Here is a 72089-nt window from a genome sequence, read left to right as displayed (position 1 = left end):
CCTGAAAGAGGCTCCCATCTCAGTGGTATAGAGGAGACAGTGAGGGACACCACAACGTTCTGCCAGGAATTGCAGCTCTTCAGGGATCTCCCAGACTGCACCCTCTCCTGCTGCCAGAGCAGGAGGGTTTCACAGAGGTGCTGTTTTGCCTTTGTGTTTCAGCTGGCAAAGCTTCTGGCACGGGATCAAGCTCAGGACCACTGGTGGGGGCTTATCAAGCTGGTATGTGCATACCAGCACACCCTGGTCAACTGGGCAGGAGCAAGCAAGCAAAGCAAGCACGGCCAGGGCACGAGCTGTAGGGACATGACTCATTCATTGCTTCCCTGCTGCCTGGGTCGAGTGCAGGGCTGAGCTGGGCAGCACAAACAAACCTCTCAGCATGGATCCCAGCTCACCTGCCAGTCCTACACTAACAGGAAACAGGCCCTTGCTCGTGCCACTGATGTGAGTTGCTACCCGTCTCCTCTCCCAGAGGACATCCCTGGGAAAAGCCAAGCTCTGCTCCGTTACTGCTTGAACACCACGGTGCTGGAGGGATGCTGTGGAGGCTGAGCGGGTTCATAATGAAGCTGTGTTGTCACTGGGTGTCTGTGGGCTTTCTACGAGGTGGTGGCACCTGTGCTCTGATGTAGCTGTGCCCACGGGACCCCTTCAAGCAGACAGACAGGTGTTTCCAATGGGAGGGCTGAGATTCCTATCCCTACAGTTTGGTAATTTGCATGTCCTACATCACAGCCTACTGGCCTGGGAAGTCTTTCCCTGAAGAGGACTCTGCTCTGGTGGGAGCTGGGATGCTTCTGCTTTTGCCTTTGCCCACTGACTTTGGCCATGGTGGCAATGGTGTTAGTGGGATGGCAGGTAATCTGACAGGCTGCCCAGCAGTTCAGGAGGGCAAAGCATGAGCTTCTGCTGAGCACCATAAGCCATGGTTTTCCTGGCACTGTGGCCTGGAGTGAGCAAATTCCTCCTTGTCACACAGCCAGATAGGGCTGATAAATGGTCCTATCACAGATGGGTAAACAGAGAGTAGTGAGTTGCCTGAGGTCACAGAAGAAAATCTTTGTTAAGTCCAGGAGGATGATGTGACATGCCTTCTTCCTCAGCCCTCTACAGTAAAACAGGAGTCTGTACCCACAGTCAGAGCTCTGCCTCTGTGTGTTTTACACCAAGTGAGGAATAGGAGGAGAAATAATGACCAGCAGTAACACCACTGCAGCATGGCAGTCCTCTGGCTGTGCAGAGGCAGGACAGGCTGTCCGTCTGCCTGCCCTGCAGCAGCCAGCACAGTCTGGTCAACACCACCAGCTCTCCTTCCCTGAAAAAAACCTTGCTTTCCCAAGAACATTGACACACACTGCTCACTGTCCTTCCATGGCTGTCACCAATGCAGGCAGTGAGCTAAAATGAGTTCATCTAAAATTGCAATTCTGTGCTGAAGTGCTGGTGACATTACTGGGCGAGCTGAGCTCCTCAGCAGTGCATATGATATAAACCAGAAACATCTGATGCAATTACTGCCCTGTGTACAACGCTGTGGTGATAACAGGGCACAATAACCAAGCAACCACGTCAGAGGTTTGAGAAGCATTTTCAAACCTTCCTTTTAATTAACGGGTGCAGACACAGCATTGACCAGGGGCTGCTCCTAATAATGAAGAGGTGAAGGAGTAGAAAGAGGAAGGAGGAGAAGGTGGAAGGAGGGCATGTTTGGAGGCTACTTTGTCCTGTTCCCACAGAAGAGGATGAGAGAAACAAACAAACAAACAAACAAAAAATCAAAGAAAAAAGTGCAAAGGAGTTGGGAGAAAGGAAGGAGGAATCATAAATGAGAATGAAGAAGCCATATAAGTAAGACAGATAATGGCTTTCAAACTCTGGCTTGTGTACTGCTTCCAAGTGCTCCGAAAAGTTGACTGCAAAAAGCAGACTCGTGTGCAATTCAGCAGTCTACATCGATGTTGTGGCCAGCAGAATTAGCTCCTCTGCTGCAGAGAGGAAGTAAGCAACAAGACTGAAGACTGTCAGTAAAGAGCAGGCTCCTGCTGTTGCCTGACTGCACAAGATGTGCTGGCTTTATGGCCCTCTGAGGTGCAGTCTGTGGAAAGTAGCTCTCTTCAGGAATTCCCTCTCGAAAGTTCTCTGTGAAAACCTAACTATTTGGTCCTGAAAAAAGAACTCAGCAGCCCCAGCCTGGAGGCAAGCAGCGCACTGGTTTGAGCCACAGGATCTCTGCAGGCGCAGCCCAGAAGATGTGTTTGATGGCCTGAGAGGAGCTGCAGTAGCATCTTCCTGAAGATCAACCCATCCTAGCCCCTGGCAGGGACCTGTGGGCACAGCAGAGTCCGGGAAGGTGTTGGTCTGGTCCTCAATGTTGCCAGTGTTTTGATGGCAAGTCCCTGAACTTTTAAAAGCAAGATGCGTGAGCAGGGAGCCGCGTGTTTGATCATTATGGATGGAGGCAGACTCTCTCTTTACTCCCTAGAGTAGTTTCTTCTTTCCATTGAGGTTCTCCGTCTTCATAAGTCCAACACTGAGCACTCAATTGTGAAGTACGAAAGACCCATGCTGGGTTGTCATGACAAGAGAATGACATCTTATTTAACGTAACAAGAGCAGAAGGGATGCCATCCTCTCCGGGCGCAGTTAACGCTGCTACCAAATTCCCTTGCTGCATCACAGGCAAACCAGGAAAGAGCATTACTTTTGGCATGAATACGCTTCCAGATTGCCTCCATTATCCTCTTGCATAAGCATTGTTGCCATCATAGCTAGCAGCATGTGTTAGCCCATTCAAGTTTTGCAAATGTTGGCATAAGGAAGACAAGGAAAGGAAACCTCTGGGGCATGAAGCAGGCTGGCTGGGAAGGCTGATATTCTCCAAGCAGCAGCCAGGCCCATCTCCGTCTGGAGTGATGCAATAAGGCAGGGAAAAAAGCCCAGCTGGGGAGATGAGCCGAGTTTGCTTTGGCATGTGCCTTGCTTATGTTGGGGGAACCAACACCCAGAGAAAATGCTGCAAGCACACGGCCAGCCCTCCCGTGATTAACTGCAACAAAACCCCGATGTGGTGAGTGTTGATGTTGAGGTCTGCAGTTGTGGACAAAGCAGGGAGAGCTCGGTTTTCCCCAACAGGCAAATGGCTGTTTCTATTGCCTGATACAGCTGTGGGCGTGCATGCAGATGTGTGCCGATGCACATACCCCACACAACATTAATAAACACCGGGTGCTGCACCTCTACCCAACCACAGTGAAACTGCAGCGTGTACCCCCGCAGCAGATGGGTAGCAGCCTCCTGCCGAACTCTGCTGGTGCCAGGCGGCAGATCTTCGCCGGAATGATGAATGGGGTTTTGCCAGGGTCCCTCAGCCAGACTGCCCTGTTTCTGGCGTGCCTGTGCCTCTCCCCCTGTCTCTGAGCGCTCCCACCCACGGCGGTGCCGGCGAGGGAGCCGGATTTGCCTGTTCTCACGCAGAGCTGCGTGGCGACCACCAGCCCCCCGCGGGCTTCTCTCTCCGCTGCCTGGTGCCCAACAAGCAAACAAACGATCGCCGGTTGCCGGCCCGGCCAGCCTGCCGATGCCGCCGTCCTTGCAGGGACGCCTCGGCCCCGCCGCCCCGCACCGGCTGCACGCCCAGCGCGGGGCCGCTCTGCCCCGGCCCGGGACGGGCGGCGACGGGGGGAAGGGGGGAGGGAGGAGGGAGGGACCGGGGGGAGGGGGGGACAGGCAGCGACGGCGGCGGGGCCGGTGTGCGGGGCGGCGTGCGCGGGTGTGCCATTGCACACTTCCTGCGGTCTGTGTGACCAGGAGCCGGTTTCCGGTAGCTGACAGGAGCCGGAGCCCGTCGCTGCCTCCTCCGGCGCGGAGTACCGCCGCGCAGGGCAGCGCACACACACGCACTGGAGGGGGGGTGAGGAGGAGCAGGAGGAAGAGGGCGGAGGGACCAGAGCGGCTCCCCCCCCACCACCCGACACACAGACTCCCCCCCCCCCGCACCGCCACCCCCCCATGCAGCCCCCGAGCAATATCACAATAACCCCCCCCATGCAATACAGGCGATATTGCACGGTCTCCCCGCCCCACGCTCCCACGGACAGGCACCTGCAGGTACGTGACCCGCCCGGCTGCACCGTGCGTGTGCATAGGCGTGTGTGTGTGCGCGTGTGTGTGTGCATCCAAGCGCTGCCCGCCGAGGGGGCGGGCGATGTTCCCCCTGCCTCTCTTTGTGCGCAGCGGACGGCTCTCCGGGAAGCTTCCCCGGGCAGATGCGCGGTACCCCCACAGCTCTCCCCCCCTCCCCACCCCCCCCTCCTCCCCCGTCCATTTTGCGGGGCAGCTGTGCAGTGGCAGGGCAGGGGTAGGTGTGCCCCCACCCCGTGCTGCACGGGAGCTGCAAGGGAAGGAGGCGGGGTGGGGGCAGGAGTCCCGCGGGGGGGTGGGGTGGGGAGTGTGGGGTGTGGGGTGGTCGGGGTTTGACACAACATAGGGAGCGAGGTGAACCCCCCCCATTGCATCCTCTTGCAAAATGAAAAGAGAACCTGTCCTGTCCCCCTCCCGCCCCACGAGCTGGGGGGGGGGGGGGGGGCAGCCGTGAGGGGGGGGTGGGCTGCGGTCTGGGGACTCTGGGGTCTGAGGGCGGCACCGAGCGGTGGGGAGGGGGGCGGAGAAGCAGTGCCTGGCGCCGTGGTTTCGGTCGTCCCCGAGCTGGGGGTTCAACCACCCGCTCCTTCCACCCCTTCCTATGGCCGGGCACCTCCCTCAGGAGGGCAGCGAGATCCGGGGGTCCCGCTGGCCTCCAGCCCGCGCAGGCAGCGGGGTGCAGGCTGGGAGGGGCAGCCCCTCGCAAACTTGGCTTGTCACCCAGGCGAGGCAGGAGCGATAAGGGAAGCCAGAAAACTGTGAAACAAGCTTCGAAAAGATGGTGAAGTGAAAAGGGAAAGAGTGAAAACCGTGGAGAGAGACACTGAGCCTTCCCCAGTTTAATTCTGGCTGTCAGAAGCAGAGCCACTTCCCAGGCAAAAGAATAACTGTGACACACACGTTCAAACTCACCTTCCATCTACAGCGTTAATCGTTACGGATATCCCCTGTACGCAGCCGGTTACTCTGTAGTACTGGGTGTAGAGTAAGGCTGTTTCCACTCGAGTGAGTGAAGGTCTGTCACAGAAACAGAATAACACACCGGGTGGAAATGAGGTCCCTGTGTGTGTGCCGGGCTTCCAGCGCCTGAACTGTTAATCTGTGAAGTTTGCTTTGCCTGCCTGCTCCGCCATTCCCTGCTATCCTCCTCAGGAGCACAGCCACCTCTCAGAGTTGTGCTGCAGTGCTGAAGCTGGGATTGAGATGCTGGAGCTGGGGTCTGGGCTGCTGGGGACAGGAATGGTTTTCCTTTTCTCTGTCGGTTCAAAGAGAAACAGGACCCAGACCTTAGTGTGCCTGTTAGCAGCAGCAGCCAGAGTTTGCGTAAATCAAATCATTGCTTTGCTACATTTGGAATGACAACTTTCCAGGTCAGGGACTAGGACTGTTTTTCTTAACTTTTTCCTTTCTTTCAGCACAGTAACCCCTAAAAGGTCTTTTCAGGTCAGGAGTGACCAGTTCCTGTTTCCCCCCTGGGGCTGCTTCTGTTCCCCTCCGTATAGCTGAGTGCTTAGACCAACCGGGCTGTGCTGATGTGGTACTGCAATTAACCTAATAACCCCAGCCAGCACCACGCTGGGACTGCATGCCTGCCCCACAGCGCATGTTCAGCCTCCTTCCGACTCCTTGGAATTACCAGCAGCCAGGAAGAATCACCTTGGGGGTCACATCTCTCAGTTGCCTCAGGCTGGTTTTTCAAACATCATTTCAGGCTTGGCTAAACCTGATTTTGCCCACTTCCAAAGCCACACAGGAGTCGAGATCGGAAGCGCCGGTCTATGCGCTCACCTGCTGTCCCACGCGGAGCCTGGCACGCGAATACCCACGGCCCCTGTTCCCCCTCCGCCTGTGGCTTGCAGTGTAAAGGCTGCTTTTCAACCCTGTGCTTGAGTTCATCAGCTCTTTGAAATTCTTTACAGGTAAACTAACAAACCTACCCGTTAGTTTAGGAACCTTGCACCCAAACGGGTTACAAAGAGGAGAATCAGCAAAAAGATACTGTGTGATCTAGATATTAGCAGAACGTGCTCAGGGAATAATAGGTGGTCTTACATGCAGTGTAAAGTTTGTTGTGAGAGAGATACGCAGGGTAGGTATTTTTTCCAGTGTTGCCAGTAATTCACCTCAGGACTGTGACCCAGGTCGTCTTTGTGTGCCTTTAAAATTGCTAGGTTTCCTGGAGGCAACCTAAAACCTGTGGTAAAACTGTAACAGCTCAAGTGCTTCTCCAGCCATTGTTAGCAAGCTGGTGTTTTGGGTTTTAAGCAAATATATATTGATATTACTCCTGTGCTGATGCATATACCCTGCACTGTTAGCCCCTGCACTACATCGGGAAGTTTCCTACAGCTGAACTTAGGGAAAGTTTCAAAAGCCCAGTGTAGCTGTGTTTCGTTCACACAGTGTTAACGAGTTTACAGCCATTGAGTTCCCAAAGCTGTAGCAGTTTGCTTCGTTAGCAGTTTACACCTGGCTGACACCAGGTACACCTTTGTTGAGTGGCCCCTGAACCAATATAGTTGGAGCACAGGAAGTTCCCCACCAATCTGTGGAAGAACTTTTTCCCAGTGAGGGTGACAGAGCCCTGGAATAGGCTGCCCAGGGAGGTGGTGGAGTCTCCATCTCTGGAGATATTCCAGACCCATCTGGACGCCTATCTGTGCAATATGAGCTGGGGAGCTGCTTTGGCAGGGGGGTTGGACCCGATGATCTCTGGAGGTCCCTTCCAACCCCTACAATTCCATGATTTTGTGATTCACCTTGGTGCCAGTTTGACTGGGCTCTGGCGTGTCCACACGCTCCAGCTCAACGGAGACTCTGGGAGTTTCAGCAGTGCCATCTTTGGGTATTCGCAGTCTCCCAAACTCGTGCCTCTCTGCCTCCTTTCCCCGTTAGTTACAGAATTCAGACAGAAGAGGTCTGAACCGCTGGCAGACCTGTAATCTCAACCTTGGCACTCAATTCCACAATGCTACTGTTTTTTCCACATCTGCACTCGGGGAGCGATAACCCAGCCATGCACGACTCGCAAAGGCAGTGTGAAAATTAACTACTGTTTGTAAGGCACTTCACAGCAACGTGTGTGGCAATTAGTCCTCTCGAGGATTGTTACACATCTGGTAGTTCAGGAGTAACTGGCTGAACATAAGGCTTTGCTTTCAAAGGTTACTGCCGCACGCCTTTCCGCAAAGTAGAACGGGGTGAGGTGAAGGTTAGTGACTTAAAGTAGTGCAGGCTTCTGTCGTTTTTCCTGGTTCCTTTTCTGTGAAAAAACTACTCAAAAAGGAGTCTTAGTGTGAGTCAAATGTTTCCGTGATGGATCTTTATAATAGCTTAAAGGAACTTGCAAGACTTAGTCCTATTAATAATGAAGACGACCTGTGGAGCATGACTGCTTCATCTTCAGTTACTTGACCTTGGCTCTGATTTGTTGATTTATGAACTTTATTTACTGGCAGGGTTGGTGAATTCTCTTGCAAGACAGAAATTACAGCGTGCCAGCCCTCTCGTTTCCGTGGTAACGAGTACACCGCACAGATTCCCTAATGAGACCCCTGGCTGGCCACTGATTGTCAGCTTTTTTCTGGTTTGGTAATGCAGGGCCCTGAAGTAAATAAAGGGGCTTGTTTATATGACTGTCTGAACTCAAGCAGTCAAGATGGAAACGGAAATAGAAGAATAGATGCCTTCAGCACAGTGAGAATGCATTGTAATGTAGCTTCAGTCGTACATACACGGCTGGGATATAAGCACACGACTTCCAGTATTGTGGTTTCTTGTAGGAAGGGTATGGAGACAAGTACCCATCCTAGATCTTGCCTTTAGTTTGAGCTTTATGTGCCTCTTCTGAGGCTGACTGATAATGTGTGCACAGAAGCAAGTTACTTTTGCATCATCTGAGCTACTCTCAATTACAGGCATTATCCACATTTTCTGACCTGCCAGTTGTATGGCTGAAGAGTTCCTTCATACCAACTCTGTTCCCTTTTCTTATTTATTGTTTAGCAGCAGGCAGGATCTGCAAGCTTTTGTTCATTTGACTGATGTTAGCTCAGAGACATCACGAGTCCTGTTGGACCCAGGCATCTTAGGGGTTTACTCCTCTGTAAAGTTACAGGAACAAAAGTTTTCCTGTAAGTGCAAAATCACAGGATTAGATTCATCATATTCACAAAGTAAACACTGTGACCTTCTGAAAGTTGTTATTTCCCCTTCAAGCGTTCAGAGTAATTATTTTCTACAAACAGTCACCGTACCTAAAATATTTTACATTGTGGCTTACAAATTAAGTTACCTAAGATAACTGGAAGAGATAAGGGGAAGGAAGAGATGCCTCTCCCTTTTTCTGTCTAGCTTTTTCCATTTCATTAATTTTCCCCCCTTTTTGTATGTTTTGTTCTATCATTTTCCCCTGTGACCTTCAGTAAAGTCTTTGGTCAATATGGACAACCAAGTATAAAAAGCACCAAAGCCAAATTCTTTTTTTTGAAAACAGGAACATAAGCATACAGCTGTGGCCAAATATCCAAACACATGTGTTGCTCAGCTTTGGCAACTGGAGTAGATAAGAAGTAGTTTTCTCTTCTTGAATCACCAGTGCTGTAGTTTGAAGGCTTTATTGTTTTGTCCCTTCACCTTTCAACAGCTGCATCTTAATATTAGAAATAGACAAGCTTCTGTGACATAAGTATCTTCTAGAGCAGGTTTGTTCAAGATGTGCAGAAAGCTGGTAGAAACCGAATTTAGTAAATTCAAATTTCACTGGCTATCCTGTCAGCCTGGTTAAGGCTGGAGAAAAGAAAAACCACTGATGGTCCACTAGTTCACACTGAAGGTATTTCTTTGCCCTAGCATAAGCAGCCTCTAAACAACCTTAACCACATATGAGCCCATCTTGCCGTAAAGATTGCTGGCTGGTGTGAGGAGTGGAATAAAAATACCTGGAAGGAGTGGTAGCCTGGAAATCTATCTGAAAGGGGAAGCTCCAGTGGGAAGCCATGCAATGTCTAAAAGCCAGCCACCACACCAGGTTTAGGCTCGTAACACTGAACACCTCTGGTTGTAGAGGTAGCAGTGTTTTAAGCAGCGTTCTCACCAGTGCAGAGGTGTGTTGGCCTGCGAGCGGCCGAGCTGGGGTCCTTGAAAGCTGTTTCTGGGTTCTGCTGCTCCGGCTCCCAGCCTCAAACACTGGCCCCTGCCCCTGCACACCCCATACCCCCCCTGAAAAATAAACCGAATGCGTCTCAGGTGAACCCAGCCATTTGGTTTTGTGGGTGTAGATTTCCATGTGGTCAGGGACTGTGGTTTGCAAGGTTGCTTGTATCAAAAACAGTGTGGCCAGGGGATCTGGGGAGGTAATTGTGCCCCTGTACACGGCATTGGTGAGGCCACACCTTGAGTACTGTGTCCAGTTCTGGGCTCCTCACCATAAGAAGGACATTGAGGTCCTCAAGCAAGTGCAGAGAAGGGCAACCAGGCTGGTGAAGGGGCTGGAGGGCAAATCCCATGAGGAGCAGCTGAGGGAGCTGGGGATGTTTAGCCTGGAGAAGAGGAGGCTGAGGGGAGACCTTATCACCACCTACAACTACCTGAAGGGAGGTTGTAGAGGGGTGGGTGATGGTCTCTTCAGCCAGGTGACAGGAGATAGGACAAGGGGAAATGGCACCAAGCTGGCCAGGATAGGGTCAGATTAGATGTTAGGATAAAGTTCTTCACTGAAAGAGTTGTTGGGGCCTGGAACAGGCTGCCCAGCGAGGGAGTTGAGTCACCATCCCTGGATGTGTTTAACAGTTGGGTAGATGAGGTACTTAGGGATATGGTTTACCATAGGACAGGAACGGTTGGGGTCTTTCCCAACCTTGCAATTCTGTGATTCTGTGTTTTGGAAAATCACTAAACTAGTTGCTGACTAGTGTCCCAAAGCAGCTGCTGTTATATTTTATGAATATGTAAACATGTGTCAGATATAAATGACATAAAAAGATAACATTCTGTTCATTTATTTATAAAAATAAATTTATACAAATATTTTATATGATATTTGTAGTAAATAGTAATTATACTGGTTATTTCAATATCATTATGTATTCTATATTATCTGATGTACTGCATATTAACATGGTATGTGTGCATTATTAGTATTAAATTATTACAGTACAGTATTAAAATATTACAGTTCTATTTTGTAGTCAGATGAGAGAGAAAAGAGAGGTCTCAGAGAGAAGGTGTCTGACTTACAGGGTGAGGGAGCTGTGGCTGTGCTGGGGTCTGTGTTGTGTTTTCCCCAGTGCAGTGGAAGTAATAATACACCTCCCTCTGTATTGCACCTGCACGGAGCATGAGGCAGGATGGACCTGCTCAGAATCAGATTTCAAAATCATCTGAATAGGTGGGAGATCTGGGCTGAAGTGTAAAACCTGGGGTTCTGGTCTGTGGCAGGACTGGGGCAGTGCTGAGATTACAAGATGAGCAGCAATTATTTTGGTCAAAAATTTTTTTTTAAGAAAAAAACAACTCGGGAAAGGGGAAGGGAGTAACTTTGCTCCATGGCCACGCTGGATGGGACAGGAAACAATCTTTTTCAGCAGAAGGGAAGGTCAGGGCTGTGTCTCAAAACATGCTCTCTAAGAAAAAGGCTCACAAAGCTCTGGGATGACATGTGAGGGTGCTGCCATGGGAAGTCCTCGGTCCCAGCTTACGTGAGTGTCTGTCACCAACCAGAAAGGAACTGAATCTGCTTAGGAGGGGCCTGAATTTTTAGTGATTTTACTTTCCTGATTAAACCTCTCATCCGCAGGAAGTTTTTCTCTAGAGCAAGAGTATAATGGATGTTTCCCAACAGGGCTGGAGAAAAACAACCAGAAACTAATTTTTTTCGGTAGGACATAGAGTGAGGGAGGAGAAAGGGCACCTACCTGAAGGTGTAAGTGACTGCAAAGCACAACCTTATAACCTAGAGCAGCGTTGACCCACTGTCGTGTGAACAGATGCATGGAGGGATGGCAGTGGCACAGAGAAGAAATCTGTGACAAAATTGAAACACTTTCCAATTGGCCTTTGTCCTTGTCACAATACCGATATCTCCCTAGAAGTAGTCCTGGTGCAGTTACAAACCTCCTCCCCTTTTTCTTTGAACAGCACACTAGTGTGGTATTTGCATCTGGCTGGGCTGCAGTCAGGTGCTTCTGTGGTTGTGCACAGGGAGTTTCCAGAGCAACACCCAGAGTTAGGGAAAGATAAGCTTTGGGCATGTGCTTGGTGCAGCAGTGCTTCCTTAACCTTTCTGTTTATCTCTTCTTAAACCTGAAGTTACAGGCTGTAACTTCTGTCTTTGTAGTCTTAAGTATGGTGGGGAGAGGATGTATTTATGTTCTCTGCTGAGTGTTCTCCTGAAGCTGTAGGGAGAACCCTCATCTCCCTGTGACAGTTTGTAAAATCCGCTGCCACACACCAGAAGGGCCCAGCATATTTTATCTGGTAACACTCCAAATGTCATAGCTTAGAATTTTCAAAATACTGCAGGATGGAACAACATTAATGAACTGTTCACAAAATGTAGAAGCTGACAGTTTTGGTGGTGTTTTTGGTTGGTTTTTAAACCTGTGAGATTGAAACGGGGAATGTTATAGGAATGTTATGTTATATATAGGAATGTTAGGTTATAGGAAGGTTATAGGAATGTTTGTTATAGGATTAAATGGTTGAGGGTCTGGCCAGTAGGAATGTCACACCCTTTATTCCATGGATGGCCTGCTTAGATAACGGGAAGCTCCCAAGGACTGGTGGCGCCTGGTGTTACCCCCTGCTCAGATAAAAGCCCAGCTTGCCTGGTACGCATGCGTCAAGGAGAAAGGTGAAAAGTTTATTTCTGAGGAAGACTTTGAGCCTTCATCTTGGGACCCCCGATGACCACCCCCAAAAGACACTGCGCCTGCGCCACTAGGAGGAGACTATGGAAATGCTCATCTTAATACAAAGCGGGACAGGTCATGCATATGTATGGGCGTGTTGGGCAATCTTATGAGTTTTGTAACAATTTGCTGTATAAATATGAGTGCGTTACTGCACCGGCTGCGCACGTCTTTGGAGGAACTATCCCCCGTGCGTCCGCCGGCGATTAAACATACCTCCTTTATAACTTTTTAAGTTGTAAAGTGTGTTTTCCGCGTATCAAGATTTTGATCCTTGCTTTTGAGACAGCTTTGCACAGAAGATGCTGAGGTACTCATTCAGTGGGATGTTCTTCTGTTCCCCATCACATGGATTCTCCCAGTACAGGAGTCCAGAGTCATACCAGGTTATGTTACTTTGTGAAGTAAATATCTGCTCAGATTTTATTGTAACTGAAAGCTTTTTGTACAGTCTTTTTTTTTTTTTTTTTCTACCATGTCTGACTAGGAAAGTGAGCATTTTCTGTCTGAAATCTGGATTTCATAATTCTTTAGCTCTGAGGGAAAAATGTCTGGCTTTTTTTTTTTTTTTTTAGTTGAAGTATATTTTAACCTTCTTATCTGTAGCTACAAAATCAAGGATGCCTTTTTTTAGAAATAAGCTCTTACTCACAGACTCAGCATTAAATTTTTTAGACCCGAGGCAAAGATTTATTGTGCAACCAGAAAACTACAGTTGAAACTGTTCTGCAAAGCACTTGGCACGGTCTGTGCCAGATGTGTGAATCCCAGGAATTCTAGCAGACTCCAGGAGTGTTAATGACTCAAGTTTAAACCATTCAGGTTTAACATCTCTCTCTCTGATTTCCAAAAATAGAGGCAACTGTTGTGGAACTAAACCCTATAGAAAGAGGTGTTACGTAATGGATGAACGAACATTAAATATCTACCAGCAGGTCAGTAATTTCCAAATCTGCTAGATTTCAAGTTACATTGCAGTGTGGAATCTCCTTAAAACTTGTGCCCTCAAGTCAAGGCGTGTGGAGAGATCTCATTCAAATAAATGGTGTCCAAACCCTCGTTCAGATAATCCCTGTTTTCTGCACACAGCTTCGCTTCGTAGCTACAGCTCAGAACCTCATAAATGGCATCTTTTTGCTGAACTGAGTATTATGAATTAAACGAGCAGCCTGGGGCTCCACCCACTGTGCCTGACGTTGTGTCTGGCATCCGCCTGAAAACTGGACCCGGTGCTGAGTGTTTGCTGGACAGGCACCGTGATCTGGTTGAAATGCTGAAGATTTTTTGGCTGGGGGGAGCTGGGCCGGATACTATGATGTTACAGATCTGCTTTGATTTGAGGGGAAGAAGGTATTTCTTGTGGGGGTGAGTGAAGAAAGCTAGAAAATTATATAAGCAGTTTATATAAATGCACTGTATATAGATATTTTTTCTCCTTTGTCTTGCCACAAATAGTCTAAGTCCTATAACACGTTAGATGTTATGGTACCATCCAGCAAAACGCAGGTCAATGATCATCCCAGAAACAGACACATTTATCAATTAATGCTTGCAGATTTTAGCAGATAATTAAGTTCCATGCATTATTTTTCCCTTATCTCTTCTTCTCGAGTTGTCTTGTGAGAATGTTTCCCCTTCAGCTAGTTTTTTTTTGGGTTTTTTTTGTCTGGTTAGATTATCTATTCTGAAATAATGAGACTGATTTAAGTACAGAAATGTACTGCAGCCCTTCTTAGTTATGCATTCACAAGTATGGAAAAAAAAAAGGCTGTCTGGCAGAGAAGAAAATTTTAAAAATTGTAAATTTGGATCTACAGTTTATTTTGGACTGAAAGACAACACGTTATATCAAGCGTTGCAAAAAAAGTTCTCCTTTAGAACAGCTCCACAAGATAGTAGAGAATTACTGGAACACAGCATCAGGGAGTTTGTACAGAGGGTGGTTATTCACCCGGCCCTTTATTTGCAAGAAACATTGCACGCTCTAATCGACCTCGCTTCAATATGCTGCATCTGCTTTAATGCAGGGTGTTTGTGTCTGATCAGCCTCATGAAGATGGTTGAAATTTGTTTTGGTCTAGCCAGGAGTCAAGGAGAAATGGCAGCTCGGAGCCATATAGAAAATACATGCACTATTAACCACTGCAATTTAATTTTTCTGTGTGTGCATGTTAACTTTCAGTACTTTCCTGTTGGGTAGTTAACTCCGTAAAGCTCAGTGACCTCTTTCCAATCAGGCATCTCTAAAACTGTCCTCACCTCTACTGACCTCCTAGGTACTGATTAAACTGTTTGGCTGTGTTTGATTAGCTTAGTTCACAGACCATTTAACTGGTGCAGAAGTATTTACCTCGGGATAATACTGTGAAGATTAAGATAGGGGAAGTAAAAACCTGGAACCACTTCAGCAGGTTTTATGAAACAAAGAGGTATGAATCCAGTGCGTGTGTGTGTGTCTGTGTGTCTGTGTGTGTTTTAACATCTCAAGACTTTCCCTTTGGTCTCAATGACTGTTTTTTCTTCTGGAGGAGTCGTCACTCTCACTCCTTCAGGGGATTGCAGTGATTTACCTCATTGCAGCAGTTTTTCTCGTGGCTGTACCCTGATGTCGATGCCCAGACCGTGGATGTGAGATACACACCGGGCATGAAGAATATGGTATTCAACAAGATGAGAGCAGAGCAAATTGCCCTGTGTTTACTTCATTAGTATTGATGCACTGTCACTGTCTTAGCATGATTAAAAAGGGGAAAGTCTGAGTGAACGCATTTAGACATCATCTGTTGGGTGTCTTTCCTTGGCTTCCTCCACCTGTGAATTTCACTACTTGCCTACACTGTGTAGTGTTGGAAGACAGGTTGTCTTGTTCTGGCATAGTTTGGGTAAATTTGTAATATTTATATCCATCCTTTTCATCAAATGCCCTCTTTTCCACTACTAGTGGCCACAGGGCAGTGATCTTCACTGACATGTTCCAAGGGAGTTGGCAGTCTTTTTTCTTTTCCTTTCTTTTTTTTTTTTTTTTTCTTGTCTCCTTTCTTTTTTGGTTCTCTGACTCTTCAGAAGCAGTTGGGATGATGATGATGGGTGCATATTCCCTTTCCTACCCAGGTCATTGCTCAGGAGGAACTTCATTGTGCCTCTCATTCAGGAGATGGGTGAGCGTCTCCCTGTGTAGAGGAGGGAGGTGGAGTTTCTGCTCAGATGCAGTTTTGCCTTGGCTCTCACAGATGTCATTGCCAGGGTTTTGGGACTAGGTTGGCAAGTGAGTAGGACAGCCTGAAAGACACACCTGTTTGCCTTGATGATACTGTACAAATCTTGCTGTAAAATTAATGCAGCCTTTGGTAGTCTTGGGTTGGAGAATTGGAGGGGACATCCTGGCTGTGTAGAGGGACCAGTGGGGATGAACCTATGGTTCCACTGGGTTTTGTGTGGGTTGTTCATCTCTCACAGTACACAGTTTGGAGATGCAGTGAGTTTCCTGCAGCCTTGCATGGACTTTTTGTCCAGGGCTAATGTCTCAGGAAGTGTTAAGCATGGTCTGCAGCTCTGTCTGCTGCAAAAGCCTCCTCCCAGTCAACTGGCAACTAGGAGAGCTGGACCCAGGCCCTTATGACTAACACCAGGGTCCTTTGTCAGCAAGGTTCTTCTCACATACTAGGAAGGTCCTTTGTGCCCGTTGCACACTGCTATCAGATCAGTTAATGCCTGCTCTCTAAGGCATGCCATATCTTGTGGAAGCTTTATTGAAGGTCAAGTAAATTAAGTCACGTAGGTCATTTTCATCTGCTTGATTCACCTTTCCTCTGTATTTAATGACTGCTTTGAAAGACTCTCACAGCCATCAGGAGTCTAGCAGTTTTCCCTTGTGACTGGTGCACAAGTGTGATCCTGTCTGGTTGCATTCATTTTAAGTGCTGCACTACTTTTAGTTATGCTCTGGCTGTGCAAGATGCTTCATAAAGATAACAGAAGTGTGTAACTTTTCCTGTATTTATAATTGCGCTATAAGGAATTCAGAAGGATGTCAAAGTAAAATTTCTGCTGATATGACAAGCTGTTTGAGAAACAATGTCTTGTTTCTGTTGTGTGTGGGGGTTTTGTGCTGCATTCAGGGGACTGACAAAGGAAAACGGCATTATCATTTTTCACATGGTTTGACCCATTAGACTGTTTTGTAGAAAGTATTTGAGTAGGCAGCAAATTGAATTCCTTTTACATTTTCAAGACACTTAAGATAGAAAATAGAAAAGACAGCACTAGATAAACATGCTGCATATATAATAACATTACTGCCAAGGAAATTTAATTCAGTCTTCAGTGATGGGTTTGGGCAGATGTGTTGCATTCAGCTAGAGATAAGGTAGTGCATGCAGTGCAGTCTCAAGTAAGTAGGAACAGAATGAAACTGATATTTTGCATTAGTTGTGTATTATTTATTGTATCTGATGTAAGTGTACAGCAGACACCTGATACTACCACCATCTGCCTGGTATCAGATGCTGTGCCTGCATGTGGAAAGGGTAGGGTGGTGCTGTCTGAATTTTCTTTGTGAGAGTTGCCTCTGAAAAGCTTTTATTTTGTAAACAACTCCCTTGCTAGTGCTTTTCTGGATAATTTGCTTTCTTTGCTAAGGCTGTAGTTCCATCATTTTAAAAGTATATATAAAAATCAAGATTTGCATTAGTAGTTGGTTGCTAGTGTGTGATGGCCTCAGTACTTTATCTCAGGAGAGTGAAACGCAGCAGTTGTGATCAGCTGTTGTAAGAAGCCAATATTCCTGTCCTCAGAGACAGTTTTGGATTAGTTCTTTATCAAAATATACTATGAAGGGGAAGAAAGTCTCAGGTGTTAAAAAAGTGCTTTGCCTGAGTGGTCAGAAGAGACAGATGTCAGTAACATCCTTAGATGAAGAATGAGAGAAAGAAGAAAGCAGCACAGAAAATTCAGGGAAGTTTCCAGACATTTGAGTAGGAAATAAACCGATGCAGGAAACTCTCTGGTGCACCAGATAACTGGGTAGTTGCAGAGAGCGATGAGGTGTCCTTTCAGTCTCCTTTTCTCTAGACTAAACAATCCCAGCTCCCTCAGCTGCTTCTCATATTAGATTTGGCTTCTAAACCCGTCACTAGCTTTGTTGCCCTTCTCTGGACATGCTCCAGCATCTCAATGTCCTTATAGCGAGAGGCCTAAAAACTGAACACAGTACTCACCAGCACAGAGTACAGGGGAAGGATCACTTCCCTACTCCAGCTGGCCACACTGCCCTGATGCAGGCCAAGATGCCATTGGCCTTCTTGGCCATCTGGGCACGCTGCAGTCTCACCTTCCCCATGGCTGGATGCAAGTACTAGACCTCTGCTTCTTAGGCTTTTTTCTTAACCATGTAGCTGGATCTTCATTTTGCCTTGTAGTGTTGGGTTTATAATTAAAGGAAAACAAGCTGCTGCTGCCACCCTAGTGCTCTGAAATCAACCAGAGCACAAAATCAGAGTGATTCAGTTCCTGAGGAAGGGAAACCACAAGTCTGGTTGTCTAACAGGTCACAGAGAGACAAAACGGGGAGAACAATCTACCCTCTCTCACCTGCACCACTGAGAGCAGCTAGGTCCTTCTCCAAAGTCATATTAAGATGACTTCTTTTGAGGGGAAAGTGTGAGAGAGTGGCTTGCTCAGCTATAGAGCTGGGGAGAAATAGCAAGCAGTATGTTTCAGTAAGTGCACAGCTCTGCTGAGTGGTGTCACGTGCTGCAGCCCTGATGAAATCTTAACTTCAGGTGGAGAGGAAAGGTGCTTGAGCAAGAAGGTACAGGAATGGTTTGTGGTCTTAGCGAGCACCTGAGCACTGCAGTTGGCTTTCCAGGCGATGCCCAAGGTCAGGAGCAGGCTGAGCCCCAATGACTCGGTGCTCTTGGGCAGTGTCATGGAGGACACACGTGCGATAAAGGAGAGGGGACATGAATGAACAGTTGCAAACCAAGCCACACCTGGACAGCACCATGAGCTGCCCTGGCAGTTCACCTATAACCTGCTCCTGTGGTTTTCTTGGCTCTCAGATCAGCAAGGTCTGGGAGCCTGGTACAAGTGAAACACAGAATGCCCTTCCCCACAGATGGGGTCAAAGCAGAAGGTTTTTCTGATAAGAAGGAGTAAGAGGAGAGAACAATGTTCAACAGCATCTTTTGGGGGATAATACCTTATCCAGTGATACCTTGAGGAGACAGGGATTATCTAGGCAGCAAAAAGATAAAAAATGGCCAATGGAAGAGCTATCTGGTGCTACCTGAGGCTCACTGGGAAATGCACCTGGCTGTATGTGGTATATGTGGACTTCGTGTGCTCCACTGCACCTGCAGCATGCAAGCTACCAGCCTGTGCAAAGCAATGTGCCGGGAAATGGAATGGGTTTTTGCTTTTCCTTGTGGGATGTGTTTGCTTGTTACGCTGAGGGAGCACAAAGTAACCTGGGCAGACAGACAGAATGACCATGCATGCCCCGGGGCAAGATGCAGTGTTTGTTTCTACTTTATTTTGGTTTACTCTGTGTTCATAAAGGCCTCTGCAGTGCATGCTGGGTGTTGAGTGGGCTGGGAATAGAAAGTTGCAGACTGCTGGGAGAGCAGTTTTTCTGGATCTTTGGCTACTGTAAAGGAAACCCAAAGGACTGCCTGGTTGCAGGCTTCTTCTTCACAGTTAACAGAGAAGGTTGTCTAGAAACTGCCATAAAAGGTAGTCTTTGGTTTTCTGTGGTAAGGGCAGTTTGAGAAAATTTACAAGCATTGTGAATTTAATTTTACAGGTGCCTGTATGTGCACTTGTCACAAAGAGTGCTCCCAACTGCTCCCTCTCTGCTGTATGGCGTGGGGGGGGGGCACATGTTGCTCCAGCTCTTGCACCCGACCAAGCCCCCCTCCTAATTTCAAGGCTATCAAACTAGTGAGATATGTCTTGTTTATATTAACCTGAGTAAGTATGGAGTTTAGCCTGGTGTGAATGGGGGGATGTGAGGAAAACCAAGTGAACACCCTCATTGTACATCACTCACGGTGCGGCGTATTTCCAGAAAATGGGAATCCCACGTGGCTGTGAATTACATGGCAGCAGTACGTGCCATGAAGCTGCAGGGCCTGGATGGAGCTGACAAAGCCAGCATGGAACCTTCATCTTGTCATCCACCGGCCCCTCTGGTTGGGTCTAGGTGTCTCTCATATTCCTTTTGCCTTTATGCCTAATAGTGGTATTATGAGCGTTGTTGAGGTTGTCAGATGCCATGAGGAAGCACTGAGAAAGTTACAGGCACATGTGAGCCTTGCTGAAGCTGGCACTGAGTATTTGAGTTACACAGATGGGTAAAGAGGGAATTTCTTAATAGCAATTATTAAAATCTTTAACTTTCTGTGCTAGCACTTGATAAAGCACAGACAGGTGACAGCATTGCTCAGTTTCACTGGATGGTTTAGTCCCCTGGTAACATGATCACTTGTGTTCTTCACAAACATTTGTTTAAAATACATCTGGGTTTTGTCTTCTTGAGGGTTTTTTGCTGACATTCATTTATTAAGTCAATGTTTCCCTAATGTTACCTGCTGGGTCATAGACACTGTGCATTACTAGCATCAAAAATATTCCATGGGTCTCACTGGCCAGAGTGGGCTCCATGCATTGGGGGGCAATGAGAGAGCATTTCCTTTGCATTCCTTGTATTTTCACAGGGTTGGCTCAAGAATTGCTTCTAGTCACTGGCACAGAACCAGTGCTGCCTGCCAAATGATGTATTCGTCCCAGATACTGCACTCCTACCCACCCCCACCTTTCTTGCTCTGTCCATTGCACTGGACTCCAAATGTGAACAACCAGAACCTTTACCTTCAAGTAACTCTTTTTTCAATGTCTAGTTGCCAGGCACAGTACTTGCAGTTGTGAAATGTTTAACTTGCACAGCTGTGCTGCAGAGAGGAATCTTTTGACTGTCCTTTCCCTGCCCATCGTCTTTCAAAAGCATACAGCCAGGAGATTTTAATTTCTTGCCTTTTTGTCTTCAGCAGGTTTATTCTTGTGCTGCACAGCTATTCTAAACATGAGCCTTTTAAAATGCTCTGTGAGGCTTTATTTTTATTTGTATCTGTTTTAGAAGTACTCCTAGGTCTGTTTGTTCCACTCTGGCAGACAGTAGGTTGATTAAATTTAGCATCATACAATCCCAGAATGGTTTGGTTTGGAAGTGACCCTTAGAGGTCACCTATTCCAACCCCCCTGCACTGGGTAAGGACATTTTCAAGTAGATCAGGTTGGTCAGAGCCCCTCAAATGTTTCCAGGGCTAAAGCATCTCTGGGCAACCTTATCCAGTGTCTCACCACCCTCACTGTAATAACTTCCCTCCTTATATCTAGTCTGCATCTAGCCCTTGAGGTTTAAAAGCATTATGCCTTACTTGCTCACAACAAAAGCTGTTAAAAAGTTTGTATCTTTCTTGTAAGTCCCCTGTCAGGTACTGGCAGGCTGCTGCAAGGTCTGTCTGGACCTTTGTCTTCTCCAGGCTGAACAGGCCCAACTCTCTCAGCCTGTTTTCATAGGAGAGGTGCTCCAGCCCCCTGATCATCTTTGTTTCCTTCTCTGGACTCTCTCCAACAGCTCAATATCTTTCTTGTACCGGGGACCCTGAGCTGGACACTCTGCTCCAGGATCTCATGAGAGTAGAGTACAGGGGCAGAATCCTGTACCCTGACCTGCTGGTCACGCTGGGTTTGGTGAACCCCGGGGTACAGTTGGCTTTCTGGGCTGCAAGTGTGCATTGCTGGCTCATGGCCAGCTTTTATTCCAGCAGCACCCAAGTCTTCCTCCTCAAGGCTGTTCTCAATCTCTTCATCCCCCAGCTTGTGTGGATGCCAGGGGCTGCCCTGACGCATGTGCAGGATGTTGCACTTGGCCTTGTTGAACTTCATGAAGTCACATGGGCCCACTTCTTGAGCTTGTCCAGGTCCCTCTGGATGGCATCCAGTCCCTCGGGGATGTGAACCACACCACTCAGCTTGGTGCATCTGCAAACCTGCTGTGGGTACACTTCATCCCACTGTCTGTGTTGTTGATAAAGATATTAACTAGTACTGGTCCCAGTAGAAAACCCCGAGGGACACCACTGGTTACTGATCTCCATCTGGATATTGAGCCGTTGACCACTACTTTATGGATCTGACCAACAAAGCAAATCCTCATCCACTGAACAGTCCATCTATCAAATCCATATATGTGCAGTTTAGAGAGAAGGATGGTGTGTGGACCGTGTCAAAGACCTTTACTGAAATACAGATCACATCTGTAACTCCTCCATTCTCCACTAATGTAATCTCTCCATCACAGAAGGTGACTAGCAGTCAGCCAAGACTTACCCTTGGTGAAGATATGCTGGCTGTATTGAATCACCTCCTAGCTTCTAGGAGGATCTGTTCCACAACCTTCCAAGGTACTGAGGTGAGGCTGACAGGTCGGGAGTTCCTGGGGTCCCTCTTTCTACCCTTCTTAAAAATGGGTGCAGTGTTTCCCTTATGTCAGTCACTGTGGACTTGAGCTGACTTCCGCAACTTTTCAAACATCATGGAGAGTGGCTTGGCAGCTACATAAGTTCTCTCTACTCGAGATGTGTGGGAAGAGAGGTTGACAGTGAAGACCAAGGCAAAAATGTTGAGAACATCAGCTTTCTTAACTGTTGTTACCAGTTTGTCAGCTTTCCTCGTCAGGGCGTGGGGTACGCTCTCTTTGAACTTCCTTTCCCGGCTGATGTACCTGTAGAAGCCCTTACAATTCTTTGTGTGCCTTGCCAAGTTCAGCTCCAGCCACACCTTGGCCTTCCTGACCTCATCCCTACACAACTGGGCGGTGTCCCTCTACTCTTCCCAAGACACCTGCCCCTGCTCCTGCTGCCAGTGCATTACCTTCTTGCCCTGCAGTTAGACCAGCAGGTCCCCACTCAGCCATGCTGGTGTCTTCCCTTCTTACACCCAGGGATCGAGAGCTCTTGTGCTCTCTGGAAAGTGTCCTTAAAGATCCGCCTGCTCTGCTCTGCTCCCTCGTTCCTGAGAACACTTTCCCAGGGGGGTCTCACTGGCTACCCATGTGGTGTGAAAGTTGGCTTTCCTAAAATTCAGCATTTTGACTTTACTCTTCACCCAATCTTTATACCTCAGGACTGCAAACTTCACCAGTGTGAGATCACTGCAGCCCATGCTGCCTCCAATTTTGACATCACCAATTAGCTCACCTCCATGAGCCCCACAAACCTGCTGCTTACCCCACTAGCTTTCTGTCATTGGTAAGGGTTTGCAGTTGGAAGAAGCCAGCCATTCTTGTAGGCACCTCAAGAATGGTGCTAGGTACACAGCATGGATACAAGAATACATATAGATTCTTGTGATTTAGACTTACTTTAACAGTAAATTTTCAGCAGTTCTGAGTGGAGCAGCTCTTAGAGAAGAGGAGATGAAGCTGTCCAAGCACACTGCCAAAGAATTCCTGTTGGAAGAATATCCACAGATATTCAGAAAGCTGGTCAGGGTAGTTCAACACACCTAGCCCCTGCATTAATGTAAACATTTTCATCTTTTATCCTTTTTGTTTGATACCTAATTTATAAATAAGAGCCTGTATAATTCCTCACCATAATGCCAAAATAGCCCTTCTAGGTTCTGCTGTATTCCCTTAAACAAGATCTGGACTCAATATGTGTCCAGATATCTGCTGAATCCATGTGAACAGTTAGGTGAAAGGGGCCAGACTGGATCCAAATGCAAGTACACTCCATGACACAGTTGGATGAACAAGGATCTAATTGTGTGCATGTGCTTGCTGAAACTGTTCACAAAAATGAGATTATGTTAGAATGCTCTGTGTTACCTAGACTCTGTGATCTTCTGTTACTCTCAGCGTGATTTCCAGTGTTTGTAATTAATTGCTAATGGGTTACTCATATCTGGAGAGAGTTACAGGAAAATAGATATTGACATCAATGTCCCTGGAATGACTACAGGGCTTTGGGTATGACACTTCAGTTCATATTTATGGGGTAAAGGTTTCTTTATTCCTTTCTTTTTTTTTCTCTTCGAATGAGCAGTATCTGTGTGTGTTCTACTAACTCTATTCAAGGATTGGAATAAATGCAACCACAAGAAAGAACTGGCTGGAAACAGTATCAAGTTGATACAGTAAAATATCTTCTGGCATCTTTGAAATCTAGCGCGTTTTAAGAAATATTTTGGTTTATTGTCTGTCTTTTAATTGGCAAGAGAAGAGAAAGTCTGTAGTACCACAGATGGAAAGATTTATAATTTTTAAGGCTGGGTTTGTTGTTTTTTTTTTTCTGTTATCTCTGGAGAGGCTTAACAAGTTTATCTGGGTGCATTTATTAAGGAGATCAGTGATGTGCTTTTGTCATGTTAACTTAGAACAATTTACTATCCTGCTTGCAGTTACTTTTATTCAGCTGCTTTTATAAGCATGTGTTTTGGCTAGGACCATCTCTCACTCTCATCATTAAATGAAGCAGTATGAACAGAAGTGAGTAATTTTGGAAGGGATTTCTTCATCTGTGTGATGCAGTCGATACAGCACTGCTGAAGCACAGAAAGACATGAGTCAAAGACGTGCAATTCAACGATGTAACAATACGTGCAACAGTATAATGAAGTTGTTTATTATACACTCCCTTCCATTTTACTGCTTGCATAATTGTAGGATAATCTGAAGTGATCAATTATATGATGTTAGAAGCACACAGCTAGAGATGTTTCGAGGGGTAGTAGAAAAATTGGCACGTAATTGGGTGGAACATTTCTAAATTTTATCTACTGGCTGTTGACTACAAGGTGTTGTGCAGTGTTTCTGTCTGGCTGACATCAGAATGTAATCCCTGCTTTTACTGGCTCACCTCTAGGGCACATTTAATATTATTCTCTTTTCTATATCACATGAAATCTTGTCTAGGAACTTTATTAGGGAGTCAGCTGCATTTGATCGATTATGTACAGTTGGATACAAGCCTGTTCATGGAATAATCTGCTGTCTTCATTTTTCTAGTATTTTTTTGAAGTGTGCTCGTTCTTGCAACAATTTTTTTCCAAGTTTTCTGTTTGGTTGTTTTTTTTAAGGTCTTAAAAAGAAACTGCAGGACAGGACCTCAGCCCGATACCAGCAGTCTGATAATGGTATTTTAACAATACAATATAATATAATTATAATAATGTAATTATTGATACTTCAAAAAGTGCACTGTAAAGATAGTTTCAGAATGTTTTTCTTGCTGAAAATTAAGTCCTAGCAAAATCATTTGACATCCCAAACCATCTTTTTGTTAACAAAAAAAAAAAAAAAAAAGAAAGAGGAAAACCTAAACCCTTAAATTCTGTTATAGAAAGTGGAATTTTATCCTCACACAGAAATGCTGAGTTGCTGTGATTGTTCTAATTTTCTACAGACAACAACCCCTCTGTTTTGCATCGATGCTTAATGTGGTTTCACTGGCACTCTTTAGCCAAATAATGCATGTTTTCAATATTTCCATAGTTGCACTATTCCAATTTCCCTTAGTTTAGAAAAGCCTTGAAGTGAAAGAAATCCTGAAACATTAAAAATGCAAACCAAATCTGGCACAGTAAAATCTTTCAGAAGCTGCTTGCATTTGCTCGTGAGGAAGAGCATGTGTAGCTAAGTAGTCCAGGCTGGAACAGAAGGCATTGGTTTTCCTTTATGAAGATGGGAGAGTTTGGTCTTCATAATTTGTGTCTAAATCAATGGTAATATTCCTGTTTAGTAAATTAACGTGCAGACTTTCTCTTAATACAATTTCTAGGAAAATGAAAGACCAGGGGAAAACATCTTGCCTGCAAGCTGTGTGAGCTTCATTCTTCTCCTTGTAATTCTAAAACTAGAGAGGGTACACACACTTCATTGTGAACTCAGGAAATCATGTATTTTAAAGATTTTTCCAAACCTGTGGTGTGATTAGAACGGGATTGTGAACGGCAAGCTGAGGCACATACTGATGTCTGTGATACAGTGCAGTATCCTGAGTAATGGTGTGAAGAAGGATACAATTTTGGAACAAATGTTAATGAACACCACAAAATAACCAAGCCATGATACATAAGCCTCTTGGTAACTAAGTAAAACCAAGGCTTTTTTTTTTTTCCAAACACTTGGAACTTTAAAATCTTTTGTTGATACAGTTTTCAACAATTATTAACCGTGTTCTTTCTTTTACAATGTCCTTTGTTGTATCCAGAGCCAATAAAATAAGAAAGATGGCTAAGATTGACTTGAGGCTACAGTAAATCTTCTTGCCACATTTTACTAGTCCTAATGCACAGGCATCTTCTGAAGTACTCCTGTGAACTGCAGACAGTCCTACTGACAAAGCTCATGGATGCACTGTGAATACCTGGTCTTTACCCCAGCACTCTTTCAGCAGAGCTGGTTGCAGAGTTCCCAGTTACTGATATGACAGAGCAGCTTTTACCCCAGAGGGTCCACATTGAGTGCTAGAGATTATTACCCAGTAACTTGGTTATTGGAAAATCTTGGTTATTGTACAGTAACTTAGGTTTTGGGGTATTTTTTGGGGTTTTGTTCTGGTTTGGGTTTTTTTTTTGTCCAGTAGCTTGGATATTGTCCCTGCTTAGTTATTGCTAGACCTGGTTCTGGCAAAAGCAATTCAGGGACACATTGTGTTTGCTCTGGAAACTTGTGTTGGTGGTGTCACACTCCCCTCCAGCTTAATTTGAGTGAGGCTGGCAGCTCCTGTGTGAAGCAGAGCTTGCAGTCATGAGAGTGGAGGTAAGAGATGCTGGATTGAGAGAAATGGAGCAAAGGTCTTATTCTTGTTTCTTACTCCTGTTTCCTGGTGGCTTGAACCCCCCCTTACTGAACTTCAGGCCTGCTCTGAGGGCTCAGGGGTGGCTTTGAGTTCTGAGGAAGAGTTTGAAATTCCTGGGGAATATCTGAGTGTGGACTAGAAGCCAAACAGCTCCAAAAGGCTGTTTCCCACAGCTATAACATGCTTCTAACTGTGTTTGAGCACAGCCTGTATATTTACAAGACTTGCAAAGCCCTAGAAGGAACTTCAGGGAAAGATACATGAACAGTGTGGTTACCCACTCATTCTGAGCTCCTCAGCAAATGTTGTTGGAGCCAGAGTGGGGTAAATCAATTTTCCTGCTGTTTTTTTTTGCTTTGGCTTGGTTTTTTATATTAACTTTTGGTAGACAAAATATGAACTCAAGGCAATCTGTCTTACAGTGGTCAAAGCTCAGCTAAAAAACGCCATCTATCAAAGATAAGGATACAAGAATAATAGGGACATATTTGGATCAGTGCTGGCTCCCCCAAAAACAGAGATCAAAATCACCCATCCAGGGAAGTAACTGCAGTGTCATTATTCCTTGGGCAAGTCCATACTCATAAAATAGATGTTTAGGTCTGGTTCAGTGACCACGGAGCTCAGTGGAGTCTTCACTTTGGTGGGTATTACATCAGGCTTTCCTAGGGAAATTTGACAGTGGATAGTTTGGCTGCATCACAACAGCTGTTTCTTTTCGTGCAGCAGTGGCCCTACTTGTACTCAGGGAGTGAGCAACCTTGCAGCAGTGGAAATGTCAGAGCTGGAAACCTTCATTTTGTCTTTGCTGATGAAAGACACTGTGAAAAGGCCAGATTGGGTTTGAAAGGGTGGAAAAGTTCAGTGTCAGTCCCATTACAACCTCAAAGGAAGGTAGACCTAGATTTTAACAAGTGGTAGTTGTACAGCTTTCCATGGGCTTATATCCACACTTCATTTTGTCCAGATCTTCATCCTTGCTGCATCTTTGCTGCTGTTAGTAGAGAAAGCCATGAGTGCAGGTGCAAATGCTTGCATTGTCTACACTTTCACTCCAGAGGACTTTTGGTCCTTCTGTGACTCTTCACCATGCTGTGTCTGAACATGGCTCATGTAGCTCCTGTTTAGTGAGTGGTTAGGAAAAATAGGTGCAGTGGTGCTTGTAGCATTGCATTTGGATTAAGGATCAAAGCCCCAAACTGTTTCTCAGTCCTTTCTGCTGTCAGTGCATGGATCATTCCACTTTGTGAATGACACAGGCTCTTGGGAGGCTCATAATGCTGTGGGAGTCTTCCAGTGGAAAAGGCAAGGAAATCCCCAAACTCTGTCCCAGCCAAATCCTTTTCCTTCTCACCCAGATAAAGGAGTTTTACCAGCAAACAGGTTTTGCTGCTTTCCTCTGGCTTGCTGTGATGACAGCTGCATTTGAAGGCATGCCACATTTGGCAAGGAGGGTGCCTTCCCTGAAGACTATCCATCAGCTGAGGAGGAGCTGTGGTCTCCTGGAGCAAGTATGACAACCAACCAGATTTTTCTGAATGGAGAACAGCATTACTTGCCCTGAGAGATGTGTGGGTATTTCTTCTTCTACTTCCCCCTGCACCCCCATGTCAGGAAAGCATTCCTGGTGCTGCTCATTGGTGGCAGGAGTGGTTGTTGCAGTTCATTGTGGGTGAAACCCTGGCCTGCTTAGTCAGTAGCAGAGCTCCTCCTGACTCCAGAAGGACCAAGGTACAAGCACAGAAGCTCTGAGACACATAAAAGGGAGGGTATTTGCTACACATAATGATCAGATCAATGTAAAATTTGGGATGTGCCTAGAACTGTGAAGGTGGAAAATGAGAGTGAAGGTGTTGGTTTGTGCCTACTGTACATCTGTATTTACTTCTAAATCGGTTCTTACATGAACAAATAATGTAAGTTCATTTAATTTGAAAGTAGTGATTTTGTTCAAGGCAAGAGGTTGCTTTCCCTTTGAAGATACCAGCTGGAGACTGTACTGAAGGCGTTAAAGAAACAGTGACCAATGAGCATAGCTGGAGGAATTATTCTCTCATTTAAGGATATGTGACACTACCTATGTCACAGGCTTGCAGAACTTGCCAGAATTTGTGAGCCTTTCCTCTGTAATTGATACCATTCTGTTTCCTGGAGACACATTCAATTAAAAACATGTTTTCCTAACTAAAAGAAACTGTGCAGTTTGTATCAGAGATGGACATGTACTCCTTTCTGCCTTGGTAAGTCAGGAGACCTAGTTGCTTCATACCTTGCTTGTAAATGTCATTATTTTCTACGTGCTTTCTTTCACTGCATCTCTGCTTCTTCTTGCTTCATAGCCTTTTTTTCAAGAAGAAAGTAAATTTGAGTCAACAGAAATGTTGGCCTCACAAAGTTTAAAATTGTAGAAAATACACAGACCTATTCCTAGCCCTTCCAGTTTGCTGGCCTGTTTTGAATGAGTGCTTGTCCATCCCAGTCCTTTGAGAAGTTGATGACATCCTCAGCAATACTGGTGAAGAAAACACCAGGACAGAGAGACTAAGCTTTATCTACAGTAATGGTAGCAGTCTGCTAGTAGGAGACAGCAGGGGAGGCAACTAGCAGTGCATGATTTTGGGGTGCTCTGTTACATGGCTGCAACATCATCTGGAGGAGGTTGCAACTCCTGCTGAGTCTGTTTCAGCCTCTTACTTTGGGAAGGAGAAATATGGCCTGTGATCCTGGATGGACAGTGAGTGGGGCCCGGGAGACTGCAGCAGGACCCTGTTGTGCCTTCTCTGACAAATGGACATGTTGACTACAGTATTTTAGCAATATTAAGCATTTGGCTTAAGAAATGCAAATAATAAAAGAAGCCCTGATATTGTCTGTTCACTAAAGTCTTGAATGAGATAGATACTTACACCACATTGACCGAGCCTTTAATTCATAGTGCTCTTAACCTGTTAGCTAGCAGTTGTGTTCTCTTACTTCTAGGTAAGAAAACAAAGATCCTTCAAAAGGAAGCAGTGCTTCCCCTTCAAATGGTAATGGAGTAGCAGCCTGGTAAGTCTGGCCAGAGTAGAGAGGCTGAAAATTAAGAGTATTTAAAACATCCTGAAGTTCTGAGCTTCTGAATATATTCTGATACATCCATCAACCACTTCGATGAAGACACAGAATGTACCTCAGCAAGTTTGCTGATGATACAGGACTGGGAGGAGTGGCTGACACACTGGCACACTGTGAAGCCATCCAGTGAGATCTGGACAGGCTGGAGAGCTGGGCAGAGAGCCATCTTATGAAATTCAACAATTCAACAGTAGGGTCCTGCCCCTGGGGAGGAATAACCCCAGGCACCAGTCAAGGTTAGGGGCTGACCTGCTGGGAAGCAGCTCTGTGGAAAAAGACCTGGGAGTCCTGGTGGGCAACAGGTTAACCATGAGCCAGCTGTTTGCCCTAGAGGGCAAGAAAGCCAATGGCATCCTGGGGGGTATCAAGAAAAGTGTGGCCAGCAGATCGTGGGAGGTTCTTCTCCCCTTCTACTCTGCTCTGATGAGGCCTCATCTGGAACAATGTCTGCAGTTCTGAGCTCCCTGGTGCAAGAAGGACAGAGCACTGGGACAGGATCCACAGAGAGGTTGTGGAGTCTCCATCTCTGGAGACATTCAAACCATGCCTGTATTATGCCCTGTGCAGCTGGCTCGAGGTGATCCTGCTCTGGCAGGGAGGGCTTGGACTAGATGATCTCCAGAGGTCCCCTCCAACCCCGACCCTTCTGTGACTCTGTGATTCTGTGATTCCTTTGCTAGTGTGAGAAAGCAGACTCTTGACACACTGGGACTCTGGGACCTCTGGCTGTAGAAACTGGTAAAATATTGCTTCTCCATAAAAACACATGAAAGTCAGGTTTCAGCTGTTTTAAGACTGGTTTTAAATTCATGCTATGCAAAACTAGTAAATGCAGGGGCGTTTTACACCTGTCTTTTAATATTTCAGGATTTGGGGGTTAGGTTTTTTGTACAGCTGTGAGATTAGAAAGATTAGTTTTTATTACTAACAAAAGTAATTTTTGCATTGTAGTCTATCAGCCTCATGTCCCAAGAGTTGGTTAATGTAGCCATGGTTATGCTGTTCCACTGCATAAAAGTCAGCATGGAAGTTCCTGAAATGCTAGTGGTAATAGAATTTTAAACATAGATTTGTGTGATGCAAGTTTGTCTGTGTTGACTTGCCCAAGATTAGCCTGGGAAGGAAATCCATTGCTAACTGCCTGCAAAGGAGCAGTCTCCCAATGAGGTTTCTTGCTTCTTTACAACAAAACTGCATCTGTCACCCTTGCTGGGCACCAGGTCCAACAAATGCACATTCCAGGGTTCAGATGCTGCTGGAGGACACGCACTTCTCACTGCACACCTCTGCTTCATCCTGTTTTTCTGCATTCAGCTCCTTAGCTACATCCTCTTGCTGCCTCCTGTCCAGGGGAGCCACATCACAGATCTCCCTCTTAGTCCTGAAGAACCTCCCATAAGATCCTAAACAAAATTTGCAAGGGGGCAAGGGAGGACAGGTAGTTGAGGTAGCCACATCTTTGTTCCCCACCAGAACTCATTCATTCTCCGCATGGGATAAAGGGTTGGTGGTAGCCACAGCTACCAACTGCTGTTGCTCCTCGGACTTGCCTGTTACCAGTGCTGCTCAGGATCCTAACAAAGGTCCTCTTCCTACTACTGTATGTAAAATCAGGAAGAATTTTTTCTGCATTAGACTAGCTAAGCCAAGCCAAGCCCCATCCCAGAAAGAGATGTTTTTTAGAGGTTGCTGGTTTTCATTACCCTTTGGTCACTAAGTAGGGTGCCTATGGCAAAACCATCGTTCTGGGTACAGAAAATACTCCCTTTACCAAATAAAATGCTATTCCAGAATGCATTAGTGGATGTCAAGGAATGAATTTGCAACAATAACTCTTTCTGGCATAGCACTTATTCTGTCTCTATAGCGACATGTTGTAAATGAGGTCATAAAAGCCAAACAAGCCATAAAATTGGATTTTTAATTTCGGGTCCAGATAGCCACAGTGAATTTCCAGCACCTAGATATGCTTCATTCTGAATTAGATAGGCTCTGAACTGCACAAAAGTGCTGTGGAAGGTTAAGGCTTTGCCATCTGTAATGCAGTTAAAACACCAGTGTTACTCACACTGAAAGTATAGTGTGTTTTTGCCAGCTACTGTATGATTTCAGAGTATCCATGTTAGCAGGTTATTAAGCATGAGTCATCTTATCTAATCTTGCCAGACTGAATGAAGGACTTATATAATCTTCAAAATGTGATTTAGCGAACGGGAGCAGACTGTCAGCCAGCAGCATGCTGTCTGACTGAGCAGACAAGGTCCCTCCTCAGGAAACCATGTAGATACTGATGGATTTGCTGTGGCTGCTATGGGGTGAATCCCTCCCTGCCAAACTGCCACTGTCAACTTCTGCAACTGGCAAACTGAAGACTTCTGAATACCTCATGTCTTTGTATTTTCAGACCTGCACAAACAATCTAGACCATGTCAGTTGAGCTGATTTCATTTACCTGTGGGGAAAATGCTTCTTCAGCCAACCTGGGCTTTCTGTCTTCCCAAGATGCGTCCCTGGTCATGCAGCAGCTGAGCAGCTCCATGCTTTCCCATGGGTTTGCACTGATGTACCCTCTGACTGTAGCCCTGACAACAGCTCTCCCTCCTTTCTACTCTTCACTTTCCATGTTGTCCTTTTCAGCTTGTGTGAGTATGGTGTTACTCCTTCCATCTTTCGGTGTTTCCTCTGTGGCAGGGTGCACTGGAAGTCTCTGTGTGTGACTGTACTAGCCAGCAGAAATGTGGATGCCCTGGGGCTTTTGACACCTGTCAAGATTTTCAAAAGGTTTAAAACAAATAGAAAAGCATAGCAAACAACTTTTAGGTGTGTAAAAGCTGTATATTTGAAATGGAAAGCCTTCTCCAGTACCTAAAAAGCTTGCAAGGTGGGGGCCTATGGCATTTATTGCACTGCACAGAGGCACTAATACAGTGAGCTTTGTGTTGCAGGTGGTGCTGTGAGGTCTGTGCCATTGCTGGGGTTTCATGTGGGCAATAGTAGAGGCTGGAATTTGAATTATTATAGCAGTTGTTCTCTGTGTGTTGTCCCAAAAGTGGGGTCGTTCCCCAGTGTGCAGTGTGCTGTTACACACACAGAGCAGAGGTATTGTATTTGCTCTATTTATTCCACGCCTGCACAGAGTTGGTGCTAGGTGGTAATTCCACACAGCCAGCACACAACACACAGATTCTGCAGCTTCTTTATCTTGTTACAGGATTAGAAAACCCAACAAAATTTACACTAATTGGTTAGTAATTAACACATCCTCTACTATTGGTCAAGGATATTCAAATTAGTACACATGCTCCTTGAAGATGGGGAAGGTGTCATTGGCATAGTCCTTGAATTGGGCGGGTGATCACCATCTCACCCCTGCCACCATTACCTTTCCCCCAGTTTCTGTTGACTTCAGGCCTCTCTGACAATGCCCAAGCTCTGGCATCTGCTGGGGTGGGATGTTTCCTCTTTATCAGCCTTTCAGCTCTTGCCCAAGGGCGCTTTTTAGCAAGGCAAGCTTCTTCTCAGACCTTCGGCCCTTCTTCAAAAGCAGAGATGTTGTTAGCCAAGGGAGTCAGTGCATTTCTCCCTAAACTAAGCAGAGTCTGAGCACTGATACGCGGAAAACACACTTTACAACTTAAAATGTTATAAAGGAGGTATGTTTAATCACCGGCGGACGCACGGGGGATAGTTCCTCCAAAGACGTGAGCAGCCGGTGCAGTAACGCACTCATATTTATACAGCAAATTGTTACAAAACTCATAAGGTCGCCCAACACGCCTATACATATGCATGGCCTGTCCCGCTTTGTATTAAGATGAGCATTTCCATAGTCTCCTCCTAGTGGCGCAGGCGCAGTGTCTTTTGGGGGTGGTCATCGGGGGTCCCAAGATGAAGGCTCAAAGTCATCCTCAGAAATAAACTTTTCACCTCTCTTCTTGACGCATGCGTACCAGGCAAGCTGGGCTTTTATCTGAGCAGGGGGCAAAACCAGGCGCCACCAGTCCTCGGAGCTTCCCGTTATCTACTCCATATCTCTCTGGTTGTTTACATATCTTAAGCAGGCCATCCATGGAATAAAGAGTGTGACATTCCTACTGGCCAGACCCTCAACCATTTAATTCTATAACAAACATTCCTATAACATTCCCCGTTTCAGCACTAACCCAAACATGTTTCTGTCCCTGTTAGAATTCTACTTAACAGGTATCATGTGCCTGTGCCCTAGCTTGAGCTACAGCAAAACCAAGCCTGAATCTCACACCATTTTTACGCTGTTTCCTTATGATATACTTCTTCCTGTTCATACATTGTCCAGAATTTACCTCCGTGTCACGCTTAATTTCAAAGGTGTTGGAAAAATACCTAGCAGTTTGCAAAATACCTAGAAAATCCCATGGTGTCTCAACTCTTGATCCCACCAATAAGGCACGGCACCTGGGTGGGGAGGAAAGATCCATGATGAGCCTTGTGGAGGAAATCATGGGCTGTCCATTCTGTTTCCCACTTTTGGTTTGCACAGGCCACCCTTTGCCTGGTTTGTGATGGTGGGCAGGGATATGCAGGCCGTAACACCACTGGAACACAACATTCTCACCTCCCTTGGCACAGAGCAAATGTGCTTACCTGTAGCTCACTGGGAGGCATCTTTGAAGGGCAAGTGTAGTAGGGCAGGTAGTAATTTGTGTTGATTTTAGGGAAAGCATTCTGCATGGGAAGCTAGCCACCATGTAGCTGTCTGAGCCATGGCACAGTTTCTTTTGTTGCATCTAAAAATGCTTGTGTAGAAGAGGACAGACAGGTAATAATAACATGAGGTATAGCATTGGCATGAATGCTGCATTTCAGTTGGGAAAAATGTAAAGGGGTTTCTGTCTATATGAAAATACAAGTGAGAAGAGAACAATGTGACCTCCAGGTGTTGTTCACAAAGCACGGGAGGAAAGTTAGGGAGAGCCTCCAAACAGGCCTGCAGAAATGAGCAGAAGTTCCCAGTTACTTGTAGCTGTCTGAGAGAGTAACCAGAGGTGAGTGCTTGGTCATCAGGTGTACACAGAGAGAGACTCTCAGACTTTGCTGCAGTTTCTTTGGTATCCCTCGATTACTTTAATGAAAAATGTTCCACTTAGGTGATTAATAATTTAAAATATATATGGAAATTGTATTGAGATGTGATCCCTTGCTTGAAAAAGTGACCTCTAACAGGAAACAGCTGGCGAGATAGCGAACATGAATATCACAGGAGGAATATGAATCTCTATTAATTTATCTGAGCAATATCCTCAAAACATTCTCACTGCGTCCTGTGCCCAACAACCATGAAATTTTGAATTGTTCAAGCTCTTTTGGTACTGATCTTCCACAGGCAGCTCAACCTTTATTCCCAAAAGAAAGGCAATAGCATAAAAAAAGAGATACTTTCCAGTTCTATACTAGCAATAGAGAGGACCCTGGGTGAGGGCTGTGTGTTGAGGCCCACAAGTGTAGTGCTGACTTTCTTCCAGGCCTCTGGAGTCTGGGCTGCCTGGACCTGTTGAAGTCACCTAACGATTCACCACTGAATTTGATCTATTTCAGTCACGTTTCTTGAGGACCTTTACAGCAGGGGGTAATAACTTCCTACTTCAGAAATGGACTGTGGAGGGGTCCAGTATCCCAGTAGCGAGATCTGTGTTAAAACTGGTTTGTGCAATCTTTCCCAACGAGATCATTGTTCTAGGATTGTACAGACATTTGACTCATTTTGTTGTGGTTAAAAAAAGAAAAAATCTTATTGCAGTAGTTAACTGTTAAAATGCCTGGATAACAGGAAAATAGGCACTGACTGCACCTTAAATGTGGAAGTGTGTGGAATGCAGAACATTATAAGCAAAATAAAAGTTAAAAAATAGTGATTGACATCTAATGTTCAACATCCTACAGCTGATGATTTAAACAAGTGTTTAGAGCAGATGCAAGAGGCCAGCAGACATGTAAACTGAACATTCTCACTGCATCTTAATTTTTTAACAGGGCCCCGAGGGCACCTGTGGGCCAGTCTGTCCTGGGACCGCCACTGACCCCCTGCCCATGGCCCAGGAGCCCCATTTCAGCTCAGCTTGGGTCTGCCAGTCCAGTGCCCAGTGCCAGGGCTGGGGCTGTGCCAGCTGCCTGTCCCCCAGCCCCAGCAGCGCCATGATGTTCGTTAAGCAGTGACAATCCCCACTTTAATTCCAGACAAACCTTATAGCCATGCCTATATACCACCAGAAGCTTACTGCTCAGATTGTTGAATTTTGATGTGAGATACCCCAGTAAAATACTCAGGGAAAAGAAAGCCACAGTCCGAGTTACCTGCAAATGATTTCAGTATTTTTAGCTGAGTTATGTTACAGTTCTTTGTTCTTCTTTATTTACTAAAATAATTATTAAACTTTACATTATTTTTTCCTTCTTTTCTATTCAGTTGAATGAGGCATCTCCTGCATCATTCATTTCATTGTCTTTTTTATGATGATAAAAGAAATGCTGATCAGAAAAACAACTGAAAAGTCTCCTAGAAAGTGCTAGAGCATAAGTCCTGAGATGTTGATGGCTTGCAGTCTTGTGTGGGATGAGAACTTGCCTGGAAAGTATTTCTACCATGTGGGCAGGAAACAGTTTCTGGCAGGAAAAGATAAACATGCAACTGGTTTTGTATTTTTATGTTTGACCTGAAGTAATGTAGGATTCATGGTCTTGGAACCCAGAGAACTATGCCTTGTGCTGCTAATTTCTGAACAGTTGATGAAAATGGCAAGTGTTTGTCTTGAACAGTATCATGATATAGATCTGGAAAAATAGGTAATATGGTAAAAAAGCATGAAGTTAACTCTCAGATCTTAAGGAAGCTTATGATTTAAACCTTGCAGGTCCCTTAACTTCTTCTAGGCCACTGGACAACAGATGACTTGTCAGTATAGCATAGCAAAGAATGAACTTGTTTGGTTTGGCCTTACATTGAAAACTAAAATTTGTTGCCATCATTTGAATATCTCTCAAATTCAGTTGAAAAGGAGAGATTTAATGGATCAAGAAATGTGCATAAATGATGGAAAATATCATAAAGTTTCATCAGGTGCAGAGGAGTGTCTGATGTAGCTCTTGATCGTTGCCCTGCTGTTCACAATAAATTGTATATTTTAAGATTTTATTTTATTTTCATTTCCACCTTTTGGGCTGCATTTGGAATTTGTCAGAGATTTAACCTTTAGATCAATTGCCACTGATAGTGAACTAGCTTATTCAAATAAACTGGTTTATCTTATTTGTGTATTTCAGGGATACTCTTTTTCTTGGACTTAAAGGCAGGTTTTTTTGCAGGCAGAGTGAGAAAGGGGGCTGCCTAAAAGCAGGCAGTGTTTTAAGAATTGTGCTTTGGAGCACATACAATGAGAATGAAATGGCTTTATCTGAGCTTACGCATGTTTCACTTGCCTGTGCAAACATCATCTTGCTTTGGGAGTGCTGAAGGGCCTGGTTTTGCTCTCTGTTTGCAGGCGAACAGCAGGCATGAGCTTGGCAACACACAACCGTGAGTGTCAGGACCCTGTGATCTGAACCAGCTGTCTTCCCAGGGGCAAGGAGCTGTAGATCCTGTACCATGGAGGACTGCCTTCACACCTCCTCTGAGAACCTCTCCAAGCTGGTGAGCTGGGCCCACAGCCACGGGACCATCTGCAGCCTCATCCCCAACCTCAAGCACCTGCTCTCTGAGGGGGCCCACGGCAACCTCACAGCCATGTGGGGCTGTAGTGCTGGCCATGCCTATCACTGGCCCTTGGCCGCCACTTGCCGAGCCGGCTCTCAGGAGCGTGTCTGCTTCCAGGACAGCCGCAGCTTCAACTCAGACAGCCCCAGCATGCTAGGGGTGCCCTCTGAGGCACAGGCCAGCCCCCTGGAGCGCTACCCAGGCCGGCCAGGGAAGGCCAAGCTGGACTGCACCCGCACCCGTGACTCTTGCGACTTCTCCTACTGCAGCGAGCCGTCGGAGCTGGGCGAGCCTGTGGAGGAGTATGAGGATGAGGCCACCCTCTTTGACATGGTCTGCGAGTCCTCTGTCACCGACGAGGACAGTGACTTTGAGCCTCATCTGCACCGGGCCCCGTCTGGCCCCCGCAAGAGGCCAACTGCTGGCCTGCCCACCACTGCCCAGGCCCAGCCTGCTGACGAGGGCGGTGGTGAGGTGCTCCTCAAGAAGATCAAGCAGGAGCTCCCTGAGGACTACTACATAGTGGCCAATGCCGAGCTGACAGCTGGCGCCGACGGGCCAGCCCTGGCCCTGATGCAGATGTCCAAGCCCAAACCACACGCCCAGGCCGGGCCCTCCTGCCTCGGCCTTGGCAGGGCCCTGCCCCAGCCAGCTGCAGGCCCTGAGCTTGACCCACAGCGTCTCTCTGCTTCTCCCCCTGGCCTGCCCCGGCTAGCCACGCAGAGGCCATCGCGGGGCCCCCTGGCCTCCCCGGCACGGGGAGCAGTCAGTGGCCCTGTGGCTGCCCTGCAGGTGCCAGCCACCAGCTCCAATGCCACCGTGGCCACCGGGAAGCCCATCAGCATCCCTCTCTCAGCCCTGCAGCTGCCTGGTCAGGAGGAGCTACCAGCCACTGAGGAGACCCTCCCACCTGCCCCGCAGCTGGCCCCAGGTGGTGAGGCAGCTGGCTCACCCTCAGTGAGCACCGAGCCAGAGGTCAGCTCCAGCCAACAGCAGCCCCCCGCCACCCCAGTTGCTGCCCCAGAGGCAACAGCGCAGTCGATGCCAGGTAGGATGCTGGGTGGGTGTGTTTTGGGGGTGGCTTCTCAGGCAGGGCTTGGTGAAGGGGTGGCCAAGGAGGAGGTGGTGCACTGCACAAGGGTGCCTTGGTCCTGCTGGCGTGTAAGCTGATAGATAGAGAAACTCTCCATGCTTGGAAGAGGATTTGTAAGACCTCAACCAAGCAAAGGCCAGGAGCACACCCTGTGAGAAAGCGTGCTGCTACCATGGAGCTTTTTTAGGACAGGCTTCTAGGTCTGTTTGGGTTCACTTGTGTTATGGGAGAGACCATGCAGCCACCTCACTGTGTGCAAAGACTGGGGAGAATGTGAAATCCCACTGTGCATTCTTCTGATGAACCAGAAAGAAGTGGTGTCAGCCAGTAGAGCCTAGAGTTAGGGGTCAGGTATTGCCTTCACCCGGTCAGAAGAGTGATGTTTGACACAGAGAGGCAAAGGAGGGCACAAGGAGAGTACCTGGAGAGAGGTTTACTCTTCTACAAATCTTTACTAAACAGTTTCCATGACCTGTAATTCAGAGCAGCTTGCAGAGTCAAGAAGGACAAACATACCTTAGCTGTGAAAATGGTTAACACTTAAACCCTGAATATAAGCGAAAAAAATTATTTTCTTCCTTGTTCTCAGTGGAAGTTCTCATATCCTGTGTCCATTTTTTTCATTCCCTGTTTCTGCCAAAGCACCAAGAATTGGCACAAACAGAACAACATTATCCAATAAAGAGCATGTTGAGACAGCATACTCCTGTTGAATGATTATCCAGCGTGCAGAACAACTCACCGTTTTCTGGAGGGGGAGGAAGTCTGGTTTTCAGGCAGACTCACCACTTCCCTCAGGACCTGAGTGCAGACAGTGCTGGCTTTGCTCTTTCAGGGTGAGTGGTACCATCCTGGAGGAGGTGAGTGCAGGAGTGTGTCCTCCATATATTTCCTTGCTGGTTCAGCAGAGCCAAACAAATGGGGGAGAGGGGCGGGAGGGAATTGCCTATGTACAATCCCTGTGGCAGCTACTGCAAGAACTAAAAACAATTACTTTAACAACTTGGATGATACTTCAAACTGGACACCCTGAAACCTAATTGAATGCTAGTAAAGCTATTAATTGGACAGAGCCTGCAGATCTTGTTACCATGTAAAACCACTGGCAAAGTTAAATACCCAGTTTTGCTAAGTTAAACCCAACAAAGCATTAGAAATTAGGAAAGATAATTGTCTTAGTTACAGCAAAGCAAATTCCTCTTTGGGACCCATTTCTGCATGGCTGCATCTTTGAGATGCTATTCTGTAGTATTCCTGTCATGGAACATGCCTTGTGGAAATTCCCTTACAAAACTCTGGTTTAGAACTGACTCTGCTCAGCTAAATACGGGGTCCCTGATGTCAAACTAAACATGGTTTGCATTCCTTGGCTTACAGCAAATCACTGCTGTGTGTACTAGAGCAGGTTTCTACCAACCTGCACCTGCAGCTTGCTCAATCTCAAACCTGCAAGTTGGGACAATGGAATAGAAACCTAGGCAGAACTTTTCCATGTAGGTGTGTCTTATCTGGGAGAATCATTTGCTATCAACAGATTCATTAAAAAAACAAAAAAACATTTCAAACTGCTTTTACCAGGTTCTCAGAAGCCAAACAAGGTCAGCAGTTCATACTGCTTAGGGTTAAACCTTACAGAAATGGACATTTTCACATTTATATAGTTTACAGAGCAGGGTTGGTCAATGCCTAGTGTCTCACTGTGAAGACAAAATGGGATTGCATCTGGATTTATACTCACTGCGTAAATCAACCCTCAGAGCCTCCTAATGCTTCTCAAATAGCCAACAGTGTTATCTCAGTGTGCTGTTCGAATTCCAGTTCAGTTGGTTTTGTTCTCAGTACATAAAATTTCTTGTGTTGTTCTCAGAAAGTGTCACACAGTTCTTCTCCCCAGCCAGGTAGAGTGGTGTAGTGTGTTGTTACTTGTACTCAGAGGTGGCTGCATTTTAACTAGGGTACAATGATTGACATGCAACTACAACTTGATGCTCATGTCAGTTAAGTCTCTGATTTCAATAGACCCTGCTCCTTTGGGAAGGAGGTGCTGGCATTTATAAATCTTTGAGCTGCAGAGAAATGTGCAATGTTGGCAAATGAATTTATTACTGATGTGTAGTTCTGCACAGCAGATTCTTGCAGATAAAATGTGTAGGTCTGATTAAAGACTAGAGTAGGGTGATTGCTCACGTGCAGTGATTTCATTAGGCTACCTATTAATGAAGAGCAATGTACCAGAAGTTATGTATGATATATAAAATTTGAGCAATACTGAACTACAAGACAATATTTATCTATACTTTGTAAAAATGTCTCTGTCCTAAACAGAGAGAAACAAGGATGAGTATAATCCTTACATAAAAAAAAAAAAGACAGGAAATAATTGCAACAAGGTGCTGAGAGCATTTGTTGGTTTAAAGACTCAGTGGATGGTTGAGAAACAGAGGTAAAACTGAAAGTGAGCAGGAAATAAATTCTGCCTTGCCCCCTACGAAGTGTTGCTTAATTATAAAATAATATATGAAGCCTTGGTCCTGGTCCCATTTGAACTGGTTGCAGAACTAAGGCCTTAAGTGATGAGTTATGATGAAAGGGTGTGATCCAACCAGCAAGATCTATTACTTTGAGTTTTAGCTTAAGTCCCATATCCTTGTGTTTGTATCAGAAGATACAGCTGATAGTAACTGGACATGGAAGTGTTGTGGCTTAGCCCCAGCTGGCAGTGGAGCACCACACAGCTGCTTGCTCACTGCCTCCCATACACAGGCAGAAAAGGTGGGGGAATATAAAAAATGGGGAGACTAAGGCCAACCTCACAGGCTGGGATAAGGACAGATTACTGGGACAGCACGGGGAGGGAGAAATAACAATGACAGGGTTTTACAGCAAAATATAGAGAACTGGTGATACCCAATGCAGTGTCTCACTGAACCACACAGCTCAGACTGTACAGCCCAGAGCTGTCCTGAAGCTGGACTGTCCCCAAGCCATGAACCTTGGAGCAGTGCACTCCTCCCCCACCAGCCCCCCTTCATGCTGAGCATGATGTTGTGGTTTAGAATACACCCTTTAGTTTGAATCAGCTGCCCTGGCTGTGTCCCCTCCCAGCTTCCTGGGTGCCCCCCTCCTTCTCTTTAGCAGGGCAGTGTGAGAAGCTGAAAAGTCCTTGACTGAAAACATCAGTGTGTTACGAGCATGATTCTCATCCTAAATCCTAGCACAGCACTACACCAGCTACCAGAAAGAAAATGATCTCTCCTGAAATCAGGGCAGTAAGATGGGATTTGAATTATTTTTGTTAAACTTCAGCCCTAATAGGTGGACATTCATATCTGAATTTTCAGATTGTTCTTTACCACTGTAGTAGCAAAGTTTTCATTAAGATATGTAGATATAATTTTGTTCTTTTTTTTTTCTTGAGGAAAAAATTAGAGGACCTACATCTGATAGGAGAGAGAGTTTTCCAATTCTGTAGAGCAGGGAATTTCTGCAATTTTTGCTTCCCACATAGCCCTTTTTGCCTTTTCCTTTTGCGAGTGTTTGGTCTACTTTTAATGTCCAAGAACCAGCAAGGGCAATGTAGGTGGCATTGGGAAGATGGAAAGTGAGTAACATGATGCTTTACGTTGCAGTACATGCAACCTAGAGAAATTAGTGACATTTGAATGTCTGAAAAGTGGGAAAAATTTGGTGTTATTGCAGAATGATATGGAGGAAGGCTATGGTTCAGAGGAAGATAGAGCCTGTTGTGTAGGAAGGCAAGTTTTGATCCTCAGAGAGGTAGGACTTACTTCATAAACAGAACTGCTGAACTATTTATGAAGAAAACTTTCCATCTGAAGACAGAGGATGTCTGTCTTCAGATGTCTGAATTAACAAAACAGTGCAGCAAGACATCTCTGGTCAAACACTATAAATCCAGGAGCAAGGAATTCCATGAGGATACACTAAAAAGATGTCAAACACCTATTTACAAAATGTGCAGAATAAAAAGAGTAGTGAGTAGGAATGCAAGATGAGACATTCTGTAAATTAGGTGACTAAGGTTGTTTCTTCTGTCAGAGACATGACAAATCATACTCTGTGGGTACCATCACAATGCCATCACCCATCTGCATCACTGAACTCGTTGGGCTGTTAGGTGATGTTTTACATGTGTAGGTGTTTGCAGATTTGGAAGGGAAACATGTTGTCCAGAAGCACCACGGTTTTCTTAGCATGCCACACACTGTTCCCCTGTGGTGGTTACCGACTGTCACCAGTGGCTGAATGTGTGCCATGATGGCAGGATGGCCTGCTCTGTGCTGAGGGCATGCTTACTTAGCCTTGCTGACTCTGATATCTCCACTCTGAACTCCTCCCTGTTTTCTGTAGCTGGTATGTCAGGATCCCAGGTGTGTGCCTGGTGATCAGTTTAGTCCCTTGGCTTGGTCAAAGGTGTAGTTCTGGTCCTGTGCTCCCATCATGGGAAGGTACAAGTGGAGACTGGCACCCAACGTGGGTTGACTCCTGCTCTGCTATCAGTGTAAAGATCCCTGTGTCAGTTCCAGGTGTTCAAACAATGCTTCTATCTGAACATGATCATTATAAAATGCAGTGCATCTGGGTGTTGTCTGGCGTTCCCCTAGAGCTTTTAAGTGGAATATTTTGAAGTATTAGAACCTCTCCCTTTTCTGCTCTCTCTGCAATTGTTAGGGTTTAAATTAAGTGGGATCTGATATCTTGGTGTGATCATAAGACTTACAGATTAGGAGCTGTTAGATGAGCATCTAAGTGTTGCAAGACTTAGGAGAAAGAAGTCCTCCACACCTCATGAATTCCCAGTTTTGATGAGGTTTATTTGAAACTCCTAAATCACTGTTTACAATGCAAAGGAATAAAAAGTGTCAGATCATTTGAAAGAAGTGCAAACAAGAAAAAATGCCCTTTTTTGAGGTATATAAAGTATCACCCATACATACAGAAAGGCCAAATTAATCCTTGCTGTAATTCTTCCAAGTCCAGTGGCATTGTGCCAAGAATGAATGTCACACAAGGCAAATTACCACATCAAAGAAAGTTACAAAACTTCATTTAAGCCCTTCCAAGAGCATTCAAATAATTGCTGATCAGTCTCTGCATTTGCAATTCACACACAAAGATTGATGACTTTTGGTTAAAGTGACTGCTGAAGCCTCCCTCCAGGGAAACACACTGCTGAATGTGGTCAAGTGAACAATAAACATATGTAGGGGTGAGACAGTCTCTTCCTCTTTGTGTTGGACTAACGAGTTCAAAGTCCACTGGTGTCTCCTTAGGTCCCATAATTGATATCTATTCTTGCTCTGGTAGCTGAACTAAAAATAAAAAGTGCTGAGATACATAATCACAAAAAGCATAAGGCTTTAAGTTGCTTGTTTAGGGAATAAAATTAGATCATTTTAGTTTTAATCATCAGAAAAAAGAAATTAGTGAGTTGATTAATCCTGCACTGCCACTGCCTTCTGATCTTGCAGCATGGATTTGTTCCCCCAGTTCCACCCTTAATTATCACTGTCCAGATGTTCGTAAATTAGAAACTAATGTTTTGTGGGCTTTATTTTAGAAGTTCTGGTAATGGGACCGATATTATTTATCTTTACAATATTTCCAGGGAGTTCAGTTTAAAAGGAGGACAGTATCATAAAAAGGACAAATTCAGCCCTGGCAAAGAAGTCATCTATTTATCACCAGGGTACAAAACACGGCAAGTAATTTTTCAAAATAAATGAAACCATAGTACTAATAATTCTAACACAAGAGTACATTTATGAAGCTGCTCCTACAAAAGACATCCAGTTAATAATTCTTGCAGCAGAACACTGATGCGAAGACTCATCGAGTGTTACAATATCTTTAGATTTTCACTGTACGTAAGAAATGTGTTTAACAACCATTTCAGGATGCCACATGTGTTTTCTTCAGTGTCCTTGCAGACACAGAAAGCCCACACCTTCTTTGCAAACTACCAGCAGTAGATTTGTCATGTAGAGGGAAGTCTTCTTGCTGTCCTAAATATTAAATATTTATCAAAGCAGCTACTCACACAAGAGCTTAGGCTGCTGCTTTTCTTCATGTCAGGGCTTGTTTCCACTGTTCACCATGAACCTCCTCTGAGTGGAACTACCTGCAGCACACAAAGACTTCTGGCAGCAGTGTTACTGGATATGTATAGATCACAGAATCTCCTGAGTTGGAAGGAACATGTAAGGAACATCGAGTCCAACTCCTGGCTCTACACAGGACCAGCCAAGTGAGTGCATCACCCAGGTGCTTCTTGAACTCAGCCAAGCTGGGTGCTGTGACCCCTTCCCTGGGGAGCCTGTTGCAGCGCCTGACCACCCTCTCAGTAAAGCATCTCTTCCTAACACCCAACCTAAACCTTCTCTGTCTCAGTTTCATGCCATTCCTTTGGGCTCTATCTCTGGTCCCCAAAGAGAGGAGATCAGCACCTGCCCCTTCGCTCCCCCTCATCAGGAAGCCACAGACTGTGATGAGGTTCCCCCCCTCAGCTTCCTCTTCTCCAGGCTGAACAAACTCGGGACTTCAGACACTCCTTGTAAGACTTCCTTCCCCTCCAGACCCTTCAACATCCTTGTTGCCCTCCTCTGGACACTCTACAATAGTTCTGTGTCCCTCTTGTACTGCGGCACCTAAAACTGCACCCAGTACTCGAGGTGAGGCCTCACCAGTGCAGTGTAGAGCGGGACAATCCCCTCCCTGGTCCAGCTGGCCATGGCATGCTTGATGCACCCCAGGATACAGTTGCCCCTCCTGGCTGCCTGGGCACACTGCTGGCTCATGTTTAACTTGCTGTCAACCAAGACCCCCAAATCCCTCCAGATAGAGATACATGTACATTTCTGTATATGTACATACTGGAGGAAACCATTCATGAATAGTCAGGCTGAAAGTAGGTTGGTGTGGGAGACACTTGAGGATGGGCTCTGATTTGTATTAATGTAATAAAAGCTGCATAGGCCAATCGATGCTTTCTAACAGGTGAGGAATGGTAGTTTCCAGGCAGTCTGTGGAAGTTGCTTGCCTGTAGCTAGGGGAGAGTTGAATCCATACCCTCAGAACGATCTACCGCAGCCAGGCCCTAGCAGTTTTTAAGGATTAAATCTTTAAAGCATGCCAAGTTCAGCTGCCAAACAGTCAGGAATATTCTCTGGGGTTCTGAATAGAGGAATTACATCACTGAGAATTACTGACACTTCTTTAAATATGCATTTTTAGTTCGAAGTACCATAGCAGAAAAGTATTAAGTAAGATAGTGTGTCACGCTGGGAGAGAAACTGCCCACTGCAGTGTATGGTTGTGTTCTGGAGCATCACTGCTCATTTCAGACTTAGAAATGTACCCTCTCCCCCATTACCCCAACATGAAAGGCTGAACAAAAGGCAAAAAGCACAAGTAAGAAGTAGAAAATGCTTTTTGCACAACTAGGATGTTTTAGGTGCTTTGCTCTCCCTTTCACTAAAGCTGTATTAAACAGACTGTGGTGCAAAGTGCTGTATTTTGTAACACCGGTATATAAAGGAAGAAAATAAGGCCCCTACTAGTTACAGCTGTCCTGAAAACATATGGAAACAACAAAGGAAACTGTACATCACTTTATTTTTAGGAAATAGAAGATTATTTAACATGGTGGTTTTGATCAGAGATCTGTTTTCTTTGTGTGGTCTTTGCAATTGCTCTGTTTCTATTTTTCAACTTATGATTTGTGAGTCTCCATGTAAGAAAAGGGAGGCAAGGCAGGATCAGATTGGGATCTGCAGAGGAGATGCAGCACAGCAGTCAAGAGAGACACTGACCCTGGAAAGGCTTCAGACATGCACGTTCCTTTTGCACTTTGAAGGGGGTACTGGGATGGAAAAGGAGCGGCAAAACGTGGCATTTTAGGTCAGGATAATTTCTGAGTGTTCCACTTGGGATGAGGCTCGTACTTTGGTAAATGTATCTACAGAAGAACTGTTTCATGGACATATTCAAGGGCTAAGCTTTTAATAGCAGCAGTAAACCTGTTTTCACCTGTCTCCATGGTAGGAGCAAGCCATTTTGGGATAAGTGTTTCTGTGAAGCCAGCACACAGTGATGTCTCATTTCTCCCATTTTTCTCATACCTGCATTATTTCCCTCTTACGCAGTCTTGTTCTGTCATGTCACCTTATTTTTGTGCTTGCAGTGAACCTAGAACCTGCTTGAGCACAAAACAGTTGAGTAAAAATTTGAGTGTATTTTCTGTTTATTTAAGCAAGATAGCAATTGTGAATACAGAGATTTTAGTTTTAGGTTTTCCATAGAAGAAGATAGAAGCATGACACAGTAGATATTTTATCATGGCTGGCGCAGCAAGAGCTGTGCTTACTAAAACATCCAGATCCTGGAAGCACTGAAACATGCTGAAATCTTTCTTTGATACATTATGCTTAAAGGAAGTGTTGACCAGGCTATGAAATCAGAGCCTCAGGAGAGAGAACCTGAAACGCTTACTTTCCCCTGTGAAACTTTCTTGCTGGGGCACTCCACAAACTAATCACACAGAAACGGTTTTTGACAGTGATCACGCTGAACAGCTTGAGAGTGGATCATGGCCACTGTGGGACAGGTGGGCAGAGATGTCTTTTTATTTCCCAAATGAGTCCACATTTGCCAAGCAAAAAGGCAGGAGGGTTGCTGATCTTGTGAACATTGTGTTAGAGGCAGCAGTCCCTATCCCTGGTGGGAGCTGGGAAGAGGGCTGCCTGCATACATATTGTGTAAAAAGTGGTGCTGAGGACCTTGCTGATTCTGATGAAAGCTTTATGTTCTGTGCTTGATTATACATTAATTATACACTGATCATTAAGTGCATTGGGCACATCTAACATATACCTGTTGCTCCCATTAACATTAATTAAACAATATGTGCACAGAGAGGAATACTGTATGTGTTCCTGTTGATTAAACCTGGGATATCTTTAGACTGGCAATGACAGTCTATTGTTGCTTCTCATTAACTAGGTCTTCATGATGAAAACATCACTTAAAACCATATAACTATGGATAATATTACTTAATCACTTGCTTGCTCTTTTGTCCTGGGCAATAAAAGGAAAAAGAAAGAAAAAAGCTGGCTGCCTGTTTTGTTCAGAGATGGAAAAAATTTACTCTGAGCTCTTCTGACCCAGGTCACATCACCCCAGTGGAGAAGCTGAATGGGTATTACTGAATTATTTTAAGCAGGACGTACCTGTACCCAGAGATCAACCCTGTGAAACATAAGGACTTTCTTCTCTGATCTTTGAATAGCTTGTTTCTATTTTCTGTTAGCACTCACCTCTCTTAACTGGGAATCTGCCTAATCCCTGCTTTACAACTGTGGCTGGTCAAGGATAGAAGAATGAATGAGCCACAGAGGCTTGGATGTTTTTATATGTGAATAACTTAATTTTCTCCACCACTTGCAGCACTCTTCAGAATGTGGTGAGCTCTGTCCTTCGGTCATGTGGATGTGCCAAGACATGAGGCTTTTCCTGTCACAGACTCTTGGGAAATGGAGCTCTCCCAGCTGTTTGGGAGCAGTTCCCTCTGACTGTACATTGAAGAAAACGAATGGACAGGAAAACTCCTCTTGGCATTACAGTGCAGCATTAGTGCCTGTATGCTGACACACAACTTACATTTCTTCTTTTCTGTCTGTATGAAGTGTCTCTTTGCCTCTGTTTCCTCTCCTCTGATTTCAGATAGCCCTTAGAAAACTTACTGACAAATAGTTTGTCCCATTTACCATTCACTTGTACAGCTCTTAAATACACCTGTTTACTGTGCTAGTGCATAATAAAGTAGCCATATATATGTATAACATACATCCATAATTATAGCTATTAACCTCTACCTCATGTCATCTCTTACCTGCATTAGTTGGTGTCAGTTTTGGTGCGAACTCGTTCAGGAGCAGGGGAACTGATTGTTCATATTCTAGGTAGAAGAACAAATTATTTTTATGTAAATAACAATACGATCCCAACAGGAAAATTTTGACAACATAATTACAGAAGAGAAATAATAACAATATTCTGAGCAGCAAAGAGGTGTGTATGTGTGCATACATTCTCTTTGTGTGTATACAGCAATAAAATTTTGAAACTCATTATTTAAAGAAAACTTAAGTAGATCTGTAAAATGTGACTAAGTATCTATTCAGTTAAACTATGAAATAGTAAGTTTACATGTGTCTTCAAGGACAGAACTAAATTAATTGTGCCCCAAAAGGCAGCCTGGTTCCTTATAAATGCACATTCCTCACCTCTTTGTCTCCTCTCTGTGCAGAATTTACAGCTGGCCCTTTGCCTCTTGAGATTCCTTGTCCTGGCAAGTGCCTGGATATCCATGGCTAGTCTAAACACAACGCATGTTCTTTGGGCAGCCAGGCTGTGTGAGCAGGTACCTAGCCAAGTATCTAGCACCTGAGTCTGAGCTCTTTCCCCAAATTGGGATGTATTCATGTCTTTGCCCTCTCCCCATCTGTTGTGTCTCCCCCAACCTTCTAGGACCTTTACATCTTTGAACTTCCAACCCTCCTAATACGGTGAAAGTTTTGTTTGCACAAAGGTTAAAGTGAAGTTCGAAGTAATTTTTTTCTGGGGAGTGAGGAGGTGAAGGCTTACAGCACAGGCTCAAAATAGAAAAACAGGCTAAAAAATCCACCTGAGGAGGTATCACTTCAAGTGTTGCACTTCAGCCTCTCCAGAGAATTTTGTAAAGACCTGGTCCTTAAATTCTGCTCTCTGACCCAGTGAAGATAAATGTGCATTGAAAGTGTGCACTGAAAGTAGTTAGGCAAGGTTGTAAGTTGTGACCTCATAACAGAGTTTGTGCCCTTCATAGCTTGCTTCATTCATAGAATCATAAACTCATACAATCACAAACTGGTTTGGGCTGGAAGCCCATCTAGTTCCAGCCCCCTTCCATGGGCTGGGACACGCTCCACTAGCCCAGGTTGCCCAAAGCCCCATCCAGCCTGGCCTTGAACACTGCCAGGGAGGGGACATCCATCCACAGCTTCTCTGGGCAGCCTGTGCCAGGGCCTTACCACCTTCACATGAGGAATTTCTTCCTGATATCTAAGCTAAATCTCCCCTCCTTCAGTTTAATCTCATTTCCCCTCATTTGTTCTTGTAAACCAGTCCCTCTTCAGATTTCCTGTAGGCCCCTTTAGTTACTGGAAGCCTGGAGGCTTCTCATCTCCAGGCTGAAAAACCCCAACTGTCTCAGAATGTCTTCACAGGAGAGGTGCTCCAGTCCTCTGATCATCTCTGTGGCCTCCTCTGGACTCTCTCCACCAGGTCCATGTCTGTCTTGGACTGGGGACCCCAGAGCTGGACACAGGACTCCAGATGGGGGTCTCACTAGAGCAGATTAGAGGGGCAGAATCAGCTCCCCTGACCTGGAGGTCACGGTGGTTTTGATGCAACCCAGGATATGGTTAGCTTTCCAGGCTGCATTGCTGGCTCATGTCCAGCTTTTACATCAATGAGCACCCCCAAATCCTTCTCTTCAGGGCTGCTTTCAATCTATTCTCTATCCAGCCTGTATTTTTGCTTGGGATTGCCCTTACCCCTGTACAGGACCTTGCACTTGGCCTTGTTGAACTTCATGAGGGTTGCACAGGCTCACTTCTCAGGCCTGCCAAGGTCACTCTGGATGGCATCCCTTCCCTCCAGCATGTTGACTGCCCCACACAGCTTGGTGTAACTGGCAAACTTGCTGAGGGTGCACTTGCTCCCACTGTCTATGTCACCAACAAACAGTCATACAGGAGAATACACAATGCCAAAAAGTGAAGCTGATTGGTCTGACTGGACAAAATTGCCATAGAGAAATGCAGGGATAAAACTGCAAACTCAGTAACAGGGCAATTTGAGTACTTCAGTACTTATCAAAGATAAGGGTGAGAGAGAAGGTACTGAAGTGCATTTTGTTGGGATGCATGTGCAGTGATGTGTGTTATCAGAAGTCAACAGCACGAGCTCCCAACACGTTTCCTATTTCACCCACAGTAGATAGTTCAGCCAGAACAGAAAAGGGTACCTTTTGATTCAGTACCAATGACACTTTAATAAAATAGAGGGAGAAATGTCTGCAGTCTCTGAGAAGCAATATATCAACTAAGCACTGTCAGCCTGTGTAGAGAGCTCCACAGCATGATTTATTATGTTAATTACAGTCATGTGGGTCTCATGCTCTTAAGTCTGAAACTGCTCACATTCTCAGCTTGATTTAAGAATACGCTTTGGCCAAGACTTAGAATGCAGTTTATTATGATTAATGTAATAAAATATTTATTGCATACTCCTTTTCTTTGTTTCACTGCTTGTTGCCCCAGTTAGACTGGTTCATGCTGAAACAGTGACATAAATTAGATTTCAGATTATGAGGATCTTCATCTGTTTTCAATCTCTCTCTTCTGTGTTGTTCTTTTTTTACATCCCTTTGTTCTAATTTTCCCTTCTCTCCCCCTCGTCTTTATTTCCCTTCCATATTTCCCAACTCTGCTTCTCAGCTGCTGCCTGGAGTGAATCAAAAGTAGGCAAACTTCGTAGCCCTGGCTTATCCCTTTGAGACCTCTTGCATTGCTTTCTCAACCATACTTATTAAAGTTAGCTTTAAAACATTAAAAGCAGTGGTTGGCTGTAGCTGAGAACACACTTGAGCCTCTCATGATATGAGGTGGCACGTGAGAGGGTGAGGTGAGAAGACAAAACTGTAAGGGGATACATGTTTGTGTCCCCTTTCTCAGTCTTCTTCCACAGGCCTTGCAACTCCACACAGGTATAAAATTCCACAGCACTACGTCTTCCAAAATGCCATATAAATTTGTATCCATGATCTGGTGCAAGCCAGACCACTCTTTAAATTGCTGGCTGAGCAATCAGTGCTTTGAGATCCATTAAACACATGTAAATCTGGGTGCTCTGTATGAGCACAAAATGGCAGAAACCTTATGGAAAACATAGCTTCTTGTTCTTCTTATATAAGAAATGTGGTTTTGCCATGAGAATTTGTGTTTTTTTCCCTAATCCTCATTATTTTTAAGTGATAAGCTTAATTCAGCAAAGGAGGTATTTCTCAGATCTTTACGGCTTTTTGTCTCCTCATTTTGATTTTTTTCTTCTTGTCTTTTTCTCTTAGAAACTTTTGAATTGACATGTAAATGTTATTCAGTTGTGCCCCTCTTCCATCTTCTAAGCTTACAAATATAGAACACAGAAAGTGGACTTAGTCCAGTTGATTTCTACATTTCTATGTAGTACAGAGGCTCAAATCTGAAATGCACTTAAAATATGCTTTGTGGAATTGGAAACTTATTTGGGAGAAAACCAGATATTCTGCTGAGGATGTGTGTGTGCAGCCAGTCAAGTCCCCTTAGAAGATGAGTGCGTTGGTTCTGCCATGCATCATCCAGTTTCCATTTCTCAGGGTAGGTTAAACAATCACTGACAAACTCTGCTAATTCCTTCTGCCACAGATCATGAGTAAATAACATTCTTTGAAATGGCAGCATTCCATTATGTTGCTAAAAATCCTGGGTAAAAAAGAATTACACTTTCCAGAGTTAAATATTTAACCTGCATATTTAACCTTCTGTTTAGCCTTAAGCTGAAATCAGTACTTGGAGTTTTCTAAGTGGGGTTAGCTGGAAATTGGTTGGAAATTATTAGAAGATTATATGTCTGAATAGAAAGATGCACACTCAACATAAAGCTTCACACTCTGTGTAGTGTTTTGCCCCTTACCAACTCCAGCAGCACTCTGATTTCACCAACCTGCCTGATTTTTTTAGTGTGAGCTTTGAAGGAGGAACAATTATATGTTAGAAGTGAACATAGTTGAAAAATGCTTGTCAGTTATTTTGAAATGAAAAGATTTTCACTTTTTGAAAAAAGATTTTTAATGTTACTAAGTTTGCAGTATAAAAACTCAAAGTATAGCTTCCTTATGCTCCACCTCTGTGAAAAGTTTGGTCCCTGAACCTCAAACCAGAGACAGTCCAAATGATTTCTTTTTATAAACCTCCTGTAGAGTAATAGCCAGTATGGAAATGAGGGATGAGGCAGGGCAGGTAGACCTGGAGCTGTTTTCAGGCTTGGTTGTAATCCATGTGACTGATTTTGGACTGGGCAGCAGACTCCAATCAGGCTGTGAGCCGACTACATTTTGCCTGGACATCACCTAAGTAGCAGATACATGGTTTCCTCCAGTGCTCTTGTAAAGTATCTCCTGCTTCAGCTGTTCTCCACGCTGTGGCCCAGGGAACATCTTCAGCATCCTGCTGCGTTGTGCTGCTGCCTGGGGCAAACCTGGGAGAGCTGGAGTTGGTATATTTATTCTTGCCAAATGGAGGTGGGATGTGGGTAAATGTGAACCAAGTAGCCCCAGCTGTCAGAATACAGAGGAAGTGCATCCCATTTTGAGTTGCAGGAATTCACACCAACACATCACAGAGCAGCTTCAAAATGAGATAGGAAACAATCCAGTCTCATACCTCAGAAATACCACTGTGAGTGTTCAGTGGGAGAAGTGAGATGCAAGGTAAACCAAGAATGCAACAGCTCTTTTATCTGCTAGCCCTGACAAAACCAAAACTGGGCAACTAGAGGAAGTGGAGATCGTACTTGAAACAATTAAAATGTTTTTGATTAAGAAAATGCATTTTTAGAGCCTTTGTGTTGAACTATCTCAGATGCTACATCCGGTCAGGGGGAGAAGGAAGGGAGCCTTTTACAAAGTCCCCACAGAGCTGCTGTTTTGCACCATTCATTAGTGATTGCTAGTATCCACTGTGTAAAAAGGTTGCTTCAGTCAGTCATAAGAGGACGTAAATTCTTAATCACTTGTCGTGGCTACAAATTTTCTGTCATCTGAGGATCATGTAGTAGTGCCATTAATATTGATGTGAATTTTATTGTTGTCTTTGCCAGCAGCCAGATTGCACCTCATTGCTTTCCAGTCTGTTGTGGTGAGAAAGTAGTGAAAGTGAACACAAACTGAAAACAGGAACAAGTGTCTGAGTGAGCATTCATTGATCAGTCAGCACTGTACCCTGCAAAAAGTGTACGGACGACTGAAGTTTATTTTAGTGTCTCTTACTTCATGGAGATCCCAACATATAAATATTCCCATGCTCATTTGCTTGGAATCTATGTCCCTTTTAATTTTATGAAATCTAAAGCTTTTAAATTTTAAAGTTGTAGAGTATTTCACTGGAGGAGGTTACTGTATAGAAGCATAATTTTTTTTGGCCAGAAAACATAACATCTTTTATAAATGGATTTTAATTAACAAATTTCTATCATACTGCAGATTTTACATGCTAATGAAAGCCCTTTCTGAAAATGTTAAACTACATAGAGTTTGATTTAATGTAGTAGAAGGAGGGAACTTTGTTAAACAGAATTTAGTAGCAACATGAGATTGGTAGGGCACGAATTCAAGAAAAAAGTGCAGGGGCTCTTTTTTCCTCTTCAGTAATCTGCAGCTAACAAGTTAATCCTTTGATCCTGCAGATTTCAGAATCTGTTAGATGTCAACCTGATGAAAGTCTGCAGGCAGTCACAGGGTTCTCCCCCCTCTTTTGACTCTGACTCACCAAGTCTAAACTTAAATAAGAATGATTATTATGACATAGAAGTGCACTTTATTTGGCCTTAGGACTTCCCAAAGAAATGGTTATTGTTGGATGTGAAATAATTACATGAAAACATATGTATTTTTGACTTAAGCCTTTGACTACTGCTCGTGTGTAGGAGTTGCCCCAAGGAAGTTAGTCTGTACCAGACAGCAAAAGTGCCAAAAATATCATGTTCCAGGAGGGCATGTTTGTGAGAGGGTGTCCCAGCCTTTCCCTCTATGACGACCATGACAAACGTGGCCTCTGCCCACTGCTGTTGTCTTGAGAATGTGATTTGCCTGCAGACACCTTCTTGACATAGGAAGGGGTAGGAGAAAAGAAAGGTAGGAGCAGGTTGTGGTTTACATTAACTGTTTTAGTTATCCCACAGGTCGGATATCACTGCTTTTCAGTAATAAAATGCAGAGCAGGGGCAAAAACAAACCTGCAAAGTGCTGGGGCGTGGAGATAGAGCACTTAGCTCTAGCATGGAGAGCATGGAGGTACGTGGTTAAATAGGCTTTTTCGCCTGAATAAAAGCATTTCAGTGGAACTGTGTCTGTTGCAGAAGCATTTTCCTTGTCAGGTGGGCAGGGAAGACTTTGGTTGGTGGTGCGATTACCACCATGAAAACCCACCTTACCTCTCATCTACTACTTCTGAGGTCTTGCTGCCTGCCTTAAGCAGAGTTTAAGACTGTTAGCAGTAATAGCTCAGGTTTGTGACTTCCACTAATGTAACAGGCCCTCTCTCAACATTAACAATCTGCATCTGTCTGTCATGAAAGCAAGTGCCTTTCCTCCCCCATACATTATTACAGATGTTACGTCCTTTTCAGGCAGTCTAAGTGTGCATATGTGTGTGAGCCGAAATAAAAAGAACCCTAAGTTTGATAACTCCACTGATAATGATAAGTCTTGGCTGTGTTAAGATCAGATTATGAAAAGATCAGAAGACAGCTGTTGCTTTGTGGGAGGGATCATCCCATGGTTGCAGGCTAGCCTGGGATACTGGTCTCCCACTAGGTTGTCTGTTTAATCTCTACCAGGTCACTTTATTTCTTTGGTTACATTTAAACTGGGGCATCTAAACTACTTGGCACTTTTTCAAACTCTTGGGAGTTTACCCTGGATCCCACAGTAAGGTGGGTTTTGCTGGCTTTTTCTGCCACATCCTGGTCTTCTTGGAAATGAAACTCTGATGTGGAATCAGATAGGAAATACAAGAGCTCCAGCTGGGTCCTTTGTGCAGAGGTGCAGCTGGTGGGGGCAAGACCCCAGAAGATAACATTTCCAAATTAATTTATTCTTTATGTGTCTGCAGCTAGTCTATAAAACAGGTAACAGCATGGTTGTGTTATGACAGGGAAAAGCCATTAGGAATAGCTTGGCTTGGTAGGTCAGTGATGACAGTATGTCATGGATTAGCCTCCGCCAGCAGCTGAGCACGATGTGGCCGTTTGCTCACCCCTCCTTCCTTCCCTTGGTGGGATGGGGAGGAGAATGGGAAGGCAAAGGTAAACCTCGTGGGTTGGGATAAGGACAGTTTAATGGGACAGCACAGGGAGAGCAAAGGAACAACAGGACTTAGAGTATGTGAAGCAGGTGATACACAATGCATTTTGCCCTGGAGTCCATGCCCGGCCCGTCCTGGAGCAGTGACCTCTTGTGCCCAGCCAGACACCTTTATATACAGAGCATGATGTCATATGGTATGGAATACTGGTTGGGTTAGTTTGGGTCAGCTGTCCTGGCTGTGTCTTCTCCCTGCTTCTGGTGAGAATTAACTCCATCCCAGCTGAAAACCAAGTCAGGTGGGCATTGCTCAGAGACTGTCTGCTTGTGGGAGGTGCTGAGTGGTTGCCTTTACCTCACTTATCTGTTGGTTTTTTTTTTTTTTGTGTTTTCTTCAGTTATTAAAATTTGTCTTGACTCCTGGGTTTTCTTGCTTATGTTCTTCTCTTCCCTGTCCCTCTGGGGTGGGGAGTGAGCAAGTGGCTGTGAGATGCTCAAGTGCTGACCAGGGTCGACCAACTCAATAATAGAAAAAGATTATGAAATTAGAAGAAAACACAAAGTTTGGCAATATTAAAAGTGTGTCTGGAAACAATTTATGTGTCCATGGTAACTGGAGATGGATTATTTGCTTTCTTTCAGCACTGTGAAATCTCCTTGGTTAAATGAAGAAGTAAGACTTTAATGATATGAAAAATTATGTCTCCTTCCTCAGTGGTCCTAGGCTATGAGGAGCTATGTGAGCTAAGTTAGACTTAGCTGCATCATCTGCTTTTGCTGGGGATGAAGAACATATGCAGATGATGACAGTGGCTCAACTGACATCTCATCACTTCGGCTGCCCCAGACTCTGTCTGTTGAGTGTCTCTGCCTCATTGCATTCATCCCATGCTATGAGATATCCCCAGTATTTGAGTGGTCTCCTGGGAATAGAATAATCAACTACTACTGCAGGCTCGATTCACAGTCAAAATTGATGTAGCTCTCCTGATGTCGCTGGATAAGAAGCTGACTCATTAGCTTTAACATTTCCCACCTGCCTTGTGGAGTAACACACCAGAGCACTGTGGGAATGCAGTGTTTCTGGGGTATTGTTTTACTCATGCAACGTCAGGGGATCTTTAATTCAGCATGGGTTTTATAACTGTGAGCTGCAGATATGGCAATTTCCTTTGCAGAGTAAGGAAGGATGCCATAACATAAATGACTGACTGGGTGTCACTGCTGTGTTGTGACAGGCTATCCTCTAAGAAGTAGTGATTGATGACATGTATAAAACTGAGCCATTATACGTGCTGTTTATATTGAAACAGTACTTAGAATGTGGGCTGTCAGTCAAAGCACTGATTACTTACACAGTGCTATAATAAATGGTAGTGGTGGGTGCAGTGAACAAGGTACCCAAGTAAATGTTTGTTTTGGAGCTTCAAACAGTGTTGTCTCTTTATTTCCAGCCTGCATCTAGCCATAATAAAAAGATCTATCCTATAGGTTGCCTAAAGCATGAGACTTCCTGCAGGCATCAATATTAAAACCAGTTTCTGAAGCTAGCTGGTGACCTTTTCTTTTTCCCCTCTGAGCACAGTCAGAGCCTCAGTGCACTGCCAGCATCCCTCATGGCTGCAGAAGCCTGCTCAGGTCTCCACTGCAGACCCCCACTTCTCTGTGCTTGGCAGAACCCTTCTCAATAGGTTTCGCTGAGTGCTGTGGACCCAGCGGATGCCTTGCAGTGAAAACACAGGTAGAATATAAACTCAGCCTGTTCCTGTCCTGCTGGCAGGTCCTGGGGCAGGTGCCTCTGTCTGCATCTGTGGTGTGGAGGTGTTGGGATGACCTCTGTTCAGAGTCATCCTCTGGATGGATGGATGGATGAAAGGGGAAGCTGTGCATGGACCTTTCTGCACTGCAGACTTTCTGCAGGTGGACTAGGGAAGCAGATAGGGCCACTTTCCTTTCCCTGCTACCTCTCCTATTAACATGCTTGCAGGGCAGAGTAGGCATGAGGAAGTAGCCCCAGAGTGCTGCCACAAAGCAGGGTCTAATACATGGCCTGAGATGAGCTCAGCCTGAATGATAGAGGTAGTAGGAACTTACCTGCTCTCGAGCCACTTTGTGGTGTGTGTGTTGGGTGGGAAACACCTGGTGAGTGTTACTATGGCAGCACTGAAAGGGCACCAACATGCTGAGGTTTTGCAATGAGATATAAAAAAAAAGAATTTTTCCCCCTCTTCTGCTTAGTAAGTGGAAAAGAGAAAAAAGAACGTTCCATTCATAATTACAGAGAGTAGTCAAATAAGATTTTTTTTCTTCTTTGCATTTGCTGTTCATGTTCTCAAACTATTAAGGTTTGCCATATTCATAATGACAGTTCCACCTATGTGTGTGTAAGCTGTATCCTTGTACAGATAGCTAGTTATATGCCAAGAAAACAGTCCTTAAGTACACACATTACTTCCATGTAAAAAGCTTTTCCTTTTTATGCTTATCTTAGGATCAGCCTGGAATTCAGCTGTCAGTAACAGCCATCATAGTGGTAGCATCTGAATATTGTGGTTTCCTGTGTCACCAATAGGAAGGATCTTTGAGTGTAGCCTTAGACAAGAACATAAAGTTGCTCCCAGAATGTTTTATTTTTCTGCAAGATGAAAAGAAATGGTCACAACTGTACTTCACTGTCATAGTGCAGCTTGGTTATGTAGGGACTGTATAATCATGTAGTTCTTCCATATCTTCTGATGTCAACATAATACTTTTTTTTATTCTTGTACATCTGTAATTTACACATTGCTCTGTAGTACTTTTACCTGCCAGCTACGTTGTGGGCATGTGCTAGATTATTTTGGACTATGTATTTCTGTGTATATTTATTTAGCTCTTTAAAAATGTGATGGATACAAGATAATTTTTACTGTCATAACTATGATGCTATAGTTACTTTCTGTAGAAAAATACTGGAACCAGTGCAACCTCTGTTTTCACAAATGAAGCAATTCAGAATGGGCTTATTACTTGGACTGGGCCCTGCACACAACTCTGGGACCCACAGAAAAACGTTATACCTTGCATTTGTTCTAGAAAGCTGATTTCCCCTAATCCAACTGTTTTCCACAAATATCCATGCACAAAACTGTGCCCCAGTGGAGCACAGTGAGGAGCTGGCTTTGGGTTTGTGCCATACTCTAGTACATCATTTGTGAAACTGAAGTTGGCTTTTCAGTCATGTGACAGGTGTGTAGTGGTATTTTCCAGTGCTCTTTGTGAAATTGATTTTTATTTTTTTCTTTTTAGGGATATTTGTTTTGGGGAAAAGTTGTTAGCACAGACTCACTGGTTCTGCTTTCTTTGTCTCTCCCCTTCTCCCTCTTCCAGACCAGGATGAGCGAGCGGCAGAGCTCAGCCGAGAGCAGAACGAGAAGACCATTCGCAGCACACAGACAGCTCTCCGCAACTTCAGGGAGTTCCTCATCTCCAAGTACCCCTCTGAGACGCGTGAGATCTATGTCATTCCCTGCAAAGAGCTTGATGCCTACCTTGCTTCCTTCTTTGTGGATGCCAGGCAGAAGGATGGGTCTGAATACGAGCCAAACAGTCTGGCCAACTATCAGTGTGGGCTGGAGCGGTATCTCAAGGAGCACAGGTATGGATACAGTATTACAAGGGATAAGGAGTTCAAGAGGTCCCAGGAAGCTCTAAAGCAAAAGCAGATAGAGCTGAGGTGTAAAGGAAAAGGAAACAAGCCGCACAAATCCATGAAGCTCACCTTTGCTGACGAGCTCATCCTGCGCAAAAGAGGCCTGTTGAGCCGGTACAACCCTGAAGGGCTGCTCAACCTTGTCTGGCTAAACAACACGAAGGCGTTTGGGCACTGCACAGGTTTCCATGGCTCTACACTCAAGTGGGGAGACATCCGCCTGCGGGTGACAGAGACCGGGTTGGAGTACCTGGAGTGGATGGGGCCGGACAACGGAGATGTCAACGCCAAGAGCAAGCGGGGTGGGACGGACTCGCGGGTGTATGCCACCCAGCACTCCCCGCAGACCTGCCCCGTGCAGGACTACAAGGAGTATGCCCAGAGGCGGCCTCCGGCCATGCGCTACGAGGACGCCCCGTTTTACCTCTCCATCAAACCTGTCGTCAACCTGGCTGCGCTCCACTGGTACAACTGCCAAGCCCTGGGGAAAAACAAGCTGGCCAAGATGGTAAAGACGATGTGTGAGAAAGGCAACATCCCTGGTAGGAAGACTAACTTCAGTGTCTACCAGAGCTGTAGCACCCTCTCAGAAGCGCAGAGCAACCAGCTGGTGCTGATCTGCAATAACTTGAGCCAGCAAGCTGCCCAGTCCATGGCAAGCCACTCCAATTCTGGCAACTTCATAGTGTCAGCATCCTATGACTCTTCCTCTGACACAGCTTGAAAGAGGGATATCACTTGAACGCTCTTTTATTTTCTTTTTTTTTGTTTCAAGCATTGAATTTGTGCCCAGTAATACACATCAACTGTGATTGTACACTATTCCCCCATAGCCCTCTCTCCAGTGTTAATTCAATTTATAAAAATATATAAATATATAATATATTTTTCTTTTTACAAATAAGTCAATAGAAATAGTTTAGTATTGCTAACATAGTATTTATAGTGTTAATACAAAAATGAAAGGTACTTATGGGTTATAATATAAATGCAGATTTTAAAAGGACAAAAATGGTTCTCAGGCAACACAAGATGAACTGGAAAAACCGTTTTTAACATGCACACATCAGTGAGTGTAAATCCCCAGGGAGGATTACATAGCAATTCTATTTTAACGCATTTTTCAGCTTCTTTTTTTAACATTACCTCCCAGAGGGGAGGAGACACACTTGTCACTGACTGCTGCTTCTTACCTGCTGGCTTATTCTTGATCAGCAAGACCAAGAAATAAGAGATACATCACTGTAAGTTCATGAAACCATTTACAACAATTTTTGTCTGCTTTTTATTTTGGTTCCTGAGGCTTGTTTATGCCAGATGGGAAAAAAAGCCTGAAGTCATCTAAAGGCTATTTTTAACTTTTGTTTTTGTTGATGATTTTCTGTGATCAAAATGTTGCTGGTCTTTAGACTAAAAAGTATTGTTTTCAACAATATGCATAAGTGTAATGGTGAAACACTGTCATACACATAATTTTAACTGTTAAAGCACGGGTTTTTAGTATTTTGTCACTGTGTATACTTAATGTAAAATCTACTGACTTAGACCCACTCTTTCAGTATTATGGGGAATGCAACAGTGCTGAAAAATCCATAGTCTTTTCCCAAACTGTACAGAAAAAAATGTATCAAATATGTCTTAAGCCATAATCAGGAATCCGTAAAAAATAGCATAGAGAGTGTAAAAATACTTTCATACTTACTACAGAAGAGAAGACAGCTGGGTAATTTTAGGTGCTGGAAAACAAATTCAAATCAGTTACACCTAATCTATTTCCATTGCAGACAATAGAAAATGTGCTATGAATCCCAAGGCAGAGTTTGGTCCTTAAAACCTTGAAGCAATGAGTGCTACTGTCCCAACATTTGACTTTACAAGGAATTGTTCTTCAAGTATGGGGAAAACACTAACAAATCCAGTATTTCAGTGAATGATTATAAATCTTACCTTTGAAATTATATATAGTACTCCTCAAATAATTCAGATAGTTTATTTTCAATTAGGATATCCTAGGGCTGGGATGAGGCTTTAGACAAGTCTGCTGGTGTGATCTAATGCCCACTGAGGTCAAAGAGTTAACCTCAGCTGACTTCTCAGGGTGCTGGATCAAACTGTTACTGTGGGGTTCTTTTGGGTTTTTTGTGTTGTTTTGTTGGTTTGTTTCTTAATTGTGCTTCTTTATGCTTGTTTGTCTTTATTCCTTCACATTCTTGCATATCCTTAATATTCTTGAGATCTGCAACTGTGCAGTGACTTTAATCATCACTAATTCCAAAGAAAGGGTGAAACAAAGGTAGCAGACAGAACTAAAAATAACCCACCTGGCACCATTTAAAACCTGTTTTCTGTGTTGCTAGGATGAAATATTCCAGTGTGCAAGGAGGTGGCAGAATTCCTGCCCCTCACTTAAGCCTTATCAAAGGTCTGTTTTGGGGATGGAGTAAGTAGCAGATACGCCACTGGAAGGTCTAAGGGCAGAGATTTCCACTACAATAAACATCTGTCCTCTGAGGAAGCTTACTGCAGGCGACACAGCCTGGCTGAGACCTCTCTGTCTCTGCACATAGCAAAGCTGGTACAAAGTCTGGGGTTTGGAGTCTTGCATGGGGTGGCACTGTAACCACCCAACCTGCAACCTCTGAGTCACTGGCCGCTATCTCTGAGGGCGTCGGTGTAGGCGGTGGGTTGGTGGGCACTGGCAGTCATTCATACTGCAGAGCTGCGCTGGTGTGACTTAGTTTGGGGGCTTGAGACCAAATCACAGCACAGCTGAAGTGGGTGCAAGCCGTGTCCATGGCAAACCTGACTTGCATGTGAAGGGAAGGGAAGCACAACGAAGCCTTCATTCGGGTGCAGCCAGCAGGATGGCTGCCCAGCTCCCAGACGAGGGCAGCCATCTGACTGCTGTTAGCACAGCCTTGCCTTGGCAGTGCTTTTCATGTGCTACAGTTAAAAATAATTTTGCAAGGCCAGTGTGGTTCTCAGTGGGATTTCTTTGCTGTTTCCCACTGAGGACTCAGACAGCTGCTTTTAGCATGTGCTGGAGTGCAGGGTGTCCCATGCCAAGGAGCTCCCTCGGGGCGCCAGGTGACAGCTCAGCCATGAACCCAAGCTCCAGGAGATTGTCTGATCTCTGTATCTCCCCTGTTGGTGCTCATCTTAGCACTTCCCAGTAGCAGTTACTGCAGGATCTGACCTGCTTCCCCACCTTACCTTTCCTGTGCTGCAGTGCTAGGCTGGGCATCAGTTGGCCTTTGTAGGGCGGCAAGGTCTCCACTTCCCACCTCTCTTCACTGGCCTGATTGCTCCTCTATGCTGGGAAGAGCTGCCTTGAGCTTGTAGGGGGAAGAAGCTATACCCTGAGGTGACTCTTTCCTGTCTCTCCTCAACCTTTCCAAGGCAGGAAACCAGACCTCATATCCAAATTGCTTCTCACAATATTACTGGCAGTGCTTCCCATCTTGTGCAGGTATGCCCTAGGCATGTTGCTTCAGAGTGGGCTGTTTTGTATGAGCTGTTTAGTGGGGTAATTCTGCAATTACTCTTGTCTCTGAGGAGGCAGGTGACTGGCTGTGGATGTGCCATGCTGCAAGCAGGTCTCTGAAGTGCTGCTTTGCATCAGTGCTGTAACTCAGCCTCAACACAGACCTCATCTCCATCAGCAGGAGCCAAAAATACTCAGAGTGACCCAGAAGAAAGAAGGTGGGCACTCTTGGGTTTTGAGCTGGGAGGTCATAAAAATAATTTCCCATGACTTCTTAACTCTACATACTGTGTTGTTCACTACAGTGTTGGGATGGTTTGTGCTCATGTCCAGCCTGTGTGCTGGGTGAGGTGGCATCTCTGGTACCCTTGGCTTAGCAGACCACATCTGCTTGACTGGTTGGGGGATAAACTGTGGAGTACGTGTGCTTATTGTGATGGCCTCTATAGTACAGGGGTGGTTTTGTTCAGTTTTGCAGCATCTATAGTAACCCCAGCTTCCAGTTGGTGCTGCTGGCAGATTGCCTGGCAAATTCTGACTGGGTAGCCCCAAATAGACTAGTTGTTGAAGAAGTTAAACAACACACACGGCCAGAATATGATACCCAAGTAGTATCATACTCCAAAAATAAATTTATTAGCTTTGAAGGGCATTTAGCACAACATATTACCCAGTCTTCAGTTGTTGATAAATGCAAGGAATTAAATGACCGCAGCTTAATAAATTGCCCGTTTATATTAAGGCCCTACAGAGGCTGTTACCCACTGGGAGGGAGACTTCTGATTTAAACCACTCTCTTGGCCTGGTCTCCTGCTGCAGGAGAGTAAACGTCCTAGTTGCTGTGGCTCAGCTGACAGGTGACAACTCAGTTGCTTGTATTTGTCTCCCAGTACTCTGAGGGTGTCAAACCTCCTCCAGCAGCAATCTGCAAGCTCACTGTGATGGTGTGCAGCTTCCCTAGAGCTAAGACGTAGCCCTGTGGCCAGGAGCTAGTGCTGCCGACCTTCACAACCCTTCCTCTCTGCCTCAGCAAAGGATTGGGGTCTCCTACCATGGCTCTGGACACCAAGTACCTTTGAGCATGAAATCAAAAGGGCAGCTGGCAAAACACTGTCCTGCTCCCATCCAGGGCAGCCTGTCAGCTGGTGGCTGAGTGGGGCAGCTTGCAGCGAGGCTGGCTGTGCTCCTGACTACACTGTGCTCCAGTGTAAAAGCTGAGCTTTTGTACCACAGTAAGGCTGTGATTTCCATAAGATGGGGGTAGCTGGCTCCTAAAATGCAGCTTTTGTCCTTTCTTTTCCCCCCTTTTTCCCATCACTCACCTTTATTTGATCTGGTGGTAGACCATTTCAGTGAATCATTTCAACTCACTAGCCCAGCAGAAAATGCAGCAGTAAAAAAGGGGATGTCACATGATTTTCTGCCAGATTACTGAGTTGAATCTGCTCACAAATTGAGATGTAGAGTCAGTGGGGAAGACAAAGGAAGGTCTTCCCCTGCCAGTGTCACGGAGTCATTAGCTGGCAGCCTTGGAAACCCATCAAAAGGGTCATGCAGACTGAGACCCTCCTGAATCATTTGCAGACGTACTGGTTGCCTTCTGAACCACCTACCAGCTTTTGGAAGATTTGCTCAGTGCTGCGAAGTGCAAAGTTTGGCCTTGAACTTAAGCAAGACAGAGTGCCAAAGCACAGGCCTGCACTCAGCGCGAAGGAGTCTGCGGCAGCGCTAGCACAGGCTTCCCCACGTGGCCTTCTCATGACACCAAACCAAGAGTCAGACATGGGGATTATACATGGATGTCACTGGACTGATCTGGATGCAGCTGTGCACAATACATGCGCTTGGATCTGTTCACGTGATTGCACATTTAGCTGGGCAGAGCTGTGGGCTCTTGGACGGCTTCAGCTCTGTTCTATTAGTCACTCATGCATGTATTTATGATACTGTGGGTTTGCACAACGTACTTGTATTTGTGCAGGTAGTTGGAACTGAAGTCTTTGGTTTTCTGGGTGTTTCAAACTGCCTGTTTAATTTTCAAATACCTATTTATGCAACAAAATGTATTTTCAAGTGCAGGAGAATGAAATACTGTTGTGAAGTACATTGTAGACTAAACTACGAGGGATGTCTTAAAATAACAGCACATATCTGGTTCAACTGCATAGTGCAATAATTCTGTGATAGCAACAGCCAGACATAAAGGACAATCTAACAATGGAAACAGTGTCCCTGTTGCACATTCTCCTTTGTGAAGAATATCAACACTTCTAAGCTGGTTTGTGTTTTTGTTTTTAGAAGCTGCTGTGCACTGGAACTCAGTCTACAGCATAGTTGCCCTCTTAGAAAGCTGTGTAGAGAATGAGATGCAAGCAACATGTTGTACTGCTGTGCGTGCTTGTCTCAGATACTTGTGACCAGACTTGGTCTGCTGTTTGCACAAGCGGTTTGGGGTGGGAAGATGGGGATCAGGAAGAGCAGGTATTATGTCACTCTAGAGCTTGGGCTACCTGAAGGTCTAAAACAGCCTTAAAGGAAGCTGAGATTCCTGTTGCACTAGGTTTCCTCCCTGTTCAGCTCAAACCTACTCTTTCTCATCACCATGTCTGAGTACATCCCATAAGTGCATTGACTGACCTGACTGGCACGTGTAGTGCACAGGCTGATCCTGACTGGAAGCTGCAAGTGACTGTGATTGACTGACTGGTCTTCCCCATCCCTGCTCCTCTCACCATCCCTGATCCTCTAATATTCCACTCGCCCAGTGTCTGCACTGTGGGGCAAGGGGACCACTTTGTGCAGGGTGGCTCTTGGCTGAGAGCTCCTTCCCTGCCTGTTAAGTGACCTTGTGCTTTGGGGATAATGCACTCAGGGCAGACCCCTCGTGTCAGGTACATGGGGTTACTGGGAGACTGGACACAAGCACTCTGGAGGCTCACATCTGTCATGCTGGAAGCATTCTCCCTCTGCTTCTTTTTCTGAGAGAGCTTTCAAATCATGAACGAGATGCAATTCATTCCTGTGTAGAGGACCAGGCCCACATCTGTGTGCTGTTCGGCTTAACACTGACATCCTTAAAATAGGACTGAAGTCACTGGTCTTCAGCAGTCGGGTTCATGCTGTCATGGAAATCAGTTCATCTCACGTGGTGTGGGAGACAGGGCATTGGGATGCCCCTGACTCCCTGAACTCCCGGAGGCAGTGTGCATGTGTGGGAAGGAGGAGAGCTGACAGGACACACAAATGTGGTTTGATTTGCTTCAAATGAGCCAATTCATGCCTCTGGGTTAGGGTAGAGAAGGACTCAGCTGTTCATTGTGAAATACAGTTGGGGAGTGGGTTGGCACTTCTTAATGAGTGTTCTCTCCTAAATGCCAGTGTGGAAAGATGGCTGCTTTGCCTAAGGTGTGTTGCTGTCCTTGTTCTTAAGAAAGAAGATGTATTTCCTTTTCTTTCTGTGCTTTCAAGTGTGTGTTGAATCCACACTCTCCGTGCTGAGGAGGAGCGTGGAGAGAAGGCAGTCCAGCCTGAAGTCTGGCTATACTCCTAGCTGAAACACTTGAACTGTACTTTCTGGTGATGGCGCTCAGGTGCTGAGTGTGCCTTGTTGGTTGGGACAGTACCACATCAGCTGGTGTCTCCTGGTACAGCTGTTGGTTCTGTGCAGAGCCAGCATGGGTGTTGCTGCACCGTTCTCCAAAAACCAAGAGCCTATGGGTAGCTTGTCACGGACACCCCTATCAGCCAGGCTTCTGCAAGCCAACAAGGGGGAAGGCACCAAGCACAATTTAACCATGGTGCTTTCCCCAAGGACTGTGTATGATGGACACGTGACACTGTGCTGTATATCCTCGGGGGTTTTGGAAAGCTGGGGGCCACCATGGACATCACTGCTCCACCTCTTTCACAGCAGCATAACTTCAGCAGGCGATGGAGTTGCCCTTCCAAGGACAATCTGGGTTTCTCTGGGCTCCTGGCAAGTTGCATGGTTGCACTGGCTGCCGGCTCCATGTGCAAACCGGGTGCCAGCCCATTCCCCCACACTGCCCTGTCTCTGGCTGAGGCCCTACGAAGTTCTGATGAAGTTGTCCTCTGGCACCTCAACCCTTCCTAAAAGCAGCAGAGAAGCATTTGCAGCGGTGGAATGCTGGAGAGCAAAAAAGCCCACAGCTTAGAGACTCCTGTCCGCTTGTTGGAAAGCTTGATGCTAGTCATTCATGGGAACATGTTCAAAGCAGAGGTGATGTCTAACTCTTTAATTGCTGATCTGATGGGGAAAGATTGGTTTGGCACACAATTTGTTCATTGCATGAGCTGGTAGGTTTTAACCTAGTCTCTTAGACTCTATTTTTCTCACATGAGGAATTTATTTCCTCTGTTTTCTCATTGAATTGGTTAACTTTACTTAGCAATGCACACAAAAATCTATTGGTTTTGTTACAGAAATGCCATTAAATGAGCTGTCTGTGCATTGGAAATGGGTTTACTGTTTCAAAGGGATTAGGATGCTTTTGCCTAATCCTCTATTCTTGTGCTCAGCATTTGTTATACAGCAGTCACTATAATCTCAAAAAATAGTAGCTTTTCACATTTCAAGTTCATCTTTTGCAGTTAATAGAAGATTCCTCCACGGTGTTTAAGACACTGGTGACGTAGGTGCTATCGTCGAAATTTGGTAGGGTAGACTTTCAATGAGAATGAGGTGTTCAGCTGCTTCACAGTGTTTCAGGAATCTGCCTTTGTGGGTTTTGGTTGCTATCAAGAAAATAATGAGACAGCCAAGTGAGGGGAAAAAGATCAAGAAAGTACAGAAATTTCTGGACAAAAAGAAAAGTAGTATTCCTACACTAGTAAATTAACTCAAAATTATTTTTACAGCTATTATCTTTGCCACTTCAGGTGTTATTTCTGTGAACAAGGACAACTCTAACATTCCTCCTCTGTAGAATTTGACCTGCTTTGTGAAGGCTCTGCTCTTGCTGAGGCTGTCCTCCTAACTATTACAGCATGTTCTGAGCGGGCCTGCATCGTGTGCAGCCTTAATTAGTCCCTGATCTGCCCCACACTGCTCTTTGCCTTCTACCTGTCACGCATTTCATATACTTCCTATATCATATACTATGTGCCAAATTCCCAGCCTGAAAACAGGCCAATGCAGGAGATGCACTGCAGCCTCTGTCTCTTCAGCAGTGGATGCAAACTACAGCTCCAGAAGGCAAAGCAATAGTAACTGGCTTCAGTCTGATTTTGGTAGCATTTGTCTAGGTGTGTAGGTAGACAGATCTTACCTGAGTGACTCTTGGGGCTGAAGGTGCACTGGATGGTGGCTGCAGTGTCAGTCGCCCTGTGGAGGCCTTTGTTTCCTGCGTGGTGCTCGTGGTTCAGCTGGTGCAGGCTTTGCTTTCCGTGGGAGCTTTATCTGTGAGCAGCTGGCAAGATGGGCTTTGTCTGTACCAGGCTGGGTCCGTGGCTGTGAAACGCAGGTGAGGGAATTGCCCAGAGCATCCAGGGACCTGCAGGCAAAATGTGACAACGAAACGCCGCAGTGTCAGGGGGAGGAATGGGGACAACCTGATTTCACCCCCGTGTGCTGCAGGGGAATGCCTGCCCGCGCCGCCTGCTTCCACCCAGCCTGGGCCTTAGCTGCACGTAGCGAGCCCTGCTGGAACCAGTGGGTTTGGAGACGCAGGGAAGGACATCTCTTGGCCTGGGTTGCACTGTCAGGCTGTGCGACCCATCCATCCCAGGGTCAGCTTGAGACCTGTCAGGGTAGACCGAGGTATTCAAGATCAGAATAACAATAAATGGCAGAACATCTAAGTGTGGGGAGGGCAGTGGAGAGGCAGCTGGGAAGCCTAGCAAACACAATGGAATATATTGTCTTTTTTCCTTAGGAAGGCAAGCATAATCCTTATCCCTTAATAACCTACTTTGTTTTATACTGGAATTAGAAAATATTTTCCATTTGTTTTAATTATCTGCTGGCTTTAACTCTGCCTTTGAAAAGCATTTTTTGCTATGACAACCCTTGGTCTCATGGTTGAGCAGTGCTGGGGCTTTTATCTTTCCCTGCATGCAGTGTGCAGTCTTTCTAATCTTTTAATGTGAATGTGTTATCACCCATTTTGTAAATTGATGAGATTAACACTGTTTGTCCCAAAACAGAAGTTGAGACACATACTTTGATTAAATGTAGTCAAATTTCCTCCTAACAATGTGAATTCTCCTAAGTGACCAGTTCGTTCTCAGAGTTTAACCTCTCTCTATGGTTAACTTCCATTCACTGACTTTAATGACAACTCAACGTTTTAAAGAGCAGTTTGTAAAACAAGTAGACTTTGTTAATTCATTTGTTTTATAAGAAAACAATTCACTGTCTTGCATACTACTACTACTAATAATAATTTCTATGCATTGTGTGATGTTGGTGTTGAAATTTTGCATGTTTTCTAGATGTTCTGACATTTGTATCTTTGAGTGGTATCTGTAAAAATGCTAACCATTGCTGCTGTAGTCATCACTGTTGTAGGCAACTGAAAACTGTACTGTGAAGCTGTGCCAGTTAGCAGGTTTTTGTGTGTGTCACAGTAAAACTCTGCGTTCTGCTGTTCATTTCCTGTTTCAATCCAGGATTTAGTGCCTTCTGTAGAAGGAATCAATATGTTGTGGTAGATAGGAGGTGCCAAACTTCTAATATCTTGTTCTGCACAGATGATCACTTACCAGCTTGAAGCTTAAAAAAAAATGTCAAAAGAAAAAAAAATAATCTTGAACTCTCTGTCTTTCTTTAAAGTCTTTTCTCATTAATTTTCATTTGGGAAAAAAAAAAACCAAACCCTTTAACAGAGCTAAAAAGAAGGCATCTTCCCCAGCTCCACCTCCTGCAGCAGCAGCTTGCCAACTGTGAATGTATGTGAGGGGTATGAGGGAATGCGTGGTACCCAAATGTTCCTGTTGGTAACGGATCCAGTGATTAGACAAACCTGTTCCAGTCATCGCAGGGCACGCTGAGATGCCATTTAATGAAAGCAATCCTCTCATTACCATAAGGAACTGTTAGTTCTCATAACAGTTGCCAGCCTGCTCTTGTAAACAAGTGTCAGCCTGGTCAAGTGGTGGATTCCAGTCCCCGTTCCGCCTCTGCTGAAGCCACACATTGCTGCCAAATGAGGCTTGGATGAAATTCAAGCCCAAGATTTTTGGTCTCATTCTTTCTAACTGCTTTCATGGCAGACAGACCCTGTTTATCAAAATTCTGACATTGCATTTTCAGTTCCCTTTCCACCCTCTGCTTAGAATCTGGCAGCATAGCAAGGACAGTAATGCATACGCGTTCGTTCTGGTTTTGATGAGATTTTGACAGGCTGAAGTGGTACCATACTGTAATCATACAACAGGAGCAGGCAAGAGGGAAATGAGAGATGTTCATCTGTCTGCAGCATTTCCCAGTCATAAGGCACAATCAACTGTACCAAGGCTGGCATTTAAAATGGTGTTTTGAATGGAAAGTAGAAAAGACTAACCATTGGTTTCCTATCTCCATTGAGAGATGAAACTCTGTTATACCTCTTGAAAGGACTTTTCAAATCACAGCACCAAGCTGCCAGGAAAACCATGTGATTGGGGAAATAAGAGTGTATTGAATTCATCCTTACACATGCTGGTCTAAAGCCATCTCTGAGCAACACAATTTACAGCCCTTGTGATGTAAAATATTTTAAAAAAAGTTTATGTCAAAATGTTCAATGTAGATGCTCCTTTTTTATGATACCTGGGACACTTACAAACAGTAATAATAAAGGATGCAGGCCAGAACACAGTGAAAATAGTCCCATGTAGAATGTCACAAGCCAGTCCCCCACAAGCTGTGAATCTGCAAACCCCACCTGATGATCTAAGCCTTCCCCAAATGATTGGGATGCTGAAACGTCCTTTTTGCAGCACTTCACTCCCATCTTTTGGAGGGAAAAGGGCTTTCTTGAGAAATATTAGGTCCTTTTACCATTCTTTAAAAATTGGTAGCTTCTTCAGCCTCCTCCTGCCAGATCAGAAGCCAGTTGAGACCAGTTGCAATGCATTTCTGTGGTGTTTATGTCTGGTAGCCATTTATACATGAATGCATGCTTCCACTAGTATGAGTGAAGAATTTTGGCTCCTCAGAACTCCTGCCTCTGTGGCCCTGCCTAATATTAAACATGCAAGGCATACATAGCATTATTGCCCATATTGTTCCATTTATAGCTAGATCTGAGTCTCCATGGTCATCACCAATTGCACCAATTCTCTTACTGGTTGGTCTTTGTCTCAACTTGAAAAAAAAAAGCATCAGATTCTTGCAGCACAGCAGCGTATTTGAGAATCTAGATACATGTGCATTTTCTTCAGGTAAGATTTGAGTCATGAAAGTGATGAATAACCTTTACTTAGCACTTTGCACCCAGGAAATGCAGTCATGGTTCCACAGGCACAAACCTGGCATTGGGATTTAGCCTGCTGCCTGTGGTGTGCCAGCGTCTCTGGCGGCATCTGTTGGCTTCTCACCATGGCTCACTGGTTTCAAGATGCAAACTGGCAGTTGGTGATGGTGTGCTGGGTCAGATGCCTTCAGTGTATGTGTTGTCAGTCCTGTAACAGCATTGTTTCTGATGTGTATTACATTGCAGGACGAGCTTCCTTTAAAAAAAAGTAATATTCTTTCAAATGTGGGGTTTGTTTTGGTCTTTAGGAAAAAAAAACCCAGTAACATTTTAAGCTGTATTGATGGAAGGAGTCAGGAGAGACTTACTGATCCAACCCCCAGTGGAATTTGGGAATTTAGCTTTTTGTTGACCCCTTTGCAAGCCCCAGCTATGATCAGCTGTTTAAATCAGAGATCTTAGCATGAGTGGTGCTACGTATCTTCAACTCAAAATGCAGCTTTCTGTATACAAGACACCTGCTTACACAGATTTATTGCCCCTGCCTTTGGGAGATCATGTGTACATTGCTTTACTAGAGAGAAGCAATATTTCAATGAGTTTTAATGCATTAAGCTCTGCAAATCTATAATATCTGAGAGGAAATAAGGTATTTCCTGAAAATGTGAGCAAAATGGACTACAGTCCATTTTCAGAGGTACCTGCTCAACCCCATTGTCCTCAAATTACTTTCTTTCTGGATTTGCCCAAGGGCATGAGGAAACCTAGCGAAAGAGCTTCGCTGCTGTAACTGAGGAAAGGTTTCATAACCCAGTTTGAGCCCCAGAACCCTAACTGGGGTTCCAGGTCATCTTTGTATTCATCAGCCTGGTAAGTTACAACCCATGTGGATGCTGTATCACTATTTCTGAGGCATATTTTTAAGAAGCAGACTTCACAGAGGGTGAGGTCTTTCACAGGTGGAAACCAGATGGTCAACGAAGTTGTTCTGTCACTTGTGTCAGCTCAGAACTGGGAGTGGGAGGGAGGTTGATTGTTCTCTTTTTTTCCCCCACTGCAAGACACTCCACTCCTGTTTAATTGTGGTGGAGTAAACAAAGATATGTTGTACTGCTGTCTGCCACACTTCAGTAGATGTCTCCTTGAATGATGCTCTTTTAGTGCTTGGGTACAAAAGTGCCCTCCAGAAGAAAATAAATAAAACCAAGAAGTCGTTTATTTGGGGTTTTTTTTAAATGGTGTCTGAGCTTCATCCCTTGATCAGTTGTCAGATAATTAAGCTTTTGAAAGGAATGGATTCAGTTGTGTGCTAATTGCAGTATGGCATTCACTTTTGCTGATCTGCAGATTCCAGAGATACTCTGATATTTATTGCATCTCAGCTCCATTTTCATTCACTTTGATAATCTGTAAGAAGTCTGGTTCTGCTACATTAGAGATGGATTTCACTGTCTGTCTGTTT

At 45.0% G+C, this 72089-nt stretch overlaps 1 protein-coding gene across 1 annotated transcript; it reads left to right on the top strand.

Moving 5' to 3' along the window:
• Positions 1-36650: 36650 nt before the first annotated feature.
• On the top strand, positions 36651-59450 carry KIAA1958 (the record flags this gene model as incomplete). The annotated part of the gene is made up of 2 exons (XM_084278024.1): positions 36651-37806; positions 58405-59450. The coding sequence occupies 2 exons, from the start codon at positions 36651-36653 to the stop codon at positions 59448-59450; spliced, it is 2202 nt and encodes a 733-aa protein (XP_084134150.1).
• Positions 59451-72089: the final 12639 nt, after the last annotated feature.

The sequence above is a fragment of the Gallinula chloropus genome (assembly GCF_964237585.1).
Source record: "Gallinula chloropus genome assembly, chromosome: Z".
In the NCBI taxonomy this organism is placed as follows: Eukaryota; Metazoa; Chordata; class Aves; order Gruiformes; family Rallidae; genus Gallinula; species Gallinula chloropus.
Note: the sequence above shows the minus strand (reverse complement) of the source record. Positions and strands in the feature narration are given on the sequence as shown.